Source organism: Eutrema salsugineum, unplaced genomic scaffold (genome assembly GCF_000478725.1).
Source record: "Eutrema salsugineum unplaced genomic scaffold, Eutsalg1_0 scaffold_1, whole genome shotgun sequence".
Classification (NCBI taxonomy): domain Eukaryota; kingdom Viridiplantae; phylum Streptophyta; class Magnoliopsida; order Brassicales; family Brassicaceae; genus Eutrema; species Eutrema salsugineum.
The window spans coordinates 17,257,413-17,323,694 of NW_006256909.1; the positions used below are offsets into that span (position 1 = coordinate 17,257,413).

The 66,282-nt window shown below is 47.6% G+C and overlaps 2 protein-coding genes, 2 non-coding genes and 1 pseudogene across 4 annotated transcripts in view; 1 reads left to right on the top strand and 4 right to left on the bottom strand.

Moving 5' to 3' along the window:
- Positions 1–1,043, top strand: part of LOC112082095 (uncharacterized protein At3g60930, chloroplastic-like) — a 2,546-nt gene extending 1,503 nt beyond the window's left edge. The window contains exons 3-4 of the mRNA XM_024149191.1: positions 1–200; positions 273–1,043. The exon at positions 1–200 is cut by the window's left edge and continues 522 nt beyond it. Coding sequence (XP_024004959.1) covers positions 1–200; positions 273–1,043 — 971 coding nt within the window. The remainder of the gene's footprint in view (positions 201–272) is intronic.
- A 4,250-nt stretch (positions 1,044–5,293) lies between these two features.
- On the bottom strand, positions 5,294–5,400 carry LOC112082650. The gene has a single exon (XR_002897315.1). It is a non-coding gene; the product is annotated as a small nucleolar RNA R71 (small nucleolar RNA).
- Positions 5,401–27,510: 22,110 nt separating this feature from the next.
- LOC112082096 (uncharacterized protein At3g60930, chloroplastic-like) lies at positions 27,511–30,097 on the bottom strand. Its single transcript, XM_024149192.1, has 4 exons — positions 29,323–30,097; positions 28,354–29,126; positions 28,006–28,281; positions 27,511–27,900 (listed from the first exon to the last, which is right to left on the bottom strand). Exons 1-4 carry the CDS (start codon positions 30,095–30,097, stop codon positions 27,511–27,513), a joined length of 2,214 nt encoding a protein of 737 aa, XP_024004960.1.
- A 19,627-nt stretch (positions 30,098–49,724) lies between these two features.
- On the bottom strand, positions 49,725–53,917 carry LOC112082097 (annotated as a pseudogene).
- A 5,878-nt stretch (positions 53,918–59,795) lies between these two features.
- LOC112082556 lies at positions 59,796–59,903 on the bottom strand. The gene has a single exon (XR_002897224.1). It is a non-coding gene; the product is annotated as a small nucleolar RNA R71 (small nucleolar RNA).
- Between the last annotated feature and the right edge of the window lie 6,379 nt (positions 59,904–66,282).

The following is a 66,282-nucleotide window of genomic DNA, read 5'->3' on the forward strand; positions in this document are numbered from 1 at the left end:
CTGTTCAGAAGGACGAGCCATCCAAGAAGAGGCGGAAGCCGATGCCCGGGGACCCCACCGTGCGCAAGTTGGTCGTTGACGACCCCGACGCCTCTGCCGTCATGTTCTCGCGTGTAAATAACGCGAACTCGCGTTTTCCTCCTCCGGAGAAGCTGAGGAGGTCGAGGTTGTACAGCGCGATGGCACAGCGCGGTACCAAGGTACGCTCTATTTGCTTTCCTTTATTTTCGCAAATTTTTACTAAGTGTTTAACGCGAGTTTGTTCTTTGCAGTTTATCGCGGCCATTAAGGACCTGATGACCGAGTACGAGGCGGACCTGTCTAAGGTCGAACATCGCTTGGACGAGGCCCGAAATGAGACCGCGGCGTCAAGGGCAAAGTTGGAAGAGGCTCAGAACGAAGCTGCGGCGGCAAAGGGGAAATTTGACGAGGCGATGTCCAGAGTGTCGAGGTTGGAAGAGGAGAAGATAGTTCTCTGCGCCGACGTTGACAAAGTTTCCGCCTCGGTGATTCGCCTGGAGGAAGCAAGGAGAGCCAAAAGCGCCGAGGTGGCATTGCTTAAAAGGCGTCTTGAGGCCAAGGATGCTCTGTTCGAAGCCAAGGTCAAACGTGCGAAGAAGGAGGCGAGGCGAGACCTGACTGCTAAGTTTCAGGAGCGCCTCACCAAAGTAGAGGAGGGTCTGGCTAAGCTCGAGAAGGCCAAGAACGACGAGAACGATCTGGGGCAAATCAAGGGCAACCTTGCGATGATTGCCGTCCTGAAGAAACCAGACGCTCCAACGCTCGATGATGAGGAGGCGCAGCTAAAGAGCTGGGAGAGCGAATACGCCGACGACGACGCGTATGAGCGCATCGCCTCCGAGATTCGAGGCGAGCTGGTTTTCTCGCCCGTATCGCCGGACTCGGTCGACACCAGCCTTGATAACGAGCCGCTCGAAGAGACAGCGGCCAACTTAGGCGTCGTAGATCTGAACGGATCGAACGCGGGTACGCCGGTCCTCTCGAACCTCCTTGCCGAGCGTGAAACACGGTCCACGGCCTGATACTCTCTGCTTTCTCCTATTTTGTCTCACGTGCTTCTGTACTTAGGATTTTTTTCTGCTTTTCGAACTTTTTATGTAACCGGTGCCTGGACGGCTTTATCCACCTGACATTTATTTTTGCTTTATGGATATATTTTATTTTTCGTAGCCGTTTTCGGATTTACTTGTCTAACGATCCGTGAAAATGTTTACGAAAACTGTTGGCTTAGAAAAATTGTCAAGGATGAAAACTGTGTGTCGAGAATGATTTTGATTGCTTCCTTAGCCGAACTTTTCGAAATTGATAGAAATACGGGCTAAGGAGTGAGTTGTGTTAAGGATCTCATTTGGACTCTTAATCCCGAGCTGTGAGTTAGTTTTGTGGAGCATCTTTTGGGTGATGCTGGAAATTTTTTTTTTAAATGATAATGTCGAGGCAAATTTCCGCTGGCAATGCCGAGCCGTATTTAACGACGAGGCGTTTTCGCTGTGCATAATGCCGAGCCGTGTAAACGACGAGGCGTTTTTTGCTGTGCATGGTGCCGAGCCGTGTAAATGACGAGGCGTTTTCTCTTTGCGTGGTGCCGAGCCGTGTAAACGACGAGGCGTTTTTGCTTTGCATGGTGCCGAGCCGTGAAAACGACGAGGCGTTTTGTTTTGTTAGCCAAGGATGATTTGGTAGTCTCATTGAGTTTGACTATGGACCGGCATTTCCGAGAGGATGAGTATGTTTGTCCGGGTTTTAAAGTTTACTTCGGTTTTAGAGAAAGCGATGTAGTCTCGACTTATAATCTCGTGTGAGATAGTACACCGTGGCGACCTGATACGTTTTTGGTCTGATATTTGTATAGCGCGCTTAATTTTTATCCGTAGAGGATGTAACTTGCACCCTCGTCCTAGGAAAGGTGGTAAAAGTCCGTTTAGAGAACTTTGTATTTGTTGCCCCGTTGTGGCCAGCAACGAGACGAGGCGTTCGGAGGCTTAGTTTGCCGAACTGAGACTGAGGACCAATAAAGGTCCGAGGTAATGATATCATGCCGAAGTGGTATGATTACTCGCCAAAGTGATGAGTGAAAGAATTTAAAAATTCGAGCTTGTTAAAATAAGTTGTCGATTTAAAAAGAATGAGAAACTAGCCGAAGCGATAATGAATGAACTAGAAATCCGAGGTAAACATGAAATAAGTAGATGATTCAAAACGAGCTGAAAATGGGCCGAAGTGGCTATGTTCCTAAGATGGTAAGCTAAAATTGTAGAGTTTAAAGGAGGTATGTGTATACGTACCCACTCCCCCCCCCCTTTTTAGGAGGGGGACAGCTGAACCCGTCCGAGGACGGGCTGCCTACGTACCCTTTGCAGGGATCAAGCCGTCCCGTAGTTCATGCTGGCCGTGCTGTAGCTTTAGTGATAATACTTCTTTAGATGCATTGCGTTCCACGACCTTGGAATCGCGTCGTCCGCTAGCGTCGCGAGTTCGTAGACTCCTGGACGAACTTTTGGACGGCTTTCCTGCGTTCTTCTCGGCAGTGTTTTGGAAGACGTTTCGGAGGACGAGCACCCCTTCTTTGAATCTTCGACTACGAACGTTTTTGTTGTAGTATCTCGCCGTTGCTTGTTGATAGTTCTGGATTTGGATTAAGGCTTGGTCGCGCTTTTCGTTGATTAGATCGAGCTCATCTAGCATCATTAAGTGGTTCAAGCCCTCCTGTCCTGGTAGAAGTCTTCGTCGAATACCTGGGAAATCCACCTCGGAGGGGATTACGCACTCTGTTCCGTAGACCAAGGCGAATGGAGTTTCCCCGGTGGCTCGGCACGGAGTTGTCCGATGAGACCAAAGGACTCCTTCGAGTTCGTCTGCCCACCGTCCTTTCTTGGCGTCGAGCCTCTTTTTCAGACCGTCGAGGATCGTCTTGTTGGCTGCTTCGGCTTGCCCGTTCCCTTGAGGGTATCTTGGCGTAGATTGCTTAGACGGATTTTTCACTTCTCGCAGAAAGCTTCAAAGCGTGTTGAAATGAACTGGGATCCGTTGTCGGTGACTATCTCGTAGGGGACCCCGTGTTTGCAGATGATATTTTTCCAGACGAAGTGTTCGACTTGAACATCCTTTATGCTTGCGTAGGAATCGGCTTCGACCCACTTGGAGAAGTAATCCGTGAGGACGAGCAGAAAACGCTTCTGCTTCGAGCAATGTAGAGGTCCGACGATGTCCATCGACCATCTCATGAACGGATAAGGTGACGAAATTGACGAGAGCAACTCGGTAGGTTGATGAATTGTTGGAGCGTGCCGCTGACACTTCTCGCACTTTGCCGTAAATTTCTCGCAGTCCTTGACCATCGTGGGCCAGAAGTAGCCGTGCCGTTTTATCTTGATAGCGAGCGACCTTCCGCTGGAATGGTTCTGGCACGCGCCGCTGTGCACCTCGTGCTTGATCTTTCTTGCCTCCGATCCTTCGACGCATGTCATGAGAGGCCCTGAAAATCTTCATTTAAACACCTCGCCATCGACGAGGACATACCGCGCGGCATGAGCTTTTAGTTTGCGGGCTTCCCATTGGTCAGTTGGAACCTCTCCATCGGCGATATACACTCGGATAGCTCCGAGCCATTCTTTGTCGCAGCCGTATTCCGGCTCGGCTGGTGAGGTGTCTTCGTCCATAGGAATGGCTTCGTCGTCCTCCGGTTCTTGTTCCACCTCTTCGATGCTAGGACGTTTGATGAATTCGACTGGGATCTTCCGTCGGAGGTCTGGGTCCGAGGTCGAAGCGAGTGCTGCGAAGGCGTCGGCCGAGGTGTTTTCTCCTCGGGGGATTCGCGTGAGTTCGAACTCGTCGAACTTTTGCACCAATTCTCGGACCACCTTGAGATAAGCTCCCATTCGTCCATCCTTCGCCTCATATTTTCCGTTGAACTGGCATGCTACGAGCTGTGAATCACAAAAAGTCCTTATCTTTCGAACCCCGATTCCCTGCGCTTGTCATACGCCGGCGATCAGTGATTCGTATTCTGCTTCATTGTTCGAAGCGTGGAAGTTCAGGCGAAAAGACTGCTCCAATATTTCTCCGGTGGGAGAGGTGAGACGGATTCCTATCCCCGAGCCATGTTTAGACGACGAGCCATCGACGTGCAGCATCCATACTTCGTCTAGAGTCGGCTCGTTTGGTGCTTCGGCTGGAAGTTCAATGAGAAAATCTGCGAGCACCTGTGACTTTGCGGACGACCTGTTCCGATACTCGATGTCGTACTCGCTTAGCTCTATGGCCCACTTGGCGAGCCGACCGGATTGGCTCGGGCTGTGTAGGATCGAGCGCAGCGGAAGTGTAGCGAGCACAACAATCGAATGTGATTGAAAGTACGGTCGCAGTTTGCGGGCCGAGACTACGACGGCTAGGGCGACCTTCTCGATCTGGGGGTAGCGGGTCTCGGCGTCGGTCAGTGTCTGGCTGATGTAGAAAATGGGTTTTTGCTCGGATCGTTCTTCTCTGATAAGCACTCCGCTTACAGCTGTAGCAGATACTGCGATGTAGAGGAATAGCGGCTCTCGTTCGACTGGTTTTGCTAAGATCGGTGGGCTCGCCAGATAATTCTTCAATTCCTGGAAAGCTGCTTCGCATCGCTCGTCCCACTCAAATTTCTTGTTTCCTCGGAGGGTGTCGTAGAAGGGCAGGCACTTGTCTGTGGAGCGGGAAATAAACCTGTTTAGTGCGGCGACTCTTCCTGTGAGCCTTTGCACTTCGCGCTTCGTCCTTGGAGAGGGCATATCAATCAATGCCTTGATCTGCTTGGGGTCTGCTTCTATGCCTCGGTGAGTTACCAGATAGCCGAGGAATTCTCCCGAGGTGACAGCGAATCTGCACTTCGCCGGGTTTAATTTCATGTTGTGCTTGTTCAGTTGCTCGAAGCATTCCCGTAGATGTGCGGCGTGGTCTTCCTCCTTGAGTGATTTGACTAACATGTCGTCGATGTATACTTCCATGGTTTTTCCGAGCTGAGCCGCGATCATTTTGTTGACGAGCCGTTGATACGTTGCTCCTGCGTTCTTGAGCCCGAACGGCATGACTTTGTAGCAGTATATCCTGCGATCAGTTATGAATGCCGTTTTTTCTCGATCATCAGGGTGCATCAGAATCTGATTGTAGCCAGAGAACGCGTCCATAAATGTTTTGTGACGCTAAGCAATGGGAAAAGAATCTTCCAAGAGGCTCCATTCAAACCTGGGAGAAATGCAAGCAAGCTTTCCTATCTAAGTTCTTCTCCACCTCAAGAACTGCAAAACTGAAGAACCAAATCTCTAGCTTCACTCAGCACAGCAATGAGAGCTTTGGTGAAGCATATGAGAGATTCAGGAGCTACACAAACCAATGCCCACACCATGGGTTTAGTGAGGCTTCCCTTCTCAGCACACTATATAGAGGAGCTCTTCCCAAGATTAGAAACCAGCTGGATACTGCTTCTAATAGGAACTTTCTGGGAAAAGAGATACATGCTGCTTTAGAGCTAGTGGAGAACTTAGCACTGAGCAATGATACTTATGATGAAGACTATGACAGATCAAATAGGTCTGAAGGTTCAAGCTCAGAACAAAGGCTCACTAGGGAAGTTAAGGAGTTGAGAAGTGAATTGGACAAGCTGAAATTCATCACTCAGAAGCCAATGCATTTTGTTGGAGAGTATGAGGAACCTTCTCAAATCTTTGAGAACATAAGTGAAGAAGGTCTTACCCAGGAGGAGCTAAACTACATTGGGAATCAGAGGTTCCAGAGATATCAGTATGGTAATGCCAATCCAAACCTTTCTTACAGGAACACCAATGTAGCTAACCCACAAGACCAGGTGTATCCCAATTCTCAAGCTCCAAAGAACTTTGTTCCCAAGATTAACTTTCAAGGGTCTTTTCAACCAAAGAATCAGTTTTCTCAGAATCAAGGTTTTGGTCAGCAACAGCAATCTTTTCAAGGTCCTAGTTTCAGTACACAGCAGCAAAAGGCACCACCATGGTTTGGTCCGCCTCAGTTCCAACAGCAGGCACCGGTTCAACAACAGTTTCAGCCACCAACGGTTCAACAGCAACCACAGATGGGTTCAGATATGGTTGGTATTCTGCAACAACTACTTCAGGGTCAACAGATCTTTGCAAGCCAGAATGAAGCCATGCAGCAGGACATCAAGGAACTGAAGCAGAACCAGGCCTCAAGCTGAAGGAACCAAGGTCACCTACCTGGAAAACCAGAACCCAACCCCAAGGAATATGCTAAGGCCATTACACTGAGGAGTGGAAAGGAGTTACCTGGTATTCAAAACAACAATGTGATCATTGAGGACAATGATCAAACTGAGGGGGAGGCAGCCTTAAAAGATGATCAAGTTGCTGAGAAACCAAGGACAGAAAAGGGTAAAGAGGTAGCAAAGGAACCTGAACCAGAGAAGACATATGTGCCACCACCTCCATACCAACCCAAGCTCCCATTTCCAGGGAGGTTTAAGAAGCAGCTTGTAGACAAAGCAAGAGCTGTATTTGAGAAGGCACTCAAGGAGACACCACTCACAATGCCTCTGATTGATGCATTTCTAATGATGCCAAAGATGGGCAAGTTCTTGAAGGATGCCATTCTGAACAAGACAAAAGAGCTTCAAGGCATGGTGGTACTAAGTCATGAATGCAATGCTATCATTCAGAAGAAGTCCATTCCAAGAAAGTTAACTGATCCAGGGAGTTTCACACTCCCTTGTGCCATTGGACCTCTTCTATTCTCTGGATGTCTTTGTGATCTAGGAGCATCGGTCAGCTTGATGCCATTCTCCATAGCAAAGAAGCTGGGCTTTAGAGTCTTCAAACCTGCAAGAATTTCTCTTATCCTTGCAGATAGATCAGTTAGATTGCCTGTTGGTATGTTGGAAGATCTACCTGTCAAGATAGGTGGTTTTGAGGTTCCAACTGATTTTGTTGTGCTGGAGATGGATGAAGAACCAGTAGATCCTCTTATCTTGGGCAGGCCATTCTTAGCAACTGCAGGAGCCATAATTGATGTGAGAGGTGGGATAATAGAGCTTCAACTTGGGTCTGAAAAGCTCAAGTTTGATGTGAATGAGATGATGAAGAAACCCACCATTGAAGGTCAATGTTTCTATGTGGAGACAATGGATCAGTTGGCTGATGAGTTGCTAGAGGAGCTGAACACTGAGGATCCTCTTCAAGCTGCTCTAACTCAAGAACAAGGAGACAATGGGCTCTTAGCTGAAGCAAGTGAAGGGTACAAGTTCTATTTGGACAATGCTAGAGAACTGGGTCCTGAGACAAGGTTTTTGGAGCTGGAACAAAGTGGCTCTGAGGTTTTTGCTATCAAAGGATCAGACACCAGCCAAAGCAGCTTAGACCAGGATTGGAATGAGGCTGATGCACCCCCTGTTGAGCTCAAGCCTCTACCAACAGGGCTCAGGTATGCCTTCTTGGGCTTAAACTCAACATATCCAGTAATCATCAATGTTGAAGTGCGGCTCCTCCATATCTGAACCCAAAGTAGCCGAACCGTGCTCACCAAGACAAGTGGGAGAGCCGTGCTCACCAAGACTAGTGGGAGAGCCGTGCTCACCAAGACAAGTGGGAGAGCCGCGGTCACCAAGTGGGAGAGCCGTGAAGATAGACCACTAGAGAGAGCCGTGAAGAAAGATAGATGGGCCGAGCTGTATCGTAGGAAATGGGCCGAGCCGCACTTCAACACGCTTGGGCCGAGCCGCGCCTCGGTGAGGTGAACCAAATCACGTCTCGACTCAAATGGCAAGTGGGCCGAGCCGTGGAGAAGTTTAGATGGGCCGAGCCGTGGAGAATTTTATGGGCCGAACCAAAACCTTGAGAGACAAAGTCCATAGAAACCCTAGGCAAAGTACAAAGGCGGTGAGCCGCACGAGGCGATAAGGAAATATTCCGAAAATCTCTCCCGAGATTCTCGGCTAGGCGGTTCGGAGAATTAGTATAAATAGATGATGTATACAATTCATTCTGTAACTTTTGCAACCCTAAGCAATAAGAGCTAAACACTTTTACAGCAAGAAAAACTTCCTTTCGATCTTACTGTTCTTGACGATAAACCCTAGAAGTTTCCGATCCTTTAATTTTCCTTAAACAAATTTCTGGTTGTGCGAGTTTTGGCTCACACAATTTGGCGCCGTCTGAGGGGAATCAAAACTTTCTTACTCTAAATCGACAAGACTTTAAGATCCGAAGAACATGGCGAGCAACACTCTCGGCGATGACAACAACAACATCAACAACAACAATAACGGCGCGGAGAAGGAAGCACCAACATCAGGCACAACGACGGCGACGACCGAAACCCAAGAGGAGATGTGAAACATGATGGCTGCGCTGATGAAGAAAATCGACGAGCAGGACAAAAGGAACGAGGCGATTACGGAGAGGCTTGACGCGATGGCGGCTGAGCGACAACACCAAAATTGGAGAGCCGGAATGCCCGACCCGATGGATGGAATCCGAAGACGCTTTGATTTCTCAACACCTGCAGAAGCCTCAGGGAGCGGCGCAAGAAACCCCTTGGCTCCTCCAATGTCTCGTCTCCTCGACGAACAGACTTCCGCGGTGACCCGAGTCAACATGACCGAGCCGCCCCCTCTCCGCCGAAACTCAAGGCGACGAGCCGGCGAAGAAGAAAACGATGCGATCGACGTGGATGCCCAGCAGAACGACGGAACCACGAATCCACAACAAACCGGCTCGGCTCGGCGAATAAGTCAAGAAGAGCTCGCCTTGACACTAAACGGCGTTCGAACTAACGAAGTCTCCGATCCGACTCGCGGCGACAACCCAACCGAGGAGGAAGAAAACCTCCAGTGGATCGAGCAGGCAGAGCGCGAAGACGAGCCGAGAAGAGAGGAGCGAGAGCGACCCCCCCAATCAAAGGTAATGACTCACGCACAAACTCTCGAACTCAAAGAGCTGCGAGCCTCAATGGCTCGGACAGTAGCTGAAATACGCGCCATGAAGTCCCAAGTGCACAACGCAACAAGCGCCGCGCCCGAAATCGACCGAATGCTTGAAGAAACTCAGAGAACGCCATTCACGGCAAGAATCACGGAGACAAAGATTCCCGAGCCCGGGAAAGTGAGAATCCCGTTCTACGAAGGAACAACCGACCCGAAAGCACACATCACAGCATTTCGGATAGCAATGGGACGGGCCTTCACAAAGAACGCCACTAAATTGACAGAACGGGAAGTAGATGCCGGATACTGCCTGCTCTTCGTGGAGCATCTTAAGGGCGCCGCGCTCGATTGGTTTTCAAGAGCAGTTTTCAACAGCTCTCCGCCTTATTCCTTAAACAATATTCGATGTTTATGGACAGAGGAACATCCGATGCCGACCTGTGGACAGTATCCCAAGGACCGAACGAACCGCTTCGGAATTACATGGCAAGATTCAAAGCAGTCGTATCCAAAATAGAAGGGATAAGCGACAAGGCTGCGCTCGAGGCTCTGAAACGATCGTTGTGGTACAAATCCGGGTTCCGACGGGAGATGGCTCTCAACACGCCACAAACAATTTCAAGACGCTTTGTACCGGTCATCAGACTTCGTCGTAAACGAGGAGGAAATGAAAAACTTGGACGAGCAGTACGAAGCAACGAAAGCAGCAATCCAAAGCTCAATTTTGCCGCGCCCCGCGAAGAAGGGCAACCCATCGAACAACACAACAACGCAGAGCTCGGATGAACCTAGAAGCGGAGGTGCCCATAACTATCAGGTAGGCACCGGACGCGGAAGAGGAGAGCCGCGCAACAACACTTGGGTGAGAAAATCCGCCAACTACGACGAGAAGGCTTTCTGTGAGTATCACCAGACCTACGGGCACTCAACGGCACAATGCCGAACCCTAGGAGTGAAACTCGCAGCTAAGATGGCAGCGGGAGAGCTCCAAAACGCGGTCAACCTCAAAGACCTCGTCCCTAATGAACCACAAGGAAGAGCCGAGCCGAGCGGCGCGGCGGAACCCGCAAATCCTCCCCGACGAGGCGATAACTCCAAGCGCGACAGGAGAGGCGAACCCGAAGAGCGACCCGAGCCCAGGCAAAGGATCAATATGATCATGGGTGGATCTCAATACTACCAAGATACCGTGTCCTCCATCAAAGCCTATCAGCGCCGAGCCGAAGCAAAGGAGAATTGGACAGAACCAACTGACATCCCAAACACAGTGATCTCCTTCGCCGAGGAGGAAACGGCAGGAATCGATCGACCTCACAACGATCCGTTGGTGATTGTGTTAACGATCAGGGATCATGACGTAGCAAGGGTGCTCACGATACTGGAAGCTCAGTGAACGTCATCTTCAGAGAAACACTCAGAAGAATGGGAATCGACCTCTCCGAGGTGGAAGCAATCCCAAACCTCTAGCCGGATTTTCAGGAGAAACGACGATGACTATGGGAACAATCAGGCTTCCTGTGGTAGCTGGCGGAGTCACTAAGATCGTCGAATTCTGCGTCACTGATCACCCAGCAATCTACAATGTGATCATGGGAACTCCGTGGATCAACGGGATGAGGGCGGTACCCTCCACCTATCATCTCTGCCTCAAATTCCCAACTCCAGCAGGTGTCAAAACGATCTGGGGGAATCAGAAGGAGTCACGAATGTGCTGCTTAGCCGAGCACAAGCTGAGGAACCCTGTCACCGATGCACGAGCAGATATAGACCGCAAAAAGATGAAGACAGATTGAGATCCCGCGAACGAGCTCTTGGAACTCTTATAGCAATTACAGATCGCGGAGAGCCACGAAACATTCGCCGAGCCGGTATGTGACGCGGTGGGCTCGGTGTGCATAGACGAGGCGCGCCCGGAGCGATGCGTCGAAATAGGAACCAAACTGGAAGAGCCTCTAAGAAGTGAACTCCTTTCCTTCCTCAAGGAGAACATCAACACCTTTGCCTGGACAGCGGAAGATATGCCAGGCATAAGCATCGACGTAATCTGTCACGAGCTGAATGTGGATCCGACCTTTAAACCAGTCAAGCAGAAAAGAAGGAAGCTCGGCCCCGAACAAGCTAAAGCAGTGAACGACGAAGTCGAGAGGTTACTCAAAGAAGGATCAATCGCCGAGGCCAAATATCCGGACTGGCTCGCAAATCCGGTGGTCGTGAAAAAGAAGAACGGCAAGTGGCGGGTCTGTGTGGATTTCACTGACCTCAACAAGGCGTGCCCAAAAGACAGCTTTCCTTTGCCACACATCGACCGGCTCGTCGAAGCCACTGCAGGAAATAGACTATTAACATTTATGGACGCGTTCTCTGGCTACAATCAGATTCTGATGCACCCTGATGATCGGGAAAAAATGGCATTCATAGTATTACTGATCGCGGGATATACTGCTACAAAGTCACGCCGTTCGGGCTCAAGAACGCAGGAGCAACGTATCAACGGCTTGTCAACAAAATGTTCGCGGCTCAGCTCGGAAAAACCATGGAAGTATACATCGACGACATGTTAGTCAAATCACTCAAGGAGGAAGACCACGCCGCGCATCTACGGGAATGCTTCGAGCAACTGAACAAGCACAACATGAAATTAAACCCGGCAAAGTGCAGATTCGCTGTCACCTCGAGAGAATTCCTCGGCTATCTAGTAACTCACGGAGGCATAGAAGCAAACCCCAAGCAGATCAAGGCATTGATTGAGATGCCCTCTCCAAGGACGAAGCGCGAAGTGCAAAGGCTCACAAGAAGGGTCGCCGCGCTAAACAGGTTTATTTCCCGCTCCACAGACAAGTGCCTGCCCTTCTACGACACCCTCCGAGGAAACAAGAAATTTGAGTGGGACGAGCGATGCGAAGCAGCTTTCCAGGAATTGAAGAATTATCTGGCGATCCCACCGATCTTAGCAAAACCAGTCGAAGGAGAGCCGCTCTTCCTCTACATCGCTGTATCTGCTACAGCTGTAAGCGGAGTGCTTATCAGAGAAGAAGGATCCGAGAAAAAACCCATTTTCTACATCAGCCAGACACTAACCGACGCCGAGACCCGCTACCCCCAGATCGAGAAGGTCGCCCTCGCCGTCGTAGTCTCGGCCCGCAAACTGCGACCGTACTTTCAATCACATTCGATTGTTGTGCTCGCTACACTTCCGCTGCGCTCGATCCTACACAGCCCAAGCCAATCCGATCGGTTCGCCAAGTGGGCCATAGAACTAAGCGAGTACGACATCGAGTATCGGAACAGGTCGTCCGCAAAGTCACAGGTGCTCGCAGATTTTCTCATTGAACTTCCAGCCGAAGCCGCAAACGAGCCGACTCTAGACAAAGTATGGACACTGCACGTCGATGGCTCGTCGTCTAAATACGGCTCGTAGATAGGAATTCGTCTCACCTCTACCACCGGAGAAATATTGGAGCAGTCTTTTTGCCTGAACTTCCACGCCTCGAACAATGAAGCAGAATACGAAGCACTGATCGCCGGCGTACGACTAGCGCATGGAATCGGGGTTCGAAAGATAAGGACTTTTTGTGATTCACAGCTCGTAGCATGCCAGTTCAACGGAGAATATGAGGCGAAGGATGGACAAATGGGAGCTTATCTCAAGGTGGTCCGAGAGTTGGTGCAAAAGTTCGACGAGTTCGAACTCACGCGAATCCCCCGAGGAGAAAACACCTCAGCCGACACCTTGACAACACTCGCTTCGACCTCGAACCCAGACCTCTGACGGACGATCCCAGTCGAATCCATCGAACATCCTAGCATCGAAGAGGTGGAAGGAGTTCGGCTGATAAATCCTCCTGAACAAGAACCAGAGGACAACGAAGCCATTCTATGGACGAAGACACCTCACCAGCCGAGCCGGAATACGGCTGCGACAAAGAATGGCTCGGAGCTATCCGAGTGTATATCGCCGATGGAGAGGTTCCAACCGACAAATGGGAAGCCCGCAAACTAAAAGCTCAGGCCGTGCGGTATGTCCTCGTCGATGGTGAGGTGTTTAAATGGAGATTTTCAGGGCCTCTCATGACATTCGTCGAAGGATCGGAGGCAAGAAAGATCATGCACGAGGTGTACAGCGGCGCGTGCGGGAACCATTCCAGCGGAAGGTCGCTCGCTATCAAGATAAAACGGCACGGCTACTTCTGGCCCACGATGGTCAAGGACTGCGAGAAATTTACGGCAAAGTGCGAGAAGTGTCAGCGGCACGCTCCAACTATTCATCAACCTACCGAGTTGCTCTCGTCAATTTCGTCACCTTATCCGTTCATGAGATGGTCGATGGACATCGTCGGACCTCTACATCGCTCGAAGCAGAAGCGTTTTCTGCTCGTCCTCACGGATTACTTCTCCAAGTGGGTCGAAGCCGATTCCTACGCAAGCATAAAGGATGTTCAAGTCGAACACTTCGTCTGGAAAAATATCATCTGCAAACACGGGGTCCCCTACGAGATAGTCACCAACAACGGATCCCAGTTCATTTCAACACGCTTTGAAGTTTTCTGCGAGAAGTGGAAAATTCGTCTAAGCAAATCTACGCCAAGATACCCTTAAGGGAACAGGCAAGCCGAAGCAGCCAACAAGACGATCCTCGACGGTCTGAAAAAGAGGCTCGATGCCAAGAAAGGACGGTGGGCAGACGAACTCGAAGGAGTCCTTTGGTCTCATCGGACAACTCCGCGCCGAGCCACCGGGGAAACTCCATTCGCCTTGGTCTACGGAACAGAGTGCGTAATCCCCTCCAAGGTGGATTTCCCAGGTATTCGACAAAGATTTCTACCAGGACAGGAGGGCTTGAACCACTTAATAATGCTAGATGAGCTCGATCTAATCAACGAAAAGCGCGACCAAGCCTTAATCCGAATCCAGAACTATCAACAAGCAACGGCGAGGTACTACAACAAAAATGTTCGTAGTCGAAGATTCAAAGAAGGGGAGCTCGTCCTCCGAAAGGTCTTCCAAAACACTGCCGAGAAGAACGCAGGAAAGCCGTCCAAAAGTTCGTCCAGGAGTCTACGAACTCACGACGCTAGCGGACGACGCAATTCCAAGGTCGTGGAACGCAATGCATCTAAAGAAGTATTATCACTAAAGCTACAGCACGGCCAGCATGAACTACGGGACGGCTTGATCCCTGCAAAGGGTACGTAGGCAGCCCGTCCTCGGACGGGTTCAGCTGTCCCCCTCCTAAAAAGGGGGGGGGGGGAGTGGGTACGTATACACATACCTCCTTTAAAATCTACAATTTTAGCTTACCATCTTAGGAACATAGCCACTTCGGCCCATTTTCAGCTCGTTTTGAATCATCTACTTATTTCATGTTTACCTCGGATTTCTAGTTCATTCATTATCGCTTCGGCTAGTTTCTCATTCTTTTTAAATCGACAACTTATTTTAACAAGCTCGGATTTTTAAATTCTTTCACTCATCACTTTGGCGAGTAATCATACCACTTCGGCATGATATCATTACCTCGGACCTTTATTGGTCCTCAGTCTCAGTTCGGCAAACTAAGCCTCCGAACGCCTCGTCTCGTTGCTGGCCACAACGGGCCAACAAATACAAAGTTCTCTAAACGGACTTTTACCACCTTTCCTAGGACGAGGGTGCAAGTTACATCCTCTACGGATAAAAATTAAGCGCGCTATACAAATATCAGACCAAAAACGTATCAGGTCGCCACGGTTTACTATCTCACACGAGATTATAAGTCGAGACTACATCGCTTTCTCTAAAACCGAAGTAAACTTTAAAACCCGGACAAACATACTCATCCTCTCGGAAACGCCAGTCCATAGTCAAACTAAATGAGACTACCAAATCGTCCTTGGCTAACAAAACAAAACGCCTCGTCGTTTCACGGCTCGGCACCATGCAAAGCAAAAACGCCTCGTCGTTTACACGGCTCGGCACCACGCAAAGAGAAGCCTCGTCGTGTACATGGCTCGGCACCATGCACAGCAAAAAACGCCTCGTCGTTTACACGGCTCGGCATTATGCACAGCGAAAACGCCTCGTCGTTAAATACGGCTCGCCATTGCCAGCGGAAATTTGCCTCGACATTATCACTTAAAAATTTTTTTTCCGGCATCACCCAAAAGACGCTCCACAAAACTAACTCCCAGCTCGGGATTAAGAGTCCAAACGAGATCCTTAACACAACTCACCCCTTAGCCCGTATTTCTATCAATTTCGAAAAGTTCGGCTACGGAAGCAATCAAAATCATTCTCGACACACATTTTTCATCCTTGACAATTTTTCTAGGCCAACAGTTTTCGTAAACATTTTCACGGATCGTTAGACAAGTAAATCCGAAAACGGCTAAGGAAAATAAAATATATCCATAAAGCAAAAATAAATGTCAGTTGGATAAAGCCGTCCAGGCACCGGTTACATAAAAAGTTCGAAAAGCAGAAAAAAATCCTAAGTACAGAAGCACGTGAGACAAAATAGGAGAAAGCAGAGAGTATCAGGCCGCGAACCGTGTTTCACGCTCGGCAAGGAGGTTTGAGAGGACCGGCGTACCCGCGTTCGATCTGTTCGGATCTACGACGCCTAAGTTGGCCGCTGTCTCTTCGAGCGGCTCGTTACCAAGGCTGGTGTCGACCGAGTCCGGCGATACGGGCGAGAAAACCAGCTCGCCTCGAATCTCGGAGGCGATGCGCTCATACGCGTCGTCGTCGGTGTATTCGCTCTCCCAGCTCTTTAGCTGCGCCTCCTCATCATCGAGCGTTGGGGCGTCTGGTTTCTTCAGGACGGCAATCATCGCAAGGTTGCCCTTGATTTGCCCCAGATCGTTCTCGTCGTTCTTGGCCTTCTCGAGCTTAGCCAGACCCTCCTCTACTTTGGCGAGGCGCTCCTGAAACTTAGCAGTCAGCTCTCGCCTCGCCTCCTTTTTCGCACGTTTGACCTTGGCTTCGAACAGAGCATCCTTGGCCTCAAGACGCCTTTTAAGCAACGCCACCTCGGCGCTTTTGGCTCTCCTTGCTTCCTCCAGGCGAATCACCGAGGCGGAAACTTTGTCAACGTCGGCGTGAAGAACTATCTTCTCCTCTTCCAACCTCGACACTCTGGACATCGCCTCGTCAAGTTTCCCCTTTGCCGCCGCAGCTTCGTTCTGAGCCTCTTCCAGCTTGACCCTTGACGCCGCGGTCTCATTTCGGGCCTCGTCCAAGCGACGTTCGACCTTAGACAGGTCCGCCTCGTACTCGGCCATCAGGTCGTTAATGGCCCCGACAAACTGCAAAGAACAAACTCGCGTTAAACACTTAGTAAAAATTTGCGAAAATAATGGAAAACAAATAGAGCGTACCTTGGTACCGCGCTGTGCCATTGCGCTGTACGACCTCGGCCTCCTCAGCTTCTCCGGAGGAGGAAGACGCGTGTTCGCGTTATTTACACGCGAAAACATGACGGCAGAGGCGTCGGGGTCGTCAACGACCAACTTGCGCGCGGCGGGGTCCCTGGGCGTCAGCTTCCGCCTCTTCTTGGACGGCTCGTCCTTCTGAACAGCAACACCCTTCCCCTTGTCAGCGGCCGAACGTTTTCGTCTCGGGTCATGTTTCTGAACAACTGAAGTCGGGGTCCTCGTCGACTTCAGGAGGGCTAAAATGGCGGAGCTCGAAGGAGTTCTGCTCCGCACCGCCGAATCATCCCCGGACACCTCGGGAATAATTTCACTCGGTTCCACCTTGGGCGCTGCATCTCTCTTGACCGCCTCGGCAGTGTTGCCTTCTGCGGCTCGGACCATTTCGTCTCGTTCTCGGCTTGGCGGGTCGGGTTGAGGGATGGCCTCGTTTTGCGCTGGAACCGCCTTGGTCTGCGCTTGAGCCGCCTCGGCAGCTCGTCTCGCGGTCGCCTCTTCTTCGCACCTCTTCCTATCTCTCAGAGCGATTATCACCATTTTCTCTCGTGTATCCCTTGAGGAGCTAGAAGATGAAGAACTGACAGGACTCCGGCAAGGATAGCTCGGGATTTCTCTACTCTCTCGAGGGTGAAATTATTCCTCCAATTGACCTTCCGAGCCGAAAGAGAGTCTCGAACAACAAAGAGGTCGTCGGGGATCGGGGGAAAAAGCACCGAACTGCAAAACAAAGCAAAAAAAAAAAACAATTTTCAGTAAGGGAAGAGGATACCAAAAAACAGTTCCGAGCCGAGGCAAAGCTTCGGGTCGGCTACCAAGTGGTCCCCAAGTGGTCTTGGTTCTTTGAACGTAATCCTCGCCGACCGACGCCTTGTTCACCAAGATGTAGAAGAAGCGTTCAGTCCAAAACTGATCCTTGCTGGGAAAACCGCCTATGATCCGTCGCTTCGCCTTGTTGGAAATATAGAATCTGTTTTTTTTCAGAGCTTTCCTGATTTCCAGCAAGTTCAGCAGGTGATTCAGCTCGATATCAAGTCCGCATTCGAAGCTTCGAACTAAAATGCCAAACATATGCCGTAATCCCCTCGGCATAATCTGCCCAATCGAGATCCCGTGTTTCCAGAGATATTCAAGGATCACTCCGGGAATCGGGAACCAGAGAAAGCAAAGCTCGAAGAACGCCTCGTATAGAGAGAAGTGATTCTCTGGAGGCTTGTCGGCTCGGTCGCTCTTCTCTGGAACGACGAACAACCGCCTCGGATATCCCGAAGCGATGCCTCAACTCCTTGAGCAACTCAAGGGAGCAAAGCGTAGAGCCAGGCGGGTCAGGTTTTTGTCTCTTAACTCGTGGCCCTCGCCCAGATGTGGAAGCGCCTCGGGACGCCATGAGACGTTCAAATTCACGCTTCGCCTCGAAAAGGTCAACGGGAAATGCCTCCTCCTCGGCTTTAAGTGCGGTGCGATTAATGTCCTCATCAGGAACGGGGTCCTGGGGACGGCTTGTCGAAACCGACGGCTCGTCACCCGGAGAGCCGACATCTGACGGATTTGCATGATTTGACGCCTAGTCAGATGAATGATTGGAAGGGCTCGGTGAAACAGACGCCTCGGAGGATTCTGTCGTACCTCTCGCCTCGGCATCTACGCAGCTCGGCTCGTAATAAAAAAGTGAATCCAACGAATCGTCGGAGCGGTTCGACATAATTTACGACTTGTACAAGAGTTACAGCACGACTCGGCGAGCCTCCGCCGGAAAAAGAACTGGAACGGCGGAGACCTCAGAAACCCTAGCCGGAAAATAAATAAACTAGAGAGAGAAAGAAGAGAGAAGGGAGAGCTACCTTTAGTAAAAACGAGTGAGTCTGAAGATAATGAGGAAGAATGAAGGAGCTCACTCATTTATAGGAAAACCGAAGCGCGTGAATTCCGTGTAAACCTCGGGAAACCGTCCAAACAGCGCGTGGAATCCGCGGTGAAATGGCTAGAGCGAACTGCGTCGGTCACACCCGCCAATAGATCAGGAAGTTTCTCTCGGAAGACCAACAGTTGGGATACCCAAGTTTTCAGCCGGTATCTTACCAAAGTAAACGCCTCGTCGTTAACGAAACGGCTCGGCATTGACTTTCTCTTGAAATGCCTCGTCGTTAACGAAACGGCTCAGCATTAATTCTCTCTTGAAACGCCTCGTCGATAACGAAACGGCTCGGCATTGACTCTCTCTTGAAACGCCTCGTCGTTAACAAAACGGCTCGGCATTAATTCTCTCTTGAAACGCCTCGTCGTTAACGAAACGGCTCAGCATTGACTCTCTCTTGAAACGCCTCGCCATTTATTCGGCTCGGCATAACCTTCTCAAATCGCCTTGTCACGGCTCATCATTACTAAACGAAATCGCCTCGCTCTTAACTTGCCTCGGCATCTTCGGTACCCTCTCGAAACACCTCGGCACCCTAGGCACTCCTTGGGAACGCCTCGGCGTCTTCAACAACACGCAGAACTCAGTTTGTCCTCGGGAAGCTTGCGTTACTCTCGAAACACCTTGGCACCCTCGGCACTCCTTGGGAACGCCTCGGCGTCTTCATTCCCAAAACACCTCATCTAGGCTTACGTCATAACAGCTTGACTCGATGGTTTATCTTACGGTCAGGAGTAATGGACCTCGTCACTCTCGCCTCCGAAACTGACGAGCTGGGGGGCTAACTGTTGGGGTCGGTTTTCACCCCAAGCAGATAAAACCATCTCAAAATGACTAAGTATGGAAGAAAGAAAAAGTAGCCGAGCCGTGCTCACCAAGACAAAGTAGCCGAGCCGTGCTCACCAAGACAAGTGGGAGAGCCGTGCTCACCAAGACGAGTGGGAGAGTCGTGCTCACCAAAACAAGTGGGAGAGCCGCAGTCACCAAGTGGGAAAGCCGTGAAGATAGACCAGTGGGGAGAGCCGTGAAGAAAGAAATGGGCCGAGCCGCACTTCGACACACTTGGGCCGAGCCGCGCCTCGGTGAGGTGAACCAAATCACGTCTCGACTCAAATGGCAAGTGGGCCGAGCCGTGGAGAAGTTTAGATGGGCCGAGCCGTGGAGAAGTTCAGATGGGCCGAACCAAAGCCTTGAGAGACGAAGTCCATAGAAACCCTAGGCGAAGTACAAAGGCGGTGAGCCGCACGAGGCGATAAGGAAATATTCCGAAAATCTCTCCCGATATTCTCGGCTAGGCGGTTCGGAGAATTAGTATAAATAGATGATGTATACAATACATTATGTAACTTTTGCAACCCTAAGCAATAAGAGCTAAACACTTTTACAGCAAGAAAAACTTCTTTTCGATCTTACTGTTCTTGACGATAAACCCTAGAAGTTTCCGATTCCTTAATTTTCCTTAAACAAATTTCTGGTTGTGCGAGTTTTGGCTCACACAATTTGACTAAGTATGGAAGAAAGACAAAGTAGCCGAGCCGTGCTCACCAAGACACAGTAGCTGAGCCGTGCTCACCAAGACAAGTGGGAGAGCCGTGCTCACCAAGACGAGTGGGAGAGCCGTGCTCACCAAGACGAGTGGGAGAGCCGTGAAGATAGACCAGTGGGGAGAGCCGTGAAGAAAGATAGATGGGTCGAGCTGTATCGTAAGAAATGGGCCGAGTCGCACTTCAACACGCTTGGGCCGAGTCGCGCCTCGGTGAGGTGAACCAAATCACGTCTCGACTCAAATGGCAAGTGGGCCGAGCCGTGGAGAAGTTTAGATGGGCCGAGCCGTGGAGAAGTTCAGATGGGCCGAACCAAAGCCTTGAGAGACGAAGTTCATAGAAACCCTAGGCGAAGTACAAAGGCGGTGAGCCGCACGAGGCGATAAGGAAATATTCCGAAAATCTCTCCCGAGATTCTCGGCTAGGCGGTTCGGAGAATTAGTATAAATAGATGATGTATACAATTCATTCTGTAACTTTTGCAACCCTAAGCAATAAGAGCTAAACACTTTTACAGCAAGAAAAACTTCTTTTCGATCTTACTGTTCTTGACGATAAACCCTAAAAGTTTCCGATCCCTTAGTTTTCCTTAAACAAATTTCTGGTTGTGCGAGTTTTGGTTCACACAATCAGGCACCGTCTGGGGGGAATCAAAACTTTCTTACTCTAAATCGACAAGACTTTAAGATCCGAAGAACATGGCGAGCAACACTCTCGGCGATGACAACAACAACAACAACAACAATAATGGTGCGGAGAAGGATGCTCCAGCATCAGGCACAACGACGGCGACGACCGAAACCCAAGAGGAGATGCAAAACATGATGGCTGCGCTGATGAAGAAAATCGACGAGCAGGACAAAAGGAATGAGGCGATTACGGAGAGGCTTGACGCGATGACGGCCGAGCGACAACAGCAAAATTGGAGAGCCAGAATTCCCGACCCGATGGATGGAATCCGAAGACTCTTCAATTTCTCAACACCTGCAGAAGCCTCAAGAGCGACGCAAGAAACCCCTCGGCTCCTCCAATGTCTCGTCTCCTCGACAAACAGACTTCCGCGACGACCCGAGTCAACATGACCGAGCCGCCCCCTCTCCGCCGAAACTCAAGGCGACGAGCCGGCGAAGAAGAAAATGATGCGATCGACGTGGACGCCCAGCAGAACGACGGAACCACAAATCCGCAACAAACCGGCTTGGCTCGGCGAATAAGTCAAGAAGAGCTCGCCTCGGCACTAAACGGCGTTCGAACTGACGAAGTCTCCGATCCGACTCGCGGCGACAACCCAACCGAGGAGGAAGAAAACCTCTAGTGGATCGAGCAGGCAGACCGCGAAGACGAGCCGAGAAGAGAGGAGCGAGAGCGACCCCCCCCCCCCCCCCCAATCAAAGGGAATGACTCACGCACAAACTCTCGAACTCAAAGAGCTGCGAGCCTCAATGGCTCGGACAGTAGCTGAAATACGCGCCATGAAGTCCCAAGTGCACAACGCAACAAGCGCCGCGCCCGAAATCGACCGAATGCTTGAAGAAACTCAGAGAACTCCATTCACGGCAAGAATCACGGAAGCAAGGATTCCCGAGCCCGGGAAAGTAAGAATCCCGTTCTACGAAGGAACAACCGACCCGAAAGCACACATCACAGCGTTTCGGATAGCAATGGGACGGGCCTTCACAAAGAACGCCGCTAAATTGACCGAACGGGAAGTAGATGTCCATAACTATCAGGTAGGCACCGGACGCGGAAGAGGAGAGCCGCACAACAACACTTGGGTGAGAAAATCCGCCAACTGCGACGAGAAGGCTTTCTGTGAGTATCACCAGACCTACGGGCACTCAACGGCATAATGCCGAACCCTAGGAGCGAAACTCGCGGCTAAGATGGCAGCGGGAGAGCTCCAAAACGCGGTCAACCTCAAAGACCTCGTCCCTAATGAACCACAAGGAAGAGCCGAGCCGAGCGGCGCGGCGGAACCCGCGAATCCTCCCCGACGAGGCAATAACTCCAAGCGCGACAGGAGAGGTGAACCCGAAGAGCTACCCGAGCCCAGGCAAAGGATCAATATGATCATGGGTGGATCTCAATACTACCAAGATACCGTGTCCTCCATCAAAGCCTATCAGCGCCGAGCCGAAGCAAAGGAAAATTGGACAGAACCAACCGACATCCCAAACACAGTGATTTCTTTCGCCGAGGAGGAAACGGCAAGAATCGATCGACCTCACAACGATCCGTTGGTGATTGAGTTAACGATCAGGGATCATGACGTAGCAAGGGTGCTCATCGATACTGGAAGCTCATTGAACGTCATCTTCAGAGAAACACTCAGAAGAATGGGAATCGACCTCTCTGAGGTGGAAGCAATCCCCAAACCTCTAACCGGATTTTCAGGAGAAACGACGATGACTATGGGAACGATCAGGCTTCCTGTGGTAGCTGGCGGAGTCACTAAGATCGTCGAATTCTGCGTCACTGATCACCCAACAATCTACAATGTGATCATGGGAACTCCGTGGATCAACGGGATGAGGGCGGTACCCTCCACCTATCATCTCTGCCTCAAATTCCCAACTCCAGCAGGTGTCAAAACGATCTGGGGGAATCAGAAGGAGTCACGAATGTGCTGCCTAGCCGAGCACAAGCTGAGGAATCCCGTCACCGATGCACGAGCAGACATAGACCGCAAAAAGATGAAGACAGACCGAGAGCCCGCGAACAAGCTCTCGAAACTCTTATAGCAATTACAGTACGCGGAGAGCCGCGAAACACGCGCCGAGCCGGTATGTGACGCGGTGGACTTGGTGTGCATAGACGAGGCGCACCCGGAGCGATGCGTCGAAACAGGAACCAAACTGGAAGAGCCTCTGAGAAGCGAACTCCTTTCCCTCCTCAAAGAGAACATCAACACCTTTGCCTGGACAGCGGAAGATATGCCAGGAATAAGCATCGACGTAACCTGTCACGAGCTGAATGTGGATCCGACCTTTAAACCAGTCAAGCAGAAAAGAAGAAAGCTCGGCCCCGAAGAAGCAGTGAACGACGAAGTCGAGAGGTTACTCAAAGTAGGATCAATCGCCGAGGCCAAATATCCGGACTGGCTCGCAAATTCGGTGGTCGGGAAAAAGAAGAACGGCAAGTGGCGGGTCTGTGTGGATTTCACTGACCTCAACAAGGCGTGCCCAAAAGACAGCTTTCCTTTGCCACACATCGACCGGCTCGTCGAAGCTACTGCAGGAAATAGACTGTTAACATTTATGGACGCGTTCTCTGGCTACAATCAGATTCTGATGCACCCTGATGATCGGGAAAAAATGGCATTCATAACTGATTGCGGAATATACTGCTACAAAGTCATGCCGTTCGGGCTCAAGAACGCAGGAGCAACGTATCAACGGCTCGTCAACAAAATGTCTGCAGCTCAGCTCGGAAAAACCATGGAAGTATACATCGACGACATTTTAGTCAAATCACTCAAGGAGGAAGACCACACCGCGCATCTACGGAAATGCTTCGAGCAACTGAACAAGCACATCATGAAATTAAACCCGCCGAAGTGCAGATTCGCTGTCACCTCGGCTATCTGGTAACTCACCGAAGCATAGAAGCAAACCCCAAGCAGATCAAGGCATTGATTGAGATGCCCTCTCCAAGGACAAAGCGCGAAGTGCAAAGGCTCACAGGAAGAGTCGCCGCGCTCAACAGGTTTATTTCCCGCTCCACAGACAAGTGCCTGCCCTTCTACGACACCCTCTGAGGAAACAAGAAATTTGAGTGGGACGAGCGATGCGAATCAGCTTTCAATTGAAGAATTATCTGGTGAGTCCACCGATCTTAGCAAAACCAGTTGATGGAGAGTCGCTCTTCCTCTACATCGCAGTATCTGCTACAGCTGTAAGCGGAGTGCTTATCAGAGAAGAACGATCCGAGCAAAAACCCATTTTCTACATCAGCCAGACACTGACCGACGCCGAGACCCGCTACCCCCAGATCGAGAAGGTCGCCCTAGCCATCGTAGTCTCGGCCCGCAAACTGCGACCGTACTTTCAATCACATTCGATTGTTGTGCTCGCTACACTTCTGCTGCGCTCGATCCTACATAGCCCGAGCCAATCCGGTCGGCTCGCCAAGTGGGCCATAGAGCTAAGCGAGTACGACACCGAGTATCGGAACAGGTCGTCCGCAAAGTCACAGGTGCTCGCAGATTTTCTCATTGAACTTCCAGCCGAAGCCGCAAACGAGCCGACTCTAGACGAAGTATGGACGCTGCACGTCGATGGCTCGTCGTCTAAACACGGCTCGGGGATAGGAATCCGTCTCACCTTTCCTACTGGAGAAATATTGGAGCAGTATTTTCGTCTGAACTTCCACGCCTCGAACAATGAAGCAGAATACGAAGCACTGATCGCCGGCGTACGACTAGCGCAGGGAATCGAGGTTCGAAAGATAAGGACTTTTTGTGATTCACAGCTTGTAGCATGCCAGTTCAACGGATAAAATGAGGCGAAGGATGGACGAATGGGAGCTTATCTCAAGGTGGTCCGAGAGTTGGTGCAAAAGTTCGACGAGTTCGAACTCACGCGAATCCCCCGAGGAGAAAACACCTCGGCCGACGCCTTGGCAGCACTCGCTTCGACCTCGGACCCAGACCTCCGACGGACGATCCCAGTCAAATTCATCGAACGTCCTAGCATCGAAGAGGTGGAAGGAGTTCGGCTGATAAATCCTCCTGAACAAGAACCGGAGGACGACGAAGCCATTCCTATGGACGAAGACACCTCACCAGCCGAGCCGGAATACGGCTGCGACAAAGAATGGCTCGGAGCTATCCGAGTGTATATTGCCGTTGGAGAGGTTCCAACCGACAAATGGGAAGCCCGCAAACTAAAAGCTCAGGCCGCGCGGTATGTCCTCGTCGATGGCGAGGTGTTTAAATGGAGATTTTCAGGGCCTCTCATGACATGCGTCGAAGGATCGGAGGCATGAAAGATCATGCACGAGGTGCACAGCGGCGCGTGCGGGAACCATTCCAGCGGAAGGTCGCTCGCTATCAAGATAAAACGGCACGGATACTTCTGGCCCACAATGGTCAAGGACTGCGACAAATTTATGGCAAAGTGCGAGAAGTGTCAGCGGCACGCTCCAACAATTCATCAACCTACCGAGTTGCTCTCATCAATTTCGTCACCTTATCCGTTCATGAGATGGTCGATGGACATCGTCGGACCTCTACATCGCTCGAAGCAGAAGCCTTTTCTGCTCGTCCTCACGGATTACTTCTCCAAGTGGGTCGAAGCCGATTCCTACGCAAGCATAAAGGATGTTCAAGTCGAACACTTCGTCTGGAAAAATATCATCTGCAAACACGGCGTCCCCTACGAGATAGTCACCGACAATGGATCCCAGTTCATTTCAACATGCTTTGAAGTTTTCTGCGATAAGTGGAAAATCCGTCTAAGCAAATCTACGCCAAGATACCCTCAAGGGAACGGGCAAGCCGAAGCAGCCAACAAGACGATCCTCGACGGTCTGAAAAAGAGGCTCGACGCCAAGAAAGGACGGTGGGCAGACGAACTCGAAGGAATCCTTTGGTCTCATCGGACAACTCCGCGCCGAGCCACCGGGGAAACTCCATTCCCCTTGGTCTACGGAACAGAGTGCATAATCCCCTCCGAGGTGGATTTCTCAGGTATTCGACGAAGACTTCTACCAGGACAGGAGGGCTTGAACCACTTAATGATGCTAGATGAGCTCGATCTAATCAACGAAAAGCGTGACCAAGCCTTAATCCGAATCCAGAACTATCAACAAGCAACAGCGAGATACTACAACAAAAACGTTCGTAGTCGAAGATTCAAAAAAGGGGAGCTCGTCCTCCGAAAGGTCTTCCAAAACACTGCCGAGAAGAACGCAGGAAAGCTCGGAGCAAATTGGGAAGGTCCTTACAAGGTTACAAAAGTGGTTCGTCCAGGAGTCTACGAACTCGCGACGCTAGCTGACGACGCGATTCCAAGGTCGTGGAACGCAATGCATCTAAAGAAGTATTATCACTAAAGCTACAACACGGCCAGCATGAACTACATGACGGCTTGATCCCTGCAAAGGGTACGTAGGCAGCCCGTCCTCGGACGGGTTCAGCTGTCCCCCCTCCTAAAAAAGGGGGGGGGGAGTGGGTACGTATACACATACCTCCTTTACACTCTACAATTTTAGCTTGCCATCTTAGAGCATGTACATCAGGGGATCAAGAGGGGTTCATGGCACAGTTTTTGAGACAAAAGAGCTTAATCTTGAAGAGACAGTATCATCCCGACGAACCTGAAGAGACGGTATCATCCCGAAATGAAGCATTCTGATTGGTCAAAAATTATAATTTTCGAATTAAATAAAAAATAAAAACTAAAAGAAAAAACAAATATTATTATATTCTGGTGAACCCTTCTCTTAGGGGTTCACTGATGTACATGCTCTTAGGAACATAGCCACTTCGGCCCATTTTCAGATCGTTTTGAATCATCTACTTATTTCATGTTTACCTTGGATTTCTAGTTCATTCATTATCGCTTCGGCTAGTTTCTCATTCTTTCTAAATCGACAACTTATTTTAACAAGCTCGGATTATTAAATTCTTTCACTCATCACTTCGGCGAGTAATCATACCACTTCGGCATGATATCATTACCTTGGACCTTTATTGGTCCTCAGTCTCAGTTCGGCAAACTAAGCCTCCGAACGCCTCGTCTCGTTGCTGGCCACAACGGGGCAAGAACTACAAAGTTCTCTAAACGGACTTTTACCACATTTCCTAGGACGAGGGTGCAACTTACATCCTCTACGGATAAAAATTAAGCGCGCTATACAAATATCAGACCAAAAACGTATCAGGTCGCCACGGTTTACTATTGCACACGAGATTATAAGTCGAGACTACATCGCTTTCTCTAAAACCGAAGTAAACTCTTAAAACCCGGACAAACATACTCATCCTCTCGGAAACGCCGGTCCATAGTCAAACTCAATGAGACTACCAAATCATCCTTGGCTAACAAAACAAAACGCCTCGTCGTTTTTCACGGCTCGGCACCATGCGAAGCGAAAACGCCTCGTCGTTTACACTGCTCGGCACAACGCAAGAGAAAACGCCTCGTCGTTTACCCGGCTCGGCACCATGCACAGCGAAAAACGCCTCGTCGTTTACACGGCTCGGCATTATGCACAGCGAAAACGCCTCGTCGTTAAATACGGCTCGACATTGCCAGCGGAAATTTGCCTCGACATTATCACTTAAAAATTTTTTTTCCGGCATCACCCAAAAGACGCTCCACAAAACTAACTCCCAGCTCGGGATTAAGAGTCCAAACGAGATCCTTAACACAACTCCCCCCTTAGCCTGTATTTCTATCAATTTCGAAAAGTTCGGCTAAAGAAGCAATCAAAATCATTCTCGATACACAGTTTTCATCCTTGACAATTTTTCTAAGCCAACAGTTTTCGTAAACATTTTCACGGATCGTTAGACAAGTAAATCCGAAAACGGCTAAGGAAAATAAAATATATCCATAAAGCAAAAATAAATGTCAGGTGGATAAAGCCGTCCAGGCACCGGTTACATAAAAAGTTCAAAAAGCAGAAAAAAAATCCTAAGTACAGAAGCACGTGAGACAAAATAGGAGAAAGCAGAGAGTATCAGGCCGCAGACCGCGTTTCACGCTCGGCAAGCAGGTTCGAGAGGACCAGCGTACCCGCGTTCGATCCGTTCGGATCTACGACGCCTAAGTTGGCCACTGTCTCTTCGAGCGGCTCGTTACCAAGGCTGGTGTCGACCGAGTCCGGCGATACGGGCGAGAAAACCAGCTCGCCTCGAATCTCGGAGGCGATGCGCTCATACGCGTCGCCGTCGGCGTATTCGCTCTCCCACCTCTTTAGCTGCGCCTCCTCATCATCGAGCGTTGGGGCGTCTGGTTTCTTCAGGACGGCAATCATCGCAAGGTTACCCTTGATTTGCGCCAGATCGTTCTCGTCGTTCTTGGCCTTCTCGAGCTTAGCCAGACCCTCCTCTACTTTGGCGAGGCGCTCCTAAAACTTAGCAGTCAGCTCTCGCCTCGCCTCCTTCTTCGCACGCTTGACCTTGGCTTCGAACAGAGCATCCTAGGCCTCAAGACACCTTTTAAGCAACGCCACCTCGGCGCTTTTGGCTCTCCTTGCTTCCTCCAGGCGAATCACCGAGGCGGAAACTTTGTCAACGTCGGCGCGGAGAACTATCTTCTCCTCTTCCAACCTCGACACTCTGGACATCGCCTCGTCAAGTTTCCCTTTTGCCGCCGCAGCTTCGTTCTGAGCCTCTTCCAGCTTCGCCCTTGACGCCGCGGTCTCATTTCGGGCCTCGTCCAAGCGACGTTCGACCTTAGACAGGTCCGCCTCGTACTCGGCCATCAGGTCGTTAATGGCCGCGACAAACTGCAAAGAACAAACTCGCGTTAAACACTTAGTAAAAATTTTCGAAAATAAAGCAAAGCAAATAGAGCGTACCTTGGTACCGCGCCGTGCCATCGCGCTGTACGACCTCGGCCTCCTCAGCTTCTCCGGAGGAGGAAGACGCGTGTTCGCGTTATTTAAACGCGAGAACATGATGGCAGAGGCGTCGGGGTCGTCAACGACCAACTTGCGCGCGGCGGGGTCCCCGGGCGTCGGCTTCCGCCTCTTCTTGGACGGCTCGTCCTTCTGAACAGCAACGCCCTTCCCCTTGTCAGCGGCCGAACGTTTTCGGCTCGGGTCATGTTTCTGAACAACTGAAGTCGGGCGCCTCGTCGACTTCGAGAGGGCTAAAATGGCGGAGTTCGAAGGAGTTTTGCTCCGCACAGCCAAATTATCCCCGGACACCTCGGGAATAATTTCTCCCGGTTCCACCTCGGGCGCTGCATCTCTCTCGACCGCCTCGGCAGTGTTGCCTTCTGCGGCTCGGACCATTTCGTCTCCTTCCCAGCTCGGCGGGTCGGGTTGAGGGATGACCTTGGTTTGCGCTGGAACCACCTCGGTCTGCGCTTGAGCTGCCTCGGCAGCTCGTCTCGCGGCCGCCTCTTCTTCGCGCGTCTTCCTATCTCTCAGAGCGATTATCACCATTTTCTCTCGTGTATCCCGTGAGGAGCTGGAAGATGAAGAACTGACAGGGACTCTGGCAAGGATAGCTCGGGCTTTCTCTACTCTCTCGAGGGTGAAATTCTTCCTCCAATTGACCTTCCGAGCCGAAAGAGAGTCTCGAACAACAAAGAGGTCGTCGGGGATCAGGGGAAGAAAGCACTGAACTGCAAAACAAAGCAAAAAAAAAACAATTTTCAGTAAGGGAAGAGGATACCAAAAAACAGTTCCGAGCCGAGGCAAAGCTTCGGGTCGGCTACCAAGTGGTCTTGGTTCTTTGAACGTAATCCTCGCCGACCGACGCCTCGTTCACCAAGACGTAGAAGAAGCGTTCAGTCCAAAACTGATCCTTGCTGGGAAAACCGTCTATGATCCGCCGCTTTGCCTTGTTGGAAATATAGAATCTGTTTCCTTTCAGAGCTTTCCTGATTTCCAGCAAGTTCAGCAGGTGATTCAGCTCGATATCAAGTCCGCATTCGAAGCTTCGAACTAAGATGTCAATCATATGCCGTAATCCCCTCGGCATGATTTGCCCAATCGAGATCCCGTGTTTCCAGAGATATTCAAGGATCACTCCGGGAATCGGGAACCAGAGAAAGCAAAGCTCGAAGAACGCCTCGTATAGAGTGAAGTGATTCTCTGGAGGCTTGTCGGCTCGGTCGCTCTTCTCTGGAACGACGAACTCCACCGCCTCGGATATCCCGAAGCGATGCCTCAATGCCTCGAGCGACTCAAGGGAGCAAAGCGTAGAGCCAGGCGGGTCAGGTTTTTGTCTCTTAACTCGTGGCCCTCGCCCAGATGTGGAAGCGCCTCGGGACGCCATGAGACGTTCCAATTCACGCTTCGCCTCAAAAAAGTCAAAGGGAAATGCCTCCTCCTCGGCTTTAAGTGCGGCGCGATTAATGTCCTCATCAGGAACGGGGTCCTGGGGACGGCTCGTCGAAACCGACGGCTCGTCACCCGGAGAGCCGACATCTGACGGATTTGTATGATTTGACGCCTCGTCAGATGAACGATTGGAAGGGCTCGGTGAAACAGACGCCTCGGAGGATTCTGTCATACCTCTCGCCTCGGCATCTACGCGGCTCGGCTCGTAATGAAAAAGTGAATCCAACGAATCCTCAGAGCGGTTCGACATAATTTACGACTTGTACAAGAGTTACAGCACGACTCGGCGAGCCTCCGCCGGAAAAAGATCTGGAACGGCGGAGACCTCGGAAACCCTAGCCGGAAAATAAATAAACTAGAGAGAGAAAGAAGAGAGAAGGGATAGCTACCTTTAGTAAAAACGAGTGAGTCTGAAGATAATGAGGAAGAATGAAGGAGCTCACCCATTTATAGGAAAACCGAAGCGCGTGAATTCCGTGTAAACCTCGGGAAACCGTCCAAACAGCAAGGATTTCTCTTATCCTTGCAGATAGATCAGTTAGATTGCCTGTTGGTATGTTGGAAGATCTACCTGTCAAGATAGGTGGTTTTGAGGTTCCAACTGATTTTGTTGTGCTGGAGATGGATGAAGAACCAGTAGATCCTCTTATCTTGGGCAAGCCATTCTTAACAACTGCAGGAGCCATAATTGATGTGAGAGGTGGGATAATAGAGCTTCAACTTGGGTCTGAAAAGCTCAAGTTTGATGTGAATGAGATGATGAAGAAACCCACCATTGAAGGTCAATGTTTCTATGTGGAGACAATGGATCAATTGGCTGATGAGTTGCTAGAGGAGCTGAACACTGAGGATCCTCTTCAAGCTGCTCTAACTCAAGAACAAGGAGACAATGGGCTCTTAGCTGAAGCAAGTGAAGGGTACAAGTTGTATTTGGACAATGCTAGAGAGCTGGGTCCTGAGACAAGGTTTTTGGAGCTGGAACAAAGTGGCTCTGAGGTTTTTGCTATCAAAGGATCAGACACCAGCCAAAGCAGCTTGGACCAGGATTGGAATGAGGCTGATGCACCCCCTGTTGAGCTCAAGCCTCTACCAACAGGGCTCAAGTATGCCTTCTTGGGCTTAAACTCAACATATCCAGTAATCATCAATGATAGCCTATTAGAGGATCAAGAGAGTGCATTGCTTAGTGAGATAAGAATGTTCAGGAGAGCCATAGGGTATTCTTTGGCTGATATTAGAGGGATCTCTCCTGACATTTGCACCCACAGGATCCACCTAGAGGACCAATCTATGTCCTCTATTGAGCATCAATGACGTCTTAACCCCAACCTTAAGGAAGTGGTTAAGAAGGAGATACTAAAACTTCTTGAGGCAGGGATAATCTACCCAATCTCTGACTCAAGATGGGTGTCTCCTGTTCATGTTGTGCCCAAGAAGGGTGGGATCACAGTGGTTAAAAACGAGAAGGATGAGCTGATAGCTACTAGGACTATCACAGGACACAGAATGTGTATAGACTATAGAAAGCTCAATGCAGCCTCTAGGAAGGATCATTTTCCTTTACCTTTCATTGATCAGATGTTAGAGAGGCTTGCAAACCACCCCTTCTTTTGTTTTCTCGATGGGTACTCGGGGTTCTTCCAAATTCCCATAGATCCTCGGGATCAAGAAAAAACAACATTCACATGCCCTTATGGCACATTTGCATACAGGCGAATGCCTTTTGGTCTCTGTAATGCCCCTGCCACATTTCAACGTTGCATGATGCATTTCTTCTCTGACATTATTGAAGAGAAGGTGGAGGTGTTCATGGATGATTTTAGTGTCTATGGCTCCTCCTTCTCGGATTGTCTCTCTAATTTGTCACAGGTCTTGGAGAGATGTGAGCAGCATAACTTGGTGTTGAACTGGGAGAAATGCCACTTCATGGTGCAGGAAGGAATATTTCTTGGGCACAAGATATCTGAGAAGGGCATAGAGGTTGACAGAGCAAAGGTGGAAGTGATGGTGAATCTGCAAACTCCCACTTCAGTTAAAGGGATAAGGAGTTTCCTTAGGCATGCAGGGTTTTACAGAAGATTTATCAAAGACTTCTCAAGAATTGCCAGGCCCTTGACAAGGCTGTTGTGTAAAGAAGTTGATTTCATCTTTGATGCTGAATGTGAAGAGGCCTTCAAGATGATCAAGGATGCATTAGTCAGTGCACCAATAGTCCAGGCACCAGATTGGTCCCTTCCTTTTGAGGTTATGACAGATGCATCTGATTTTGCAGTTGGAGCAGTTCTTGGGCAAAGGAAGGAAAAGAAGCTACATGTTATCTACTATGCCAGTAGAACACTTGACTCTGCACAAGAGAAGTATGCTACTACTGAGAAGGAAATGCTGGCAATAGTCTTTGCTTTTGATAAATTCAGACGCTACCTGGTGGGATCAAAAGTCATTGTATATACTGATCATGCAGCCCTCAGGTATCTGATGACCAAGAAAGATGCCAAACCAAGACTGTTAAGATGGGTTCTTCTACTTCAGGAATTTGATATGGAAGTACAAGATAAAAAGGGTATAGAGAATGGAGCTGCAGACCATCTCTCCAGGCTGAGGATTGATTCTGAAGTGCCTCTCAATGATAGTCTACCAGAGGAATCACTGATGGTGCTCCATTCCTACTTGGAGTTTAAAGAAGTAGAGAGTATTCAGGAGAGAAGGATGCCTTGGTTTGCAGACATAGTGAATTATCTTGCCTGTGGAGTAGAACCTCCTGAATTGGATGCTTACAACAGGAAGAAATTCTTCAGAGATGTCCAGAGATACCATTGGGATGAGCCTTACCTCTATGTACTAAACAAAGATCAGCTGTATAGAAGGTGTCTTGCTGAGGAGGAGATGCAACCTGTGTTGCAAGAGTGTCATGGTTCAGCCTTTGGGGGTCACATGGGAGCATTCAAGACTGTGGCAAAGGTTCTTCAGAGTGGATTTTGGTGGCCCACAATGTTCAAAGATGCTCAGTTGGTGGTTTCAGCATGTGCTGCCTGTCAAAGGCATGGGAACATATCAAAGAGGAGTGAGATGCCTCAAAACCCAATTCTAGAAGTTGAGATCTTTGATTGCTGGGGGATTGACTTCATGGGGCCCTTCATTTCATCCTATGGGAATCAGTATATACTTGTTGCTATGGACTATGTGTCCAAATGGGTTGAGGCCATGGCTTCCCCTACCAATGATTCCAAGGTTGTAGTGAAGCTTTTCAAGAGCATTATATTCCCAAGATTTGGTGTTCCAAGGGTTGTTATCTCTGATGGAGGATCTCATTTGTGAACAAGACTTTGGAGGGTTTGTTGAGAAAGCATGGAGTGAAACACAAGGTAGCTACTCCTTATCATCCTCAAACTAGTGGCCAGGTTGAGGTATCTAATAGACAGATCAAGGCCATTCTTGAGAGGACTGTTAGCTCAAGCAGAAAAGATTGGAGTAAAAGGTTAGATGATGCATTGTGGGCTTACAGGACTGCCTTTAAAACTCCAATTGGGACATCACCTTTCAATCTGCTATATGGGAAGAGCTGCCACCTTCCTGTTGAGTTGGAGTACAAGGCTTTGTGGGCTGTGAAGTTGCTGAACTTTGATATCAAGACAGCTCAAGAGAAAAGGGTCATGCAACTCCATGAACTTGAGGAGATTAGGCTTGAGGCTTTTGAGAGCTCAAAGATCTATAAGGAGAAGACCAATGTTCTGCATGACCAAAAGATTCTGAAAAGGGAGTTCAAGGATAGTGATTTGGTGTTGCTGTTCAACTCTAGACTTAAGTTGTTTCCAGAAAAACTTAAGTCTAGATGGTCTGGACCTTTTAAAGTTCTTGAAGTGAGACCATATGGTGCTATTGTCTTAGAAGGGAAGAATGGTCAAGAATTTGTGGTAAATGGACAAAGAATCAAGCATTACTTAGTTTCACAAGGGAAGGAGGAAGCTACATCAGTTCCCCTTCTTGACCCACCTCCAGCCTGCTAAACAGGTTTCCAAAGTCAAACTTAGAGACTTTAAACAAAGTGCTCTTGGGAGACACCCCAAGCTTATCCTTGTACATAGTTCTTTTGATTTCTTCTCTTCTCTTTTATGTTTTAGAACTTTTTTATGGGTTTTGTGAGTTAGTCTCAGGTTCTAGGTGATTTTTGGAGGACATAGCTCAGTGATGAATGGAATGGAGCATGTGAGAGGGCTGAGAGAAGTGTTTAGGGCCTGAAAAACTTGGAGAACGCCTCAGTGCTACCTAGGTGTGCGGTTTGGATCAAGAAGAGCCCAGGCCGCAGCAGGACTCGTAATTTACACCTACTTGGATGTGCGACCAAGGAGAAAGGAGACCAAGTCGCAGCATGAGAAGAATGGCCGATGGTGTTTAAGTGCTAAAACCTGCGAGAAAGGAGTGCGACCTGGGAACCAAAAGAGTTAGGCCGCACATATGTTCGCAATTTACTCCAAGTTGTGCGTGCTAGCTGGGAAGCAACGGTTCCAGGTCGCAGCAAGGGAGAAGAAAGGCTAAAGTGTTTAAGTCCAAAAACCTGCACCTCAGTCATGCGACCTGGGAACAAGCAAGACTAGGCCGCACATATGTTCGCAAATCACTCCGACTTGGTCGCGCCAGCTGGGCATAATGGAACTAGGTCGCACCATTGAGGAAAGATCGAACCGAGCTTGAGCATCTTTACTGCGGGTTGGTCGTGCGGGATAGAAAGAGAGTGACTAGGTAGCACAAAAACATTTCCGGTTCTACACCGAGACGGTCATGCAATTTGATCCCGACGGTTCCCGGTCGCACAAGGAGAGAAAGGAGGCCGGTCAACAAGAAAAGGACGGGTCAAAGCCTTGACTGGTCAAAATAGATCTATTGACCACCAGTCCAAAGGCTTGACCCTGTCCCACACTCTCTCTTCCTCACCATAAACCCGAGTTTGCAACTCTTTCTCTCATTTCTCCACCAAATTTGTTGATTCAAAGTGATCTGAACTCGTTTTTGAGTTGTTAACATCATCCTGATTGCATTTCGATCTCGTTGCATCTTAATCCCAAGGTATTTCATTCTGTTAAAATTCACCTTTTTCCATGTTCTTCAATGGTGATTTTTGAATTTCAAGGTGTGGAATCGATTTTGATAGGTTGTTTTAGACCTTGGGATTATTTTTATAAATGATAGGGTGCTAGATAGTCTTGGAAAACAGAGCACTTTTTTGGTAATTCTTTGTTCTTGAGTTTTGAAAATTGTTGCAAGAAATTCATGAGAAAAAACGATTTTTTTTTTTAAAAGAAATGAATTAGTTTCTTGCTGAGTCCTTGCTTTGCACTCTTGTTTTTGCATTGCTATGAACTTATTGGATTGATGCTTGGCTTGAGAAACCTGTTCATGTGGTTTTAAAATCGATTCTTGCAACAAATTTTTTCAAAATTTTGGAGAATTTTGTGAAGCTTGTTCTTGTACTAACATTGTTTTTGAGAATCTCTTGGCAGATGACTGAAAGAACCAACTCTCTGGCCAAGAAGAAGGGCACTGCATCCAAGGGCAAGGGTTTGGTCTCAGGGTCTTCACAGCCAAGAGAAAAAGGTCAAGGAGCAAAGAATACCACAAAGCAAGGAAAATGTGATCCAGCGCCAAAAAGGACAAGGCATGAAGGGAAAGCTTTGGTGGTTGCTTCTGGTTCCAAGAAGAAAGGAAAACAGTTGGCTGTGGTATCTGAGAGTGAACAGACTGAAAGTGACTCAAGCAGCTCAGCTGGTGGTTCACAAGGCACCATTAAAGAGGGATCAAAGAGGTTCAAGAAAACTGAACCAGAAACACTTGATTATCTGGCTAAGTTTCAACAGATAGAGATCCAGCAAGGGAGGTTCCCTGATTTGGACTTTCTGAAGAAGATTGGCATTTATGAAGATGTCAAAACTTTGCTTGGGAGCATGGGTATTGAGTAACTTTTGGAGATGAGAGAGATCGCTTATGAGGAGTCTCAAGAGTTCTTGGCTTCCTTTGAAGCTTTCATTTACTACCCAAGGGATTCAAGAACTATTCAAGGAGATGGGCTTGGACATATGGAGTTTACTGTGAAAGGGAATGACTATTCAGTGTCATTTAGAGAATTGAATGATATTTTTGGGTTTTCCACACCTAGAAATGCTCTTCTCTCCAACCAGGTCAATCTCAGAAAAGATGAAGTTCAACTTCTATGGAGATCAATTGCTTCTGGGAAGTACACAGCTGGAACAGCTAAGTCCTCTTGGATAAGGAATCCAGTTCTGAGATATGTACACAAGATTCTCTCTCACAGCTTCTACTTCAAGATTGATGTTGGAAGAGTTCACAAAGGTGATCTGATGCTCCTTGGTGTGAAACAGCTGATGCCAACTCATGAAGATGGGGAACCCTATGAAGGGTATGAATACCCACTTTGCCTTGCCTCTCAATTAGCAAGGTCTTTGATGTTCTACAAAAAGTGCATGTGGGGTTCTACAAAGCAAGATGCAAAGCTGACCCATGGATGGGTAGTAACAAAGATCTTGAAGGCCAAGGGGTACAGATTCAAGGAGAACAAGGCAATGTTTGATCTGATTAATGAAGCCCATTTGTGTAAGATCGGTTTCCTTCAAGGAAGAGTGGGTACCAAGGTAATATACAACTTCAAGACTCTCATCAGTGAGCCAGCACAAACTCTCCTGCCCAATCCCTCCATCACCACAGTCCAAGTTAAGAGGATCATTCACTTCTTCTTGCTGAAGGAAGAGCTGTACAATGTCCAAACTGATCAACCAATCCTCACATACAAGCAAGCTTGCAGAGAAGAAGCCTCCAAGGGAAAGAGAGCAACCGCTGAAGATGCTACCACAAGTGCTGCTGGTGCTCAAGATGCTGATCTGCCTCCACCTCAAAAACGTTTTGGTGGAAACAGATACCACTTTGATGATTACAACTGGGAGGAACCAGGCACTTCAGGGTTCAGAGCTCAACAAAAGATTGGTATTCTCCAACAATGGTGCAAATACCAAGACAAAACCATCCACAAGATGGCCAAGTGCATCAAGGAGATGAAGAAAAGGATCAAGAAGCTTGAAAACCCTTGCAAAGGTGGGTCTCCAGCACCAGTTTCACCAAGGAACAGAGAGGAAGTTGGAGAGAGTTCCATGAACTGCACAGCCCTGGTCACATATGGAACCACTTGGGTGGATCTTGACGACGGTTCTGATGAGGCAAGCCATCATTCTTGGGAGACACCATCCGGTCACACTTCAAACCCCTCTTACTCATTGGGGTCTGACTTCCACAGCTCTTAGGTAACACTCCAAAACCTTGTAAATATGCATGTAGATTTCTTTTTTTTTTGCATTTTACTTGTTTGTTTTGTTTTCACTCCTTTCTTATGCTTTTATAACACAAGGGACTGTGTTATTTAAGTGTGGGGGAGGAGTTTCATCTTTTACTAATCATGTTTTCTCTGTTCTTATTTTACACTTTGAGTCTTGAGTCACATTCTTGCATCCATTCATGTAGTTTCATCTAAGTGCATATAAAAAAAACCAAAAAAATTGAAAAATCTGAAAAATTTTCACAAAAAAAATGAACATGTAGTTGCATTCTCATTTTTAGGATTGAGTCTAGTTGCATATTCATGTAGGCTGCATCAATGCAAGGGAGTAATGATAGGTTTTTCCTTGAGAGAATATCACTTTAAGAATTCGGTTCACTGCCCTAGTTTCTAGTTCTTTGCTGCATGTAAACAAGAATGAAATCAAGACTGATCCATGCTTTGAAATTGTTGAGTGAATCAAGCTTTGAATAGTCCAGCCTTATCTAAGTGAGAACCTTAATTTGACAATCTAATTATCATTGCTTGTGAATTTCATTGTGAACTCATGGGTACCCTTAAAATACTTGAGCTCTCTTATCCCTTTTACCACTCTTTGCTAGCTCAAGTAGCTGTTCTCAAACTTTGAGACAGTTCCACACCTTTAACCAAACCTTCCTTGAAGCCTGAAACACTATAGTGAGAGATGTGAGGCCTTTTTCTGAATAAACTTGACAGAAAGTGTTGGGTTTAGGGCGACAAGAGTAGGGTCTCATGTAGATCTAGCTCAACATCATGAGTCTAGAATAGGCTAGGAAGAGTTCTTGAGAAACATTGAGTGTTTGAGATGAGAACCAGGGGTTGGAAAAGAAAAGAAAGAGGTTTGGGGTCTGCTGTGTAAAGAAAGAAAAAGCTCTTGTGTTTTGAAATAGAAAGCCTAGCCTCTAAGTAAAAAGAAAAGAAAAGAAGCCAAAAGGCTCAAGTGTTTGAAAAGAAAAGAAAAGAGGCTAGAAAGTGTGTTATGAGAAAGAGCTAAGTGTAATATTCAGACCCCAAACCTGAGTCTTAGTTGAAAAGATAAAGATGAATCCCCTGGTGAGAAAGAAAGAATGAGAGGGAAGTGAGGAGAGGGTTGACAAGGCAATGCATGTCTTGAGAGAGGAGTAGCTAGGATGTGATCTTCATGGGAGTAGAGTTAAGGTGAAAGACCAATTTGGGGCATTGGGTAGATGGGATTCTGCTCTTGTATGCACGAGTTGCCTTTTACCCTTAGCATTCTGTTAAAGTTTATTCCTTTTTGAGTGACCCCTTGAGCTGAATGGAAACCAATGCATTAAATGAGATCATCTTTGTCTCATAACCCTGTCCCAAGACAAGTGAGTTCACATGATTTGCATAAGCATGATTCACATGAGCTTTAATGAATGTCAAAAGGTTGGAACTATGGCTGGTTGTGAAAAAACTTGAGCTTGAGTTTGATTCATTCATTGATAAGTATGGCTAAAGTTTTGTGAGTAATCTTGTTTGCAATGCATCTTAGAACTAGCAACTAGGACAGTGAGCCTTGAATTCCTTTGATGATACACTCTCTCATTAAGGAATATGAACTCCCAATGCATACAACCTCTTTCTCTCATTTGCTCTTTTTGCTTGAGGACAAGCAAAGGACAAGTGTGGGGGAGTTGATATGTTCATAATTTGCATCATTTAGGTTGCATATTTCATTCCAAATCATGTTTTATTTCATGCATTTTAGGTCCTTAGGGTTTGTTTTAGAACTTAGGAGATGCATTAGGTCCCAATGAGTCTTTGCATGTTTTGAGTGTTTATCAGGTGCATTTGGAGCTATTTGGAGCTGGAAAGATGAATCCAGGAAGTGGAACGGTGGTCAAGGCTTGAAAAATGGTGAAATTGGGTTTTTGGAGGTTATCGGCCATTCTCGCGCACCAGGAAGGTTTTTCTCGGCCAAAACGCGTACCGCGGGTGGATTTTATCGGCCATTCTCACGTATCGCGAGTGGATTGTATCGGCCAAAATCTCCGGGTGCAGACACGTTTCCGAAATCGCCTGTCCGGGGAATCTTCCGGTCCGATTCAGTTGGCGGGTGCTTCATCAAAGTTGGAGAGGATTGGATCACGGTTCCAGAGCATGTGAAATCATTCAATTCGGACGCGTGAGCTGAAAGTTAAGCTCGTCGGAAGAAACTCCTGTCTCGCTGCCGTTTTGGACCAAGCCGATGAGCTCCGAAGAATGCAAAGGACGGTGCACTTCCAAGCCGATTCAGTTTCAAGGGCCTTCATAATAATCAGAGAAATTCGAGTCCTTTTTCCAGAACGTCCGAGATCATTCAATTCTGAGCTATGAGCAGGAAGATACGGTCTTCGTAATGGACATATGTCTAGACGCTTCTCTCTGATCGTGTACATGCACTGCAAAGACGAGCCCTCCAGGAAGCCTTAAACTTTCCAAGAACCAAAGCTTCCTTCACCAGAGTTGGAGATATATGAGTCTTCTGTCCTCTGAAACCGGAATCACACAATTCGGACCAATATCCTGGAAGTTACGCCTCCCGGAATGCAAAGTGGTCCAAGCTGCTCTGAATGCTGCGAGATAGTCTTGCGACTTGGTTAACTCGCAGGCCTGAAGACGAATGCCTGGAAATTGATGCTGCGAGTTGAGAAGTGCGGGTAAGCTATAAATGGATGAGGTCTGAGGCCCCCGAGCAAGAAAATTGCTATGTCCACGATCGTGCAACTTAGGCATGCGAGTTGGCCGCGCCTGGAACCAAGCCGCACGATCACTCGCAATCTACTCCGACTTGAGCCTGCGACCTGTGTGTAATGGAGACCAACCCGCACGGTTTGTACATTCCCCAGAAACCGCCTTGGTCCTGCGAGTTGAAGAAGAAGAAGATTAACCCGCAGCAAGACTCGCAAAACACTCCTACTTGGGCGTGCGGCTAAGACAAAGCGATTTAAGTCTCACAAGACAAGTTTTTCATCTACTGCGACTTGGGCATGCTACCTGGGAGACACTGGACCAACCTGCAGGATTTCCACTTTACCCACTAAAGCCGGGTTAGGACCCGGTTTGTTCCGGGCTGACCCGGTTCGGTTTTAGAGAGATATAAATACTTTTTAGGGTTTTTTCCTAGAGAACTAAGCTTTATTCCTTTTGTCTCTTGCCTCTTTTGTGAAAAAGACTCCACTAAGAAGAGAAATATTGATTATTGAATGTTTAATCAAGAGAGTTTAAGAGATCTTTGTGTTTAAAGTTGTTTTCTTCTGAATCTATCATCTATCTCTTCATCTATACACTTCTAATCATGATTAACAACACATCTTGCAAAGGATCTAGTGTGTTGATCATGATTAGTGAGTAATCTCTCTATTAAGGTCTTAGATATGTAGATTAGGATGCTTAAATGGTAGATTAGTGAGCTTAGGGGTTAGATCATGCATATTCCATTCTCTACAACTTGTTCTCTATGCTAGATCCATACAAATCATATGTGGTCTAGATTCTGGGCATTTCATGCACCAAAAGTGTTTGATGAAATGCCTGAACCATGGTTGTTAGAGGTTTAAGTGTTATTCATCATGGGAATGATTGTCTATATGCTTAAATGACAGATTAAACTGGTTCTTAATGCTTGTTAACTCATGTTTCACTGATGATGATTGGGTTAGAAACTGTTTTAGCATAGGAGTTAATACCTTCATGAGAGGATTAACTTAATTAAAGATATTTATGTTGAATGGTTTGCTTGATCATATGATTCATTAGCTCATTAGTTTATCACTGAAGGCACCCTAATCCACTATCATGTCTAAGACCTTTCTCATCATTGTTCATACATTCTCATCATTTGTCATTGTTTAGTTCTTGTTTAATCATTTCATTAGTCTTTAATCCTGTTTAAGTTTGTAGTTGTCTCTAGTTAACCAAACCACTCTTGTTTGCTTGAATTAAGAACCTGATTACATAGCTTAGTGTCTATCACCGCATTCTTGGATTGATAAACCCCTTGTACTACAAGACAGGGGATTGATAACCTCTATAAAAAGCCTTGAAAACTCTTAGTTATCAGGGATTTCGACCTGTTCTCTGTTTATTCTTGTTCTTATTGCATGTATGCTTGATTGATCACCTAGTATCTGATCAAGATAGTTAGTGTTGCGAAAGTTTTCATTAAGTATCAGCTCTAGAATGAAACAGGCGATTTTTCCGTAGGAGTGGAAACCTACCTGCGGCGAGATCGTGAGTATTGACGAGTCTTGTGCAGCTCTTGCGTTCTCTCCTTTCCAGGGCCAGAGTGGAAACCTACTGGTCAGGGTTGCGAGAAACAGTTGGTTATGATCACGACAGTGACGTAGTCATACCGCGGTACTCTAACTCTAGAACCACCTATATATCGATATCCGTCAATCCCAATCTATCTACCGTAGTGTCAAAACCGATTATGATCCCTTAGAGTTCCCAAAAGGTCAGCGTTTTTAGCCATAGTTTACAAACCAATCGATTATTTGCTTATTTAGATCTGCATTTCAATTGCTTTAGTTCAATATTTTACTTGCTTTACTTGCTTTCCATTCGATTTTTCTACTTGTTTTCTAGGATAGATTTATTTGCTTTCTTTTGTTTTAGTTTAATTCGTGACAAACAACCAACCTTTAAAACCAATCTAGTCTAGACATAAAGTTAGAAACCATAGAAGAATACCAGGCACACAAATCTCTGTGGATTCAATCCCTAAATACTACAACTGATTAGCTGTGCACTTGCGACTTTCATTTGTTTTTGTTAAGGGTAAAACTTGTTCCTTCACGCAGTTGATACGACATCAGATACCAAGTAAGTAGTTATGATATCATACCAAAATAAACATAACAATATTTTAAAAAAATTTAACGCTAATATGTTTACTGATGAAGCGATGTCCAACTGAAATGTACACTATGGGGACAATATGCTAAAACAATTGTTGAGTACACTGATAAACATATGGCTGCTATTGTTGTGTGTGTAATGCGATTTGTCTGTATAAAAGAGTACAAAGGTTAGATCATATATCCCCTATTCCTATATATACAGTTTGTAGAGATTGGGTTTGGATTAGTTTGTTAATTTTTTTTTTTTTTATGTTTTCCGAGTATAGGTGACATTTCAATATCAAATGCTTTCAACTCCATCAAAATTCTGTTTGATCCTGACTTCAAGATCGTGAAAGACTTCAGAGAAAAGTATGTTATGCGACAATTTAATATCATTTTAAAATTGTAAAATTTATATAATTATTGATTACATTTTTGTAGGTTGCCAAAAAAAAAATCAAATGATTGTGCATGCTGTAAAAGTGTTTAAGGACGAGGCGATTTTGTTTGGTAATGATGAGCCGAGGCGATTTGAGAAGGTTATGCCGAGCCGAACAAAGGGCGAGGCGTTTCGAGGGAAAGTTCTTGCCGAGCCGTTTTTGTTAACGACGAGGCGTTTTAAGAGAGGGAGTTAACGCCAAGCCATTTCGTTAACGACGAGGCGTTTTAAGAGAGAGAGTTAACGCCGAGCCGTTTCGTTAACGACGAGGCGTCTCGAGAGGAAGTTTGTGCTGAGCCGTTTCGTTAACGACGAGGCGTTCCGAGAGAAAAGTTAATGCCGAGCCGTTTCGTTAACGACGAGGCGTTTCGAGAGCAAGAGTTATCGCCGAGCCGTTTCATTAACGACGAGGCGTTTCGAGAGCAAGAGTTAGCGCTGAGCCGTTTCGTTAACGACGTGGCGTTTCGAGAGCAAGAGTTAGGGCCGAGCCATTTCGTTAACGACGAGGCGTTTTAAGAGAGAGAGTTAATGCCGTGCCGTTTAATTAACGACGAGGCGTTTACTTTGGTGAGACACCGGATGAAAACTTGGATATCCCAACTGTTGGTCTTCCGAGAGAAGATTCCTGATTTATTGGCGCGTGCGACCGACGCAGTTCGATCTAGCCATTTCACTGCGGATTCCACGCGCTGTTTGGAAGGTTTCCCGAGGTTTATGCGGAATTCACGCGCTTCGGTTTTCCTATAAATGGGTGAGCTCCTTCATTATTCCTCATTATCTTCAGACTCACTCGTTTTTACTAAAGGTAGCTCTCCCTTCTCTCTTCTTTCTCTCTCTAGTTTATTTATTTTCCGGCTAGGGTTTCCGAGGTCTCCGCCGTTCCAGATCTTTTTCCGGTAGAGGCTCGCCGAGTCGTGCTGTAACTCTTGTACAAGTCGTAAATTATGTCGAGCTGCTCCGACGATTCGTTGGATTCTCTTTTTCATTACGAGCCGAGCCGCATAGATGCCGAGGCGAGAGGTACGGCAGAATCCTCCGAGGCGTCTGTTTCGCCGAGCCCCTCCAATCGCTCATCTGACAAAGCGTCAAACCATGCAAGCCCATCAGATGTCGGCTCTCCGGATGGCGAGCCGTCGGTTTTGACGAGCCGTCCCCAGGATCCCGTTCCTGATGAGGACATTAACCGCGCCGCACTCAAGGTCGAGGAGGAGGCATTTCCCTTTGACCTTTTCGAGGCGAAGCTTGAATTGGAACGTCTCATGGCGTCCCGAGGCGCTTCTACATCTGGGCGAGGGCCGAGAGTTAAGAGACAAAAACCTGACCCGCCTGGCTCTACACTCTGCTCCCTTGAGTCGCTCGAGGCGTTGAGGCATCGCTTCGGGATATCCGAGGCGGTGGAGTTCGTCGTTCCAGAGAAGAGCGACCGAGCCGACAACCCTCCAGAGAATCATTTCACTCTGTACGAGGCGTTCTTCGAGCTTTGCTTCCTCTGGTTCCCGATCCCCGGAGTGATCCTAGAATATCTCTGGAAACACGGGATCTCGATTGGGCAAATCATGCCGAGGGGATTACGGCATATGATTGGCATCTTAGTTCGAAGCTTCGAGCGCGGAGTTGATATCGAGCTGAATCACCTGCTGAACTTGCTGGAAGTCAGGAAAGCTCCGAAGGGAAATAGATTCTATGTTTCCAACAAGGCGAAGCGACGGATCATCGGCGGTTTTCCCAGCAAGGATCAGTTTTGGACTGAACGCTTCTTTTACGTCTTGGTGAACGAGGCGTCGGTCGGCGAGAATTACGTTCAAAGAACCAAGACCGCTTGGGGACCACTTGGTAGCCGACCCGAAGCTTTGCCTCTGCTCGGAACTATTTTTGGTATCTTCTTCCTTTTCTGAAAATTTTTCTTTTTTGCTTTGTTTTGCAGTTCGGTGCTTTCTTCCCCCGATTCCCGACGACCTCTTTACTGTTTGAGACTCTCTTTCGGCGCAGAAGGTTAATTGGAGAAAGAACTTCACCCTCGAAAGAGTAGAAAAAGCGCGAGCCATCCTCGCCGGAGTCCTCGTCAGCTCTTCGTCCTCAAGTTCTTCAAGAGATACCCGGGAGAAGATGGTGATAATTGCTCTCAGAGAAAGGAAGAGGCGCGAGGAAGAGGAGGCCGCTAGACGAGCTGCCGAGGCGGCTCATGCGCAAACCGAGGTGGTTCAAGCCGAGGCGGTTTCAGCGCAAGCCAAGGCCGTCCCTCAACCCGACCCGCCGAGCCGGGAAGGGGATGTAATGGACCGAGTCGCAGAAGGCAACACTGCCGAGGCGGCTGAAAAAGATGCAGCGCCCGAGGTGGAACCGGGCGAAATTATCCCCGAGGTGTCTGGAGACGGCTCGGCGGCGCGGAGTAAGACTCCTTCGCACTCCGCCATCCTGGCCCTCCCGAAGTCGACGAGGCCACCGACTTCTGTTGTTCAGAAGCATGACTCTAACCGAAAACTTTCGGCTACTGACAAAGGGAAGGGCATCGCCGTTCAGAAAGACGAGCCGTCCAAGAAGAGGCGGAAGCCGACGCCTGGGGACCCTGCCGCGCGCAAGTTGGTCGTCGACGACCCTGACGCCTCTGCCGTCATGTTCTCGCGTGTAAAAAACGCGAGCACGCGCCTTCCTCCTCCGGAGAAGCTGAGGAGGCCGAGGTCGTACGGCGCGATGGCACAGCGCGGTACCAAGGTACGTTCTATTTGCTTTCGTTTATTTCCACAAATTTTTACTAAGTTTTTACGCGAGTTTGTTCTTTGCAGTTTGTCGCGGCCATTAACGACCTGATGGCCGAGTACGAGGCGGACTTGTCTAAGGTCGAACGTCGCTTAGACGAGGCCCGAGGCGAGACCGCGGCGTCAAAGGCGAAGCTGGAAGAGGCCCAGAACGAGGCCGCGACGGCGAAGGGGAAACTCGACGAGGCGATGTCCAGAGTGTCGAGGCTGGAAGAGGAGAAAATAGTTCTCCGCGCCAACGTTGACAAAGTTTCCGCCTCGGTGATTCGCCAAGAGGAGGCAAGGAGAGCCAAAAGCGCCGAGGTGGCATTGCTGAAGAGGCGTATCGAGGCCAAGGACGCCTTGTTTGACGTCAAGGTCAAGCGGGCGAAAAAGGAGGCGAGAGCTTACGGCGAAGTTTCAGGAACGCCTTGCCAAGGTGGAGGAGGGTTTGGCCAAGCTCGAGAAGACCAAAAACGACGAGAACGATCTGGGGCAAATCAAGGGCAACTTTGCGATGATTGCCGTCCTGAAGAGACCAGACGCCCCGACGCTCGATGATGAGGAGGCGCAGCTAAAGAGCTGGGAGAGCGAATATGCTGACGACGACGCGTATGAGCGTATTGCCTCCGAGATCCGAGGCGAGCTGGTTTCTTCGCCCGTATCGCCGGATTTGGTCGACACCAGCCTAGGTAACGAGCCGCTCAAAGAGACAGCGGCCAAATAGGCGAAGTTGATCCGAACAGATCGAACGCGGGCACGCCGATCCTCTCGAACCTCCTTGCCGAGCGTGAAACGCAGTCCGCGGCCTGATACTCTCTGCTTTTCTCTGTTTTGTCTTTCATGCTTCTGTACTTAGGATTTTTATCTGCTTTCCGAACTTTTATGTAATCTGTGCCTGGACGGCTTTATCCACCTGACATTTATTTTCACTTATGGATATTCTCTTTCCCTTTGCCGTTTTAGAATTTGAAGTATTTAATTTTAACGATCTGTACGAATATCTGTGAAAACCGTTGGCTTAGAGAAAATTGTCGAGGATGAAAACTGCCGCGTCAAAAATGATTTTGATCGCTTTCCTTAGCCGAAATCGATAGAAATACGAGCTAAGGGTCGAGTCATTTAAGGATCTTGTTTGGATTCTTAATCCCGAATTGGAAGTTAGTTTTGTGGAACATCTTTTAGGTGGTGCTGGAAAGTCGAGGCAAATTTTTGCTGGCAATGCCGAGCCGTGTAAACGGCGAGGCGTTTTCGCATTGCATGGTGCCGAGCCGTGTAGACGACGAGGCATTTTTCTCGTTGGGTGGTGCCGAGCCGTGTAAACGGCGAGGCTTTTTCGCTTTGCATGGTGCCGAGCCGTGTAAACGACGAGGCGTTTTGTTTTTGTTTTTGTTGACCGAGGATGATTTGGTAGTCTTATTTATTTTGACTATGGACTGGCGTTTCTGAGAGGATGGGTATGTGTGTCCGAGTTTCAAGAGTTTACTTCGGTTTTAGAGAAAGCGATGTAGTCTTGACTTATAATCTCGTGTGCGATAGTAAACCATGGTGACCTGATACGTTTTTGATCTGATATTTGTATAGCGCGCTTCATTTTTATCCGTAGAGGATGTAACTTGCACCCTCGTCCTAGGAAAGGTGGTAAAAGTCCGTTTAGAGAACTTTGTATTTGTTGCCCCGTTGTGGCCAGCAACGAGACGAGGCATTCAGAGGCTTAGTTTGCCGAACTGAAACTGAGGACCAACAAAGGTCCGAGGTAATCAGGTCATGATATCGTGCCGAAGTGGTATGATTACTCGCCGAAGTGATGAGTGGAAGAATTTTAAAATCCGAGCTTGTTAAAATAAGTTGCTGAAAGAATGAGAAACTAGCCGAAGCGATAATGAACGAACTAGAAATCCAAGGTAAACGTGAAATAAGTGGATGATTCAAAACGAGCTAAGAATGTGCCGAAGTGGCGATGTTCCTAAGTGAGCAAGCTAAAAATTGTAGAGTTAAAGGAGGTATGTGTATACGTACCCACTCCCCCCCCCATTTTAGGAGGGGGGACAGCTGAACCCGTCTGAGGACGGGCTGCCTACGTACCTGATAGATAAGACTTTTAAGGGTCTCAGGGCTATCAATCCCCTTGTCAATGTAGTACAAAGAGGTTTATCAATCCAGATGTGGTGTTAGACACTAAGCTATATGATCAAGTTCTTAATTCAAGCAAACAAGAATAGGTTTTGATTAATCTAGAGACAACTATAAACATAAACAGGTTTAAAGACAAATGACAATGACAAATGATGTGAATATGATATGATGGAGGCATGAGATTCTAGACATGATAGTTGGTTAGGGTGCCTTGGTGTTAAACTAGAAATGCTAATGACAATGATGAGACATGATTCAAATGATTAAGAACTCTAATCTAGGTTAATCCTCTCATGAAGGTATTAACCCCTATACTAATCCATTTTCAAACCAAATTCCCATTTGTGAAACATGAATCAATATGCATTAACAAACAGCTCTTAATGATCATTCAAGCATTTAACAAATCATTCCCATGATGAAAAATTACTTAAACCTCTAACACAACTCTTTCAGGAATTTCATCAAACACTTTTGGTGCATGAAATTCCCAGAATCTAGATCTCAAGTGATTATCAAGGATTTAGCATAGAGAACAGCTGTTTAGAGAGATGAATCAATGAATCTAGCCCTAAGCACTCCTAATCTAACACTTTAGCACCCTAACCTACACATCTAGAACCTCATTAAGGTGACTACTCACTAATCATACTAATCTCTCTTAAACTTTTGCAAGTTGAGTAGATTAGCATGATTAATGATGAGAAATGGAGATGGAGATGATAGATTCAAAAGAAAACAGCTTTAAACACCCAGATCTCCTTAAACTCTCTTGATTAAACACTCAAATAAAGATATTTCTCTTCTTAATGGAGTCTTTTCACCAAAAAGGCAAGAGACAAAGGGAATAAAACTTAGTTCTCCCCCAAAAAACCCTAAAAAGTATTTATACCTTCTTAAAAACGAACCGGGTCAGCCCGGAACAAACCGGGTCCTGACCCGGCTTTAATGGATAAAGTGGGAAAAGCTGCGGGTCGGTTCAGTATGTCCCAGGCCGCACACCTAAGTCGCAGTAGATGAAGACTTGTCTTGTGAGGCTTGAATCACCTTGTCGGAGCCGCACGCCTATCTAGGAGTAAATTGCGAGTGTTTCTGCGGCATGGTCTCCTTCCTCTCCAACTCGCAGGGCTGAGCCGGTTTCTGGGGGATGTAGAAACTGTGCGGGTTGGTCTCTATTGCACTTAGGTCGCAGGCTCAAGTCGGAGTGAATTCCGAGTGATCGTGCGGCATAGATCCAGGCGCGGATGACTCGCATGCCTAAGTCGCACGATTGTGGACTTAGCATTTCTCTTGCTCGGGAGCTCCAGACCTCTTCCAGTGATAGTTTACCCGCACATTTCAACTCGCAGCATCAGCATTCAGGTGTTCATCTTCAGGCCTGCGGGTTAACCAAGTCGCAAGACCATCTCGCAGCATCCAGAGCAGCTTAGATCACTTCGCATTCCGGAGAGTGTAACTCCTGTGATACTTGTCCGAATTGAATGATTTCGGTTGCAGAAGACAGAGGACTCATTTATCTCCAACTTTTGTGAAGGAAGTTTCAGTGCTTGGGAGGTGGAAGGCTTCCTGGAGGGCACATCTTTGCAGTGCATGTATACGACCAGAGAGAGGCGTCTAGACATGTGTCCATTCCGGAGGCCGTATCTTCCTGCTCATAGATCCGAATTGAATGCTCTTGGACGTTCTGGAAAGAAAACTCAAATGTCTCTGATTCTCATGAAGGACCCGGAAGCTGAATCGGCCTGGAAGTGCACCGTCCTTCGCATCCTTCAGAACTGATCTGCTCGGTCCGGAATACCTGCGAGACAGGGGTTTCTTCCGACGAGCTTATCTCTCTGCTCACGCGTCCGAATTCTACGATTCCAATTGCTATGAGACCGTGCTTCAATGCTCTCCAACTTCTATGAAGGACCCGCCATCTGAATCGGACCGGAAGGCTCCCCGGACAGGTGATTTCTGAGACTCGTTCGCACCCGGAGATTTTGGCCGATATACTTAATTCGCGGTACGTGAAAATGGCCGGTAAAGCTTCCCGCGGTACATGAAAATGGCCGGTAAAACCTTCCTGGCCAGCGAGAATGGCCGATAACCTCCATAGACTCAAGTTTTCCACTTTTTCAAGCTCTGCTCACCATTCCACCTCCTGGATTCATCTTTTCAGCTCCATAATCACCTGATAGACACTCAAAACATGCAAAGACTCATTGGGACCTAATGCATCTCCTAAGTTCTAAAACAAACCCTAGGGACCTAAAATACATGAAATAAAACATGATTTGGAATGATTTATGCAACCTAAATGATGCAAATTATGAACATATCAGTACCCTTTGCAGGGATCAAGCCGTCCCGTAGTTCATGCTGGCCGTGCTGTAGTTTTAGTGATAATACTTCTTTAGATGCATTGCGTTCCATGATCTTGGAATCGCCTCGTCAGCTAGTGTCGCGAGTTCGTAGACTCCTGGACGAACCACTTTTGTGACCTTGTAAGGACCTTCCCAATTTGCTCCGAGCTTTCCTGCGTTCTTCTCGGCAGTGTTTTGGAAGACCTTTCGGAGGATGAGTTCCCCTGCTTTGAATCTTCGGCTACGAACGTTTTTGTTGTAGTACCGCGCCGTTGCTTGTTGATAGTTCTGGATTCGAACTAAGGCTTGGTCGCGCTTTTCGTTGATTAGATCGAGCTCATCTAGCATCATTAAGTGGTTCAAGCCCTCCTGTCCTGGTAGAAGTCTTCGTCGAATACCTGGAAAATCCACCTCGGGGGAATTACGCACTCCGATTCGTAGACCAAAGCGAATGGAGTTTCCCTGGTGGCTCGGCGCAGAGTTGTCTGATGAGACCAAAGGACTCCTTCGAGTTCGTCTGCCCACCGTCCCTTCTTGGCATCGAGCCTCTTTTTCAGACCGTCGAGGATTGTCTTGTTGGCTGCTTCGGCTTCTCCGTTCCCTTGAGGGTATCTTGGCGTAGATTTGCTGAGGCGGATTTTCCACTTCTCGCAGAAAGCTTCAAAGCGTGTTGAGATGAACTGGGATCCGTTGTCGGTGACTATCTCATAGGGGACCCTGTGTCGGCAGATGATATTTTTCCAGACGAAGTGTTCGACTTGAACATCCTTTATGCTTGTGTAGGAATCGGCTTCGACCCACTTGGAGAAGTAATCCGTGAGGACGAGCAGAAAACGCTTCTGCTTCGAGCGATGTAGAGGTCCGACGATGTCCATCGACCATCTCATGAACGGATAAGGTGATGAAATTGACGAGAGCAGCTCGGTAGGTTGATGAATTGTCGGAGCGTGCCGCTGACACTTCTCGCACTTCGCTGTAAATTTCTCGCAGTCCTTGACCATCTTGGGCCAGAAGTAGCCGTGCCGTTTAATCTTGATAGCGAGCGACCTTCCGCTGGAATGGTTCCCGCACGCACCGCTGTGCACCTCGTGCATGATCTTTTTTGCCTCCAGTCCTTCGACGCATGTCGTGAGAGGCTCTGAAAATCTCCATTTAAACACCTCGCCATCGACGAGGACATACCGCGCGGCCTGAGCTTTTAGTTTGCGAGCTTTGCATTTGTCGGTTGGCACCTCTCCATCGGCGATATACACTCGGATAGCTCCGAGCCATTCTTTGTCGCAGCCGTACTCCGGCTCGGCCGGTGAGGCGTCTTCATCCATAGGAACGGCTTCATCGTCCTCTGGTTCTTGTTCAGGAGGATTTATCAGCCGAACTCCTTCTACCTCTTCGATGCTAGGACGTTCGATGAATTCGACTGGGATCGTTCATCGGAGGTCTGGGTCCGAGGTCGAAGCGAGTGCTGCCAAGGCGTCGGCCGAGGTGTTTTCTCCTCGGGGAATGCGAGTGAGTTCGAACTCATTGAACTTTTGCACCAACTCTCGGACCACTTTGAGGTAAGCTCCCATTCGTCCATCTTTCGCCTCGTATTCTCCGTTGAACTGACATGCTACGAGCTGTGAATCGCAAAAGGTTCTTATCTTTCGAACTCCGATTCCCTGCGCTAGTCGTATGCCGGCGATCAGTGCTTCGTATTCCGCTTCGTTGTTCGAGGCGTGGAAGTTCAGGCGGAAAGACTCCTCCAATATTTCTCCGGTGGGAGAGGTGAGGCGGATTCCTATCCCCGAGTCGTGTTTAGACGACGAGCCGTCGACGTGCAGCGTCCACACTTCATCTAGAGTCGGCTCGTTTGTTGCTTCGGCAGGGAGTTCAATGATGAAATCCGCGAGCACCTGTGACTTTGCAGACGACCTGTTTCGATACTCGATGTCGTATTCGCTTAGCTCTATCGCCCACTTGGCGAGCCGACCGGATTGGCTAGGGCTATGTAGGATCGAGCGCAGCGGAAGCGTAGCGAGCACAACAATCGAATGTGATTGAAAGTACGGGCGCAGTTTGCGAGCCGAGACTACGACGGCTAGGGCGACTTTCTCGATCTGGGGGTAGCGAGTCTCAGCGTCGGTCAATGTCTGGCTGATGTAGAAAATGAGTTTTTGCTCGGATCGTTCTTCTCTGATAAGCACTCCGCTTACACCTGTAGCAGACACCGCGATGTAGAGGAAGAGCGGCTCTCCTTCGACTGGTTTTGCTAAGATTGGTGGGCTCGCTAGATAATTCTTCAATTCCTGGAAAGCCGTCTCGCATCGTTCGTCCCACTCAAATTTCTTGTTTCCTCGGAGGGTGTCGTAGAAGGGCAGGCATTTGTCTGTGGAACGGGAAATAAACCTGTTCAGCGCGGCGACTCTTCCTGTGAACCTCTGCACTTCGCGCTTCGTCCTTGGAGAGGGCATCTCAATTAAAGCCTTGATCTGTTTGGGGTTTGCTTCTATGCCTCGGTGAGTTACCAGATAGCCGAGGAATTCTCCCGAGGTGACCGCGAACCTGCACTTCGCCGGGTTTAGTTTCATGTTGTGCTTGTTCAATTGTTCGAAGCATTCCCGTAGATGCGCGACGTGGTCTTCCTCCTTGAGTGATTTGACTAACATGTCGTCGATGTATACTTCCATGGTTTTTCCGAGCTGAGCCGCAAACATTTTATTGACGAGTCGTTGATACGTTGCTCCCGCGTTCTTGAGCACGAACGGCATGACTTTGTAGCAGTATATCCCGCCATCAGTTATGAATGCCGTTTTTTCTCGATCATCAGGATGCATTAGGATCTGATTGTAGCCGGAGAATGCGTCCATAAATGTTAACAGTCTATTCCCTGCAGTGGCTTCGACGAGCCGGTCAATGTGTGGCAAGGGAAAGCTGTCTTTTGGGCATGCCTTGTTGAGGTCGGTGAAATCCACACATACTCGCCACTTGCCGTTCTTCTTCTTCACGACCACCGGATTTGCGAGCCAGTCCGGATATTTGGCCTCGGCGATTGATCCTACTTTGAGTAACCTTTCGACTTCATCGTTAACTGCTTTAGCTCGTTCGGGGCCGAGCTTCCTTCTTTTCTGCTTCACTGGTTTAAAGGTCGGATCCACATTCAGCTCGTGACAGGTCACGTTGATGCTTATGCCTGGCATATCTTCTGCTGTCCAGGCGAAAGTGTTGATGTTTTCCTTGAAGAGGGAAAGGAGTTCGCTTCTCAGAGGCTCTTCCAGTTTTGTTCCTATTTCGACGCATCGCTCCGGGCGCGCCTCATCTATACATACCGAGTCCACTGCATCGCATACTGGCTCGGCGCGTGTTTCGCGGCTCTCCACGATCTGTAATTGCTATAAGAGTTTCGAGAGCTCGTTCGCGGGCTCTCGGTCTGTCTTCATCTTTTTGCGGTCGATGTTTGCTCGTGCGTCGGTGACGGGGTTCCTTAGCTTGTGCTCGGCTAGGCAGCACATTCGTGACTCCTTCTGACTCCCCAAGATCGTTTTAACACCTACTGGGGTTGGGAATTTGAGGCAGAGATGATAGGTAGAGGGTACCGCCCTCATCCCGTTGATCCACGGAGTTCCCATGATCACACTGTATATTGCTGGGTGATCGGTGACGCAGAATTCGACGATCTTAGTGACTCCGCCAGCTACCACAGGAAGCCTGATCGTTCCCATAGTCATCGTCGTTTCTCCTGAAAATCCGGTTAGAGGTTTGGGGATTGCTTCCACCTCGGAGAGGTCGATTCCTATTCTTCTGAGTGTTTCCCTGAAGATGACGTTCACTGAGCTTCCAGTATCGATGAGCACCCTTGCTACGTCATGATCCCTGATCGTTAACTCAATCACCAACGGATCGTTATGAGGTCGGTCGATTCCTGCCGTTTCCTCCTCGGCGAAGGAGATCACTGTGTTTGGGATGTCGGTTGGTTCTGTCCAATTCTCCTTCGCTTCGGCTCGGCGCTGATAGGCTTTGATGGAGGATACGGTATCTTGGTAGTATTGGGATCCACCCATGATCATATTGATCCTTTGCCTCGGCTCGGGTCGCTCTTCAGGTTCGCCTCTCCTGTCGCGCTTGGGGTTATCGCCTCGTCGGGGAGGATTCGCGGGTTCCGCCGCGCCGCTCGGCTCGGCTCTCTCTTGTTGTTTGTTAGGAACGAGGTCTGTGAGGCTGACCGCGTTTTGGAGCTCTCCCGCTGCCATTTTTGCTGCAAGCTTTGCTCCTAAAGTTCGCCATTGAGCCGTTGAATGCCCGTAGGTCTGGTGATACTCGCAGAAAGCCTTCTCGTCGTAGTTGGCGGACTTTCTTACCTAAGTGTTGTTGCGCGGCTCTCCTCTTCCGCGTCCGATGCCTAGCTGGTAGTTATGGGCGCCTCCGCTTCTAGGTTCATCCGAGCTCTATGTTGATGCGTTGCTCGATGGGTTGCCCTTCTTCGCGGGGCGCGGAAAAATTGAGCTTCGGATTGCCGCTTTTGTTGCTTCGTACTGCTCGTCTAAGTTTTTCATTTCCTCCTCATTTACGACGAAGTCTGATGATCGGTGCAAAGCGTCTTGAATTGTTTGCGGTGTGTTGAGAGCCATCTCCCGTCGGAACTCGGATTTGTACCACAAAGATCGTTTCAGAGCCTCGAGCACAGCCTTGTCGCTTATTCCTTCTATTTTAGATACGACTGCCTTGAATCTTGCCATGTAATCCCGAATCGGTTCGTTCGGTCCTTGGGATAGTGTCCACAGGTCAGCATCGGATGTTCCTCTGTCCATAAACATCGAGTATTGCTTAAGGAACAAGGCGGAGAGCTGTTGAAAATTACCGATTGAGTTTCGTTCCTACCTTGAAAACCACTCGAGTGCGGCTCCCTTGAGATGCTCCACGAAGAGCAGGCAGTACCCAGCATCTATTTCACGCTCGGTGAGTTTAGCGGCGTTCTTCGTGAAGGCTCGTCCCATTGCTATCCGAAACGCTGTGATGTGTGCTTTCGGGTCGGTTGTTCCTCCGTAGAACGGGATTCTCACCTTCCCTGGCTCGGGAATCCTGGCCTCCGTGATTCTTGCAGTGAATGGGGTTCTCTGAGTTTCTTCAAGCATTCAGTCGATTTCGGGCGCGGCGCTTGTCGCGTTGTGCACTTGGGATTTCATGGCGCGTATTTCAGCTACTGTCTGAGCCATCGAGGCTCGCAGTTCTTTGAGTTCAAGAGTTTGTGCGTGAGTCATTCCCTTTGATTGGGGGAGTCGCTCCCGCTCCTCTCTCCTCGGCTCGTCTTCGCGCTCTGCCTGCTCGATCCATTGGAGGTTTTCTTCCTCCTCGGTTGGATTGTCGCCGCGGGTCGGATCGGAAACTTCGTCAGTTCTGATGGCGTTTAGAGCCGAGGCGAGATCTTCCTGACTTATTCGCCGAGCCGAGCCGGTTTGTTGCGGATTCGTGGTTCCGTCGTTCTGCTGGGCGTCTACGTCGATTGCATCATTTTCTTCTTTGCCGGCTCGTCGCCTTGAGTTTCAGCGGAGAGGGGGCGGCTCAGTCATGTTGACTCGGGTCGCCGCGGGGGTCTGTTCTTCGAGGAGACGAGACATTGGAGGAGCCGAGGGGTTTCTTGCGCCGCTCCCTGAGGCTCCTGCAGGTGTCGAGAAATCGAAGCGTCTCCGGATTCCATCCATCGGGTCGGGAATTCCGGCTCTCCAAGTTGGGTGTAGTCGCCCAGCCGCCATCGCGTCGAGCCTCTCCGTAATCGCCTCATTTCTTTTATCCTGTTCGTCGATCTTCTTCATCAACGCAGCCATCATGTTTCACATCTCCTCTTGGGTCTCGATCGTTGCCGTCGTTGTGCCCGATGCCGGAGCGTCCTTCTCTGCACTGTTACCGGTGTTGTTGTTGTTGTTGTTGTCGTCGGGGGTATTGCTCGCCATGTTCTTCGGATCTTAAAGTCTTGTCGATTTAGAGTAAGAAAGTTTCGATTCCCCACAGACGGCGCCAAATTGTGTGAGTCGAAACTCGCACAACCAAAAATTTTTTTAAGGAAAAATAAGGGATCGGAAACTTCTAGCGTTTATCGTCAAGAACAGTAAGATCGAAAGAAAGTTTTTCTTGCTGTAAAAGTGTTTAGTTCTTATTGCTTAGGGTTGCAAAAAGTTACAGAATAAATTGTATACATCGTCTATTTATACTAACTCTTTGAACCGCCTAGCCGAGAATCTCGGGAGAGATTTTCGGAATATTTCCTTATCGCCTCATGCGGCTCACCGCCTTTGTATTTTGCCTAGGGTTTTTATGGGCTTTGTCTCCCAAGGCCACGGTTCGGCCTGTCATTCTCCTTTGTCGCGGCTCGGCCCATCAAAGCCTCTCCACAGCTCGGCCCATCTAAGCCTCTCCACAGCTCGGGACATCTAAGCTCTTCCACGGCTCGGCCCATCTAAACTTCTCCACGGCTCGGGACATTTGCCATTTGAGTCGAGACGTGAGCTGGTCCACCTCACCGAGGCGCGGCTCGGCCCATGTCTCTTTTCCTCACGGCTCTCCCTACTGGTCTATCTTCACGGCTTCACAACACACCAAGTGGACGCGATAACGAGCTAACCGAGGCTGTGCGACTAGCCATACAAGAAGCAACGGTCATAGAGCTTAAGGAACATGAAGATCAAGATTCTCCGGGCCTAGAAGACGCCTAAAGCGACCCCAGCCACAGCAGGCCAAGGCAGGACACATCAATAAATGCCGAGGCCGCACACGACACCAAACGAGCCGCGCCACCCCAAGGTAAATGTTTCAATTATTTTATTGTGCTTGCAGGAGGAATCAACATCGCCAGCGACTAAGTGTCAGAGTTAAAAGACTCAAGTCGTGTAGTTTAAGTCTTTTATTTCAAACTTTCCATTTCTGTAATAAATGAAACGATGAGCTTTGTTTCTTAGACTATGTTTGTTTTTCTTTGAGTTTTATTTACTTAGTCCTGTCGTTTTGAGTCCAGAGTCGAACCCTAGAAGGTTCAAGCTGACGAACCAGTTTATAAGGTTCCTTTGCAGCATTGTAGTCCGCAGACTTTTTCCCCATATCAATAAAATATCAAACTTTCTTCAAAGTTTACCCGAGAAGCGATTTCTCTTCGTTCTTGGTTTGTTTGTGCGATTCAAGCAAGCTTTGAGCCTTCACCGTATCAGAGACTCACCATCCCTCTGTGTTGTGAATTCACTATCACCCTGAGGACTCGGAGAAGGATAGCATTCCGGAACTAGAGCAGGATCAACCTCCTGATCCATTAAACCGGCGTCACCAGAGGAGACAAGACCCTTTTCTCAGAAACAGGCCAAGAGAACAAGAGCGTAGGGAAGTTAACAATGATATGAAACTAACTCCTCCCACTTTTGCAGGCAAATCAAACCCTGAGGTCTATCTAGACTGGGAGAGGCGCTTGGAGTATATCTTCGAGTGTTATGGCTATGGAGAACTCAAGAAGGTCGCGTTAGCTGCGGCTCACAGACAATGCATTGGCATGGTGGGATCACACCGTGGCCGAGAAGAGAGGACAAGTCTTTGGTCCCATTCAAACGTGGCACGACATGAAATACCTACTACGGTTGAGGTATGTGCCTGAACATTATCATAGGGACTTACAAAAACGTTTTCGTAAGTTGACATAGGGATCAATGAGCGTCCGAGGAGGCTCTCATGCTCAGTTCGTCGATGGCCTTCAAGAAAGAATAGCTCGGAAGGCGGAGCGAGTTAAGTACAGTGGCTTACATGAGCTGTTGCATCTCTCAGAGCAAGTGGAGCAACAAATCAAGAGAAAATCATCTCTCTCAAACCGAGGCCGAAACAATCAGTCTTGGCAAGCCAGTGATAACACCGTATTTTGACCACTTTTATGGATCATAATTGTATCATATGCAGGTGTTTTAACTCTGTTTTCAAAGGTTTTTAAAGTGTTTTCAATGTTTTATAATTTCAAAAGACTTTACAGGAAACTTGGGCAAAAGATATGCAATTTGGAACAAATGAGCAATTTTGGATAAATGCAGACCGTCAGAAGTATGACAAGCGATGAAGACCTTTTCACCGTCAGATCACCCCCAAAATTTGAGACAACATAGAGGATCCAACCAGATTTCTAATGCACTTGGTTTGGAGACAATCCAACGGTTAGATCTTCAGATCCTCCCGACGCAAAAATGACAGAAAATGCAGTTCCGGAAGAAAGCATGTGTCGGGACCGCGGCCAACACCCATTTTCCTGTGGGTAGAGCCACCGCGACCACGGAACTTGGTCGTTCACTTTCCCGACGACTTAATTAAAGCCCAGATCAATTCCTTTTGTTATTGTTGAAGTCCTAAGTGTCCACAACCACCCCAGAAGCTATAAATACCTCCTTTAGGTCATTCTAAAGAGGGGATACCGAAACTAGGAGACGACATAAGATAGAAAGAGAGAGAGATTTCGTGGAACCCTAAAGAGGAGGCCGCCGCCGTCGATCCCGAAGAAGGAGCCGCCGCTGGAGAGCATCATCGCGCCTCCACCTGCAACTCTGTTCTTCGTTTTTCTTCCTTCTTTTCTTTAGTTTCCTGCACTTTCAATTTCGTTTATGATGCTTTGTTACAATATGTTTGAGTAGCTACCCAGTTGGGTTTAAAGGGATTTTTCAAAGGGAATTTCATGTGTCTTTGCTTATGAATCAATAGATTTAGTATTTATAATCTTCTAGATGTTCTTCGTTTGCCTTTAATCTTACTGCGTGATTCTTTGCTGGCCACTTAGAAGCCGATCTGATATGATATGTTGCAAAAGTCTTCATTGATTGTCTGAACTAGGGTGAAACGAGCAATTCTTCTATAGGAGTGGAAACCTACCTGTATTTGAGTTGTGAATGTTGATGAGTATTGTTCTGCTATTGCATCTTCTCCCTTCCAGGATCAGAGTGGAAATCTACTGATCAGGGTTGCGAGAGATAGTTGTTTAGTGCTGCGAAAGTAGGCTATTCATACTTCCGTGCCTCGAGTTCTAGACCATACGTAGTTGATTACCTTTATCACTTTTTTAAAATCGACATAGCCTAGTCCATGAACCCCTGCGAATTCCCCTTGAGCCCCAACGTTTGTCTTTTCATTGCTTACAACCTTCAATTCTATTTGCTTTTCAATCGCTATTTACTTGCCTTCATTCGCTTTTGTTTAATCGATTCTACTTGCTTTACTTGCTTTCATTTTTATTTGCTTTTACTTGCTTAGCTTTCTAGTTTAGATTTAGTGACAACCAAAAACCCAAAACCAAAACCAAAACCTTTTTAGTTCTAATCTGATTTAAGCGTTGCAGTGAATTCGTACTGAAACAACTAAGTCTCTGTGGATCGATACCCTAAGTACTAAACCGCACATCTGTGCACTTGCAGACATTTAGGGGTTATAAATTTAAAACCTGAAGCTTAGTCAAATGAAAACAACCAACCCCGCGTTTACAAACCCGCATCAAGTTTTTGGCGCCGTTGCCGGGGACTTTGATTTGTTTCGTTGCGAATCCCAGCTTAAATCCATTAGAACAATTCTTTACTTTTACTTTTCCTTTTGAATTTTTCAGGTTTCTCTGTAATGAGAGACCGGGAACATGTTCCTGGAATTCTTGGTGATCCACCAAATCGTGTGGATGGTGATCAAAACGATGATGACCTGACTGATGACGAGTTTGAAGAACCGATTTATGATGACAATGAGCTAATCGGATCGGTCAAACACAAAAATGATGATGAACTGATTGGAAGTTTCGATTCACTCGAGAAGTTCATGGGAGATCGAAGAGCTATTCAACCAGCCTTACCATAGGATGGCAAAACCGAAATTAAGGTACCCCATATCCATTTAGTTCAACAAAATCAATTCTCTGGTTATTCATTCGAAAACCCGATAGACCATATCGAGACGTTCGAAGAATTATGTGCAACCATTACAGCAAATGGGGATTACCACAAGTGTAGTCTTTTCCCATTCTCTCTTAGAGATAATGCCAGCAAATGGCTAAAATCTTTGCCACCTGCTTCACTAAAAAACGTGGGCAGCGTGTAGAACTGCTTTCCTAAATCGTTTTTACACTAGAAATCGTTCAAATCTCTTAAGAAAGAAGATAAGAACTTATAAACAAAAAGAAGATGAAGATCTTTTAGATACTTGGGAAAGATTTAGGGAATACCAAAGAGATTGTCCACACCATGGATATACCGAGGAATACCTGCTGGGTATCTTCTATCGCGGTATAACTCCAGAGTTACGACACTCTTTCGACATAGCAAGTAATGGAGATTTGACAACTAGATTTGTAGAAGATGCTCACGTTTTCATTAAAAATTTAGGAAACAGCATCTGAAATCAAGTAACCTTTGGTAATTCTGCACTTCCTGAGAAGAAAGAAGAAATTTCGGAAGTTATAAAGTGTCTCCGTCACATAATGAGTCATCTTGGATTGCAACAACCAAATAGGGTACACAATACGTGTAACTTTGATGGCGGGGACAACCCAATGGATTCTTATGGTCAAGGGATGGTGAACACTGCAGAAGTCTATCAAATTCAATATTTTCCATTCATTTCTGATCACCGCGGGTCCATTCATCCGGACCGCGGCCAAACAAGGTTTCACCGCGGTCGTGGCTGTTCTGACTGTGGCCAAGACATGTTTCACCGCGGTCACGAGCCTTCTGACTGCGGGAAACTGTCTTCTGAACTTGCCTGGACATCAACTCCCGAACCAACCATGGCTATTCAATCTAATCATGATCCCTATCCTAGTTTTCCCTCTTCTGAAGCTGAAAACCTAAACAAAAAGAATCTAGAGCTTGAAAAATCTAGGTCTCAAGAGATTAGTGATCTTAGATCTGAACTAAAAGAGATGCAGAAGGATTTCGATGAAAAATTTTCCCCCCTCCTTAGTCTGATGATCAAAACTAATTCTAAAAACTTAGGAAATTCTGAAGAAAAGCCAAGTGAAAATTCTTTCGAAAACTCAAGTGAAGCAGATCCCTCCGATCATGTGAAAGCTATCACACTTAGGAGTGGATTAGCTTACAAAGAGCCTGAATTTCCTAAAGATCCTGAAGTTGAGGAAAAGGGTAAGGAAAAGGAGGAAGAAAGAGAAAGAATCATGGTAGAAGACATTGAAAAAGAAGTGGTAGGAGAGAAAGATGGAGAAGAAGTAAGAGAAGACACGATTCCACTGATAGATAAGACTTTTTATGGTCTCAGGGCTATCAATCCCCTTGTCAATGTAGCACAAAGAGGTTTATCAATCCAGATGTGGTGTTAGACACTAAGCTATATGATCAAGTTCTTAATTCAAGCAAACAAGAGTGGGTTTTGATTAATCTAGAGACAAGTACAAACTTAAACAGGATTAAGGATTAATGAAATGCTTAAACAAGAACTAAACAATGACAAATGATGAGAGTGTATGAATGATGATAAGAAAGGTCTTAGACATGATAGTGGATTAGGGTGCCTTCAGTGATAAACTAATGAGCTAATGAATCATATGATCAAGCAAGCCATTTAACATAAACATCTCTAACTAAGTTAATCCTCTCATGAAGGCATTAACTCCTATGCTAAATCAGTTTCAAACCCAATCATCATCAGTGAAACATGAGTTAACAAGCATTAAGAATCAGTTTAATCTGTCATTTAAGCATATAAACAATCATTCCCATGATGAATAACACTTAAACCTCTAACAACTTTGGTTCAGGCATTTCATCAAACACTTTTGGTGCATGAAATGCCCAGAATCTAGACCACATATGATTTGTATGGATCTAGCATAGAGAACAAGTTGTAGAGAATGGAATATGCATGATCTAACCCCTAAGCTCGCTAATCTACCACTTAAGCACCCTAATCTACATATCTAAGACCTTAATATGGGATTACTCACTAATCATACTAATCTCTCTTAAACCTTTGCAAGTTGAGAAGATTAGCATGATTAATGATGAGAAATGGAGATAGAGATGATAGATTCAAAAGTAAACAGCTTTAAACACCCAGATCTCTTAAAACTCTCTTGATTAAACACTCAAAAATAGATATTTCTCTTCTTAATGGAGTCTTTTCACAAAAGAGGCAAGAGACAAAGGGAATAAAACTTAGTTCTCCCCCAAAAAACCCTAAAAAGTATTTATACCTTCTTAAAAACGAACCGGGTCAGCCCGGAACAAACCGGGTCCTGACCCGGCTTTAATGGATAAAGTGGGAAAAGCTGCGGGTCGGTTCAGTATGTCCCAGGTCGCACACCTAAGTCGCAGTAGATGAAGACTTGTCTTGTGAGGCTTGAATCGCCTTGTCGGAGCCGCACGCCTATCTAGGAGTAAATTGCGAGTGTTTCTGCGGCATGGTCTCCTTCCTCTCCAACTCGCAGGGCTGAGCCGGTTTCTGGGGGATGTAGAAACTGTGCGGGTTGGTCTCTATTGCACTTAGGTCGCAGGCTCAAGTCGGAGTGAATTCCGAGTGATCGTGCGGCATAGATCCAGGCGCGGATGACTCGCATGCCTAAGTCGCACGATTGTGGACTTAGCATTTCTCTTGCTCGGGAGCTCCAGACCTCTTCCAGTGATAGTTTACCCGCACATTTCAACTCGCAGCATCAGCATTCAGGCGTTCATCTTCAGGCCTGCGGGTTAACCAAGTCGCAAGACCATCTCGCAGCATCCAGAGCAGCTTAGATCACTTCGCATTCCGGAGAGTGTAACTCCTGTGATACTTGTCCGAATTGAATGATTTCGGTTGCAGAAGACAGAGGACTCATTTATCTCCAACTTTTGTGAAGGAAGTTTCAGTGCTTGGGAGGTGGAAGGCTTCCTGGAGGGCACATCTTTGCAGTGCATGTATACGACCAGAGAGAGGCGTCTAGACATGTGTCCATTCCGGAGGCCGTATCTTCCTGCTCATAGATCCGAATTGAATGCTCTTGGACGTTCTGGAAAGAAGACTCAAATGTCTCTGATTCTCATGAAGGACCCGGAAGCTGAATCGGCCTGGAAGTGCACCGTCCTTCGCATCCTTCAGAACTGATCTGCTCGGTCCGGAATACCTGCGAGACAGGGGTTTCTTCCGACGAGCTTATCTCTCTGCTCACGCGTCCGAATTCTACGATTCCAATTGCTATGAGACCGTGCTTCAATGCTCTCCAACTTCTATGAAGGACCCGCCATCTGAATCGGACCGGAAGGCTCCCCGGACAGGTGATTTCTGAGACTCGTTCGCACCCGGAGATTTTGGCCGATATACTTAATTCGCGGTACGTGAAAATGGCCGGTAAAGCTTCCCGCGGTACATGAAAATGGCCGGTAAAACCTTCCTGGCCAGCGAGAATGGCCGATAACCTCCATAGACTCAAGTTTTCCACTTTTTCAAGCTCTGCTCACCATTCCACCTCCTGGATTCATCTTTTCAGCTCCATAATCACCTGATAGACACTCAAAACATGCAAAGACTCATTGGGACCTAATGCATCTCCTAAGTTCTAAAACAAACCCTAAGGACCTAAAATACATGAAATAAAACATGATTTGGAATGATTTGTGCAACCTAAATGATGCAAATTATAAACATATCAACTCCCCCACACTTCTCCTTTGCTTGTCCTCAAGCAAAAAGAGCAAATGAGAGAAAGAGGTTGTATGCAATGGGAGTTCACATTTTCTTTTTGAGAGAAGTGATCACAATGAGAATTCAAGTTCATGCTCAATTATGCAATGCAAAGCCATACTCAGATATATGTCAACTCAGCAAGGAATCTCCACAAGTTCTTCTCTCTCTCAACTCTTTCACATTCATTAAGCTTTTATCAGGTGGATCTCATGATGCAAGGTTTAAACAAGCTGGCTTGGCTAGGGAGAGGCTATGAGATTAAAATGATCTCATCAGTGTTCAAGTGGGTTAAATGCAGCAAAGGGATCTCTCTATGAATGATCAAACTTTGGCAGAATGCTAAAGGTAAAAAGCAACCTATGCATACAAGGGCAAAGACTCATCACTCCCCACCCTCTACTCAAAGCTTCCTCTCTTGCTCAAAGACCTCACTTTTCACACTCATTTTTCTCTCACTAGGGGATTTGTTCTTCACTTTCACTCTCAAGTCTTGGAACTCAAACTTTACACAGCTCTTTTTCTTTTACAACTTCTAGCCTCTTCTTTCTTTCTTATCAAAACATTTGAGCTTTTGGCTTCTTTTCTTTCTTTTTCACTTAGAGGCTAGATTTTTCTTTTCAACAAACCAGAGCTCACTTTCTCAAAACACCAAGACTGACTTCTTTTTCTTTCATTCCCCTAGTTATTTTCACTCTCTCTTTCCACTCATCTCACCTTTTTCCACTCACCAAAAAGTCTTTTCCCCCACACTTATTCCTCGCCAAAACTCTCAGTTCCTTGATGTTGGAACACAGCACTCAATGAGACCTGCCCTTGTCGCTCTAAACCTAACACTTTCTGCTAAGTTTGATCCAAGGTGGCCTTTCAATTCTCACACAAACATTGGCTTAAAAGAAGGATGGGTTCAAGGTATGGGAACTGATCCATGATGTGGATTCAGTTACTTGAGCTAAGGAAAAGAGTGGTAAAAACAGTGGTTCTAGCTCAAGTATGTATATTGGTATCCACAAGCTTTTTCAAACAATGCATCACAAGATATTTTCAAGTCAAGTTCAAGGTTCCCACTTAATTAGAGTTGAGTTTAATTCAAACTTGCTTCTCAGATTCAAATCATTTCAGACTTTGCAAGCATAGAAAAAGATTCACAAGCATATTCAATTCAAGTTCTCAAAGTGATGTACTCTCTAGAAAACCTATCATTACTCCTTGCAAGATGCAACCTATATGCAAATGCAATCTAGACTCAATCCTAAAAATGAGAATGCAACTACATGATCATTTTTTTGTGAAAATTTTTCAGATTTTTCCATTTTTTTGGTTTTTATATGCACTTAGATGACTATGCAACTAGAATGTGACTCAAGACTCAAAGTGTAAAATGAGAAAATAGAAAACATGGTTAGTAAAGGATGAAACTCCTCCCCCACACTTAAATAACACAGTCCCTTGTGTTATAAAAGTATGAGAAAGAAGTGAAACCAAAGCAAACAAGCAAAATGCAAAAGGAAAAGAAAGTCTACATGCTATTTACAAGGTTTTGAGTGTTACCTAGTGGCTGTTGAAATCAGACCCCAATGAGTAGGAGGGGTTCGATGTGTGGCCTGACGGTGTTTCCCAAGAATGGTGGCTGGCTTCATCACTCCCGTCGTCAAGATCTACCCAAGTGGTTCCATATGCGACCAAGGCTGTGCAGTTCATGGAACTCTCCCCAACTTCCTCTCTGTTCCTTGGTGAAACTGGTGCTGGAGCCCCACCTTTGCAAGGGTTTTCAAGCTTCTTGATCCTCTTCTTCATCTCCTTGATGCACTTGGCCATCTTGTGGATGGTTTTATCTTGGTACTTGCACCATTGTTGGAGAATACCAATCTTCTGTTGAGCTCTGAACCCTGAAGTGCCTGGTTCCTCCCAGTTGTAATCATCAAAGTGATATCTGTTTCCACCAAAACGTTTTTGAGGTGGAGGCAGATCAGCATCGTGAGCACCAGCTGCACTTGTGGTAGCATCTTCAGCGGTTGCTTTCTTTCCCTTGGAGGCTTCTTCTCTGCAAGCTTGCCTGTATGTGAGGATTGGTGGATCAGTTTGGACATTGTACAGCTCTTCCTTCAGCAAGAAGAAGTGAATGTTCCTTTTAACTTGGACTGTGGTGATGGAGGGATTGGGTAGGAGAACTTGGGCTGGCTCACTGATGAGTGTCTTGAAGTTGTAGACTGCCTTGGTACCCACTCTTCCTTGGAGAAAGCCAATCCTACACAAATGTGCTTCATTAATCAGATCAAACTTTGCCTTGTTCTCCTTGAATCTATACCCCATGGCTTTCAAGATCTTTGTTACCACCCATCCATGGGTCAGCTTTGCATCTTTGTTTGTAGAATCCCACATGCACTTTTTGTAGAACATCAAAGACCTTGCTAATTGAGATGCAAGGCAAAGTGGGTATTCATACCCTACATAGGGTTCCCCATCTTCATGTGTTGGCATCAGCGGCCTCAGCCCTACACCCAGAAGCAGCAGATCTCCTTTGTGAACTCTTCCAACATCAATCTTGAAGTAGAAGCTGTGAGAGAGAATCTTGTGTACATATCTCAGAACTGGATTCCTTATCCAAGAGGCCTTAGCTGTTCCAGCTGTGTACTTCCCAGAAGCAATTGATCTCCATAGAAGTTGGATCTCATCTTTTCTGAGATTGACCGAGTTGGAGAGAAATTCATTTCTAGGTGCTGAAAACCCAAAGATCTTACTCAATTCTCTGAATGACACTGAATATTCCTTCCCTTTCACAGTAAACTCCACATGTCCAAGCCCATCTCCTTGAATGATTCTTGAATCCCTTGGGTAGTAAATGAAAGCTTCAAAGGAGGCCAAGAACTCTTGGGACTCTTGCTCATAAGCGATTTCTCTCATCTCCAAAAGTGACTCAACACCCATGTTCCCAAGCAAAGTCTTGACATCTTCATAG

Excerpts from the sequence above, each read along its gene's own strand:
- LOC112082096 (XM_024149192.1), bottom strand. The coding sequence starts at position 30,097 with ATGTCGAACCGCTCTGAGGATTCGTTGGATTCACTTTTTCATTACGAG. Across the intron at positions 29,127-29,322 it reads AAAGCGGCGGATCATAGACG|TTCAGTGCTTTCTTCCCCTG; the intron begins GTTTTCCCAGCA and ends TTTGTTTTGCAG. Across the intron at positions 28,282-28,353 it reads TGGCACGGCGCGGTACCAAG|TTTGTCGCGGCCATTAACGA; the intron begins GTACGCTCTATT and ends TGTTCTTTGCAG.